The sequence below is a fragment of the Triticum aestivum genome, chromosome 3A (genome assembly GCF_018294505.1).
Source record: "Triticum aestivum cultivar Chinese Spring chromosome 3A, IWGSC CS RefSeq v2.1, whole genome shotgun sequence".
In the NCBI taxonomy this organism is placed as follows: domain Eukaryota; kingdom Viridiplantae; phylum Streptophyta; class Magnoliopsida; order Poales; family Poaceae; genus Triticum; species Triticum aestivum.
The window spans coordinates 509,074,658-509,146,746 of record NC_057800.1 but is presented as its reverse complement, the minus strand read 5'-3'; the positions used below and the strand labels follow the sequence as shown (position 1 = coordinate 509,146,746).

At 46.2% G+C, this 72,089-nt stretch overlaps 1 protein-coding gene across 1 annotated transcript; it reads left to right on the top strand.

Moving 5' to 3' along the window:
• Nucleotides 1-35,898: 35,898 nt before the first annotated feature.
• On the top strand, nucleotides 35,899-43,055 carry LOC123061903 (pentatricopeptide repeat-containing protein At1g30610, chloroplastic). The gene is made up of 9 exons (XM_044485187.1): nucleotides 35,899-37,533; nucleotides 38,265-38,456; nucleotides 38,752-38,833; nucleotides 38,922-39,113; nucleotides 39,215-39,328; nucleotides 39,674-39,764; nucleotides 39,829-39,986; nucleotides 41,381-41,806; nucleotides 42,280-43,055. Exons 1-9 carry the CDS (start codon nucleotides 36,227-36,229, stop codon nucleotides 42,655-42,657), a joined length of 2,940 nt encoding a protein of 979 aa, XP_044341122.1. The 5' UTR covers nucleotides 35,899-36,226; the 3' UTR covers nucleotides 42,658-43,055.
• Nucleotides 43,056-72,089: the final 29,034 nt, after the last annotated feature.

The window sequence follows — 72,089 nt, the reverse complement described above, 5'->3', positions numbered from 1 at the left end:
CACATAAATAACACCATGGAAATTCTGCTGAAAACAGCGTCAGTTCGGGTTAGTTCCATTCAAATCATGCAAGTGAGAGTCCAAAACAAGGGCAAAAGTGTTTGGAAAAGTAGATACGACGGAGACGTATCACGTAGTCGAACGTCTTCGCGATCCAACCGATCAAGTACCGAACGTACGACACCTCCGAGTTCAACACACGTTTAGCTCGATGACGTCCCTCGAACTCTTGATCCAGCAAAGTGTCGAGAGAGAGTTTCGTCAGCACGACAACGTGGTGATGGTGATGGTGATGTGATCCATGCAGGGCTTCACCTAAGCACTACGACAATATGACCGGAGGAGTAAACTGTGGAGGGGTGCACCGCACACGGCTAAGAAACAACTGTTATGCTTTGGGGTGCCCCCTGCCCCCGTATATAAAGGAGGAGAAGGAACCCTAAACCTAGTCGGTTTCCCCCATGGCGCACCCCTTTGTGCCCGGCCTCCTCCTTCTCCTCCTTTATATACGGGGGCAGGGGGCACCCCAAAGCATAACAGTTGTTTCTTAGCCGTGTGCGGTGCACCCCTCCACAGTTTACTCCTCCGGTCCTTTCTTTCGGAGGGGGAAAGGGGAAGGAGAGGTGAGGGGGAAGGAAAGGGGGGCTGAGGGAGTCCTGGATTAGGGGGTGTCCGGATAGCCGGACTATACCTTCGGCCGGACTCCTGGACTATGAAGATACAAGATTGAAGACTTCGTCCCGTTTCCGGAAGGGACTTTCCTTGGCGTGGAAGGCAAGCTTGGCGATACGGATATGTAGATCTCCTACCATTGTAACCGACTCTGTGTAACCCTAGCCCTCTCCGGTGTCTATATAAACCGGAGGGTTTTTAGTCCGTAGGACGAAGGACAATCATACCATAGGCTAGCTTCTAGGGTTTAGCCTCCTTGATCTCGTGGTAGATCTACTGTTGTACTACCCATATCATCAATATTAATCAAGCAGGAGTAGGGTTTTACCTCCATTGAGAGGGCCCGAACCTGGGTAAAAACATCGTGTCCCTTGTCTCCTGTTACCATCCGCCTAGACACACAGTTCGGGACCCCCTACCCGAGATCCACCGGTTTTGACACCGACATTGGTGCTTTCATTGAGAGTTCCTCTGTGTCGTCACTTTTAGGCCCGATGGCTCCTCCGATCATCAACGACGATGCGATCCGGGGTGAGCCTTTTCTCCCCGGACAGATCTTCGTATTTGGCGGCTTTGCACTGCGGGCCAATTCGCTTGGCCATCTGGAGCAAATCAAAAGCTACGCCCCTGGCCGTCAGGTCAGATTTGGAAGTTTAAACTACACTGCGGATGACCGCGGAGACTTGATCTTCGACGGATCTGAGCCGCAGCCGAGCGCGCCACACTGTCCCGGTGGGCATGATCTAGCTCTGCCGCCGAACAGTGCCCTGGAGGCCGCACCTGTGTCCGCTCCGACCCTTGGCCCGGAGCCGACCATACCAATCGAGGATGGGTGGTTAGACACCGCCTCGAGGGCTGCAATCTCTACGGCGATCAAGCCGAACATCAGCCTTGTCCTCTGCGAAGCCCGTGACTCAAAGATGTCGGACTCCTCTCCGGACTCCGAGCCCTCCGCGCCCCTACCGATCGAATCCGATTGGGCGCCGATCATGGAGTTCACCGCCGCAGACATCTTTCAGCACTCGCCCTTCGGCGACATTCTGAATTCACTCAGGTCTCTCTCTTTGCCAGGAGAGTCCTGGCCGGACTATGACCGGCAGGATTGGGATGTGGACGACGAAGAAATTTGATGCCCACCCACCACCCACTTCGTAGCCACTGTCAATAATTTAAACGACGTGCTCGACTTCGACTCCGAAGACATTGACGGTATGGACGACGATGTAGGAGATGAACATGAACCAACGCCTATAAGGCACTGGACAGCCACCTCATCTCATGATGTATACATGGTGGACACACCCAAAGGAAGCGACGACGAGGAACACAGGGATGCAACAAGGGATCGTTCACTCGAAAAGCAATCAAATCAGCGACGTAAGCGCCGCTCCAAGCCCTGCCTCGACAGAGATAGCAGCCATACAGACAAAGCCATAGAGCAGGACAAGCCGGCGGACGACGAACATGCCTTCGAGCAACCGTCCGAACAGGGAAACTCGGATAAACAAACCGAACACCCCGTCCCCGGCAAAAACAACAGTCCGGACGACCTTACGCTGGATAGGCTCATGGAGCAGAAGAACCTCCACAAAAGGCTCGTCGCCACTGCGCGTAGCCTGAAAAAGCAGAAGTGGAAGCTCAAAACTGCGGAAGATGCACTCAGAATCAGATGGAGCAAAGTACGCAACACCGCAGACAAAATATGGCGGCAGTCGCCGCACAAAAAGCTATCCAAAGCGAAAGCTACTGCCTGAATTTGACGAGGAGGCCTTAGAGCCCCCGCAGTCAAAAAATAGGAAAGCCACCCGGTCGGATAGACGACCGCATGGCCAGCATGAAGTGGCAAGCGGCACCGCACACAAGCCGGCACGCGATCCACCAAAGGATCCGCATCAAAAATATGGCCCAGCTAGATCTATCTACGGGCCAAGAAAGCAAGCTCTAGTAAGCAATGCAACACAACAAATATCCGAACATCACGGCACACCCAAATACAGGGGTGTCGCACACCCCCTATGTTTCACCGATGAGGTGCTGGACCATGAATTCCCAGCGGGATTCAAGCCCTAAACATAGAGGCGTACGACGGAACAACAGACCCTGGGGTCTGGATCGAGGATTATATCCTCCACATACACATGGCCAGAGGAGATGACCTCCACGCCATAAAATACTTACCCCTCAAGCTTAAAGGGCCAGCCTGGCATTGGCTCAAAAGCCTTCCCGAAAACACCATTGGAAGTTGGGAAGAGCTTGAGGATGCTTTCCGGGCAAATTTTCAAGGGACCTATGTCCGCCCTCCGGATGCAGACGATCTCAGTCACATAACTCAACAGCCCGGAGAGTCAGCCCGGAAATTCTGGAACAGATTTCTTACTAAAAAGAATCAGATAGTCGACTGTCCGGACGCTGAAGCCCTAGCAGATTTTAAGCATAACGTTCAAGACGAATGGCTCGCCAGACACCTCGGCCAAGAAAAGCCAAGAACAATGGCCGCATTAACAAGCCTCATGACCCACTTTTGTGCAGGAGATGACAGCTGGTTGGCAAGATGTAGCACCAGCGACCCAAGTACATCTGAAGTTAGGGATGGAAACGGAAAACCCCGACGCAGGAAGGACCAGCGCCGGAATAAGGGAAACAGCCCAAAGAGCACGGCGGTCAACGCCAGATTCAAAAACTCACGGTAGAATCAGAGAAAGCCGCCCCTCAAGGATAACAGGGATGAGCTATCCAACTTAAACAAAATCTTGGACAAGATATGTCAAATACACAGTACTCCCGGGAAGCCTGCGAACCATACGCACAGAGATTGTTGGGTTTTCAAACAATCCGGCAAACTCAACGCCGAACACAAGGGGCTCGACACACCAAGTGAGGACGACGACGAACCCCACAAGCATAGCACCAAGAAACAAAAGGATTTCACATAAGAAGTCAAAACAGTAAACTTACTTCATGTGACAAACAGAATGGCACCAATAGAGATACGCGCCATACGGCCTATCCCAAAGGATTCTCGCCAATGGTTGTTAAAACAGATCACCTTTGACCATCAGGATTACTTTAGAAGTATCCGGAACGCAGGCTGGACTGCCTTGGTATTAGATCCAATAATCGGCGGACTCCACTTTATAGATGTCCTGATGGACGACGGCAGTGGTCTAAACCTGTTATACCAGGACACAATCCGCAACATGGGGATAGACCAAACAAAAATTCGCCATAGCAAAACCTCCTTTCAAGGGGTAATGCCAGGCCCAGATGCCCATTGCATGGGTTCTCTCCGGCTAGAAGTTATGTTCGGCTCCCCCGATAACTTCCGTCGCGAACAGCTAACTTTCCACATCGCCCCGTTCTCAAGTAGCTATCAAGCACTGCTGGGACGCGAAGCTTTCGCCCGCTTTAACGCAATACCGCATTATGCATCTCTTACGCTTAAGATGCCTGGTCCACGAGGCATCATCTCATTAAAGGGAAAACATTGAATGTTCCTCCCACGTAGAAGATAGTGCGGTTGCCTTGACAGCCCCACAATAAAGCGGCTTCACTAGCCAAAGCACCTACACAGGTCGTCAAGACCACGGACACGGCTAGACGAGTCCGGCATAAACATACAATTGATAAAAATGCTTAATAGCCGTATACCCCTGTACTAGGGGCTCCGCGCATATAAAACAAGAGACAATAAAGCTCAATTTTACCCATTTCAATTTATACTTTGTTTATTTAGTATAACTCATGTTCGGCACGATCTTTCTTCAACTAAGTTCCTCTCTTTTATAGATGAACACCGTGCTACGCCCGTCCAGGATACGGCACAATGGAGACACAGGCGCAGACGTGCAGCAGGGACCCGTTCCAAGGATTCTTTTTAGATTAAGACCCTGCGTAAACCTTTTTTACTGTCTCTTGTTGATACACATCCCCTGGTTTCTTGGTATAACCAAGGAGGAGGCTGGCATTTTGGCATGTGGCCACGTCAGAGTTTTGCGCGTACCTGGACACTAGGGGCTTATTACTAAGGGTGTTATCCCGCCCGCCCTCATAAAGACCGAATACCTTAGGGAGTGTTCGGCGTCGCGAGTTTGGCCTTATATGCATCAGCTCCGAATCATGTCTTTGGTCAAATGTTGGGTTTGCCCGGCTCCTGTGTTTTGCTACCTTACGTTCCGCTCTATCGGCTAAGGCAGCACCAGGAGAACTACTGCGATTGTGCCCCAGTTCGGCCAGGCGAGCACCTTAGTAGAGAAAGCCAAAAGCTGACTGTCATGATATAGCGTGAGACTGGTCAACCACTCGATGACTTACCGGAATCTTTAGGATTCCTCCGCATTAACAAAGGGCCGCTTCCCGGCCAGGCACATACGCGCCCCGAGTTCGGGCGAGCGCAGGCGCCACCAGGGGCTATATAAGTAGCCTCACTGTCAAACTCCTATGGCTAAGTGAAAGTGATAAAGCATCATAGTCCGATTGCCTAGTTCGCTGCGCTATCACCTCCTTTGTAGGACCAAGACGTTGGATCAAGTGTGAAAATGCGCCTTCTACGAACACCCCCGCATTATGTGCGTGGGGGCTGAAGCCGATGACTGCCATCTTTTAGATTATATATACATATATGTTAAACGGCCGCACAGGAGGTATTACAATACTTGCAGGCACAAGTTGTAACGCCCTCGATGCGGCTATATCTCCTACGTGTTGAAGCATGACTTAGAGGCATAACCGCATTGAAAGCAATGTCGCAAGTAAGGTAATCTTCACAACAACCCATGTAAATAGATAATAATAAGGGGAAAGGTACATAGTTGGCTTACACTCGCCACGTCACACAAAGTACATAAATAACATTACAATCATCCAATACACTCATGGTCCGACTACGATACCAAAATAAAAGATCAACCCCAACATGCGACATGGTCCCGATCGCCCCAACTGGGCACCACTACTGATCATCAGGGAAAGACACATAGTAACGGCGTGAGTCTTCGTTGAACTCCCACTTGAGCTCAAGCGCATCATCTAGAACGGAGTCATCGGGCCCTGCATCTGGTTTGGAAGTAATCTGTGAGCCATGGGGACTCAGCAATCTCGCACCCTCGCGATCAAGACTATTTAAGCTTATAGGTAAGGCAAGGTAAAATGTGGAGCTGCAGCAAGCGACTAGCATATATGGTGGCTAACCTGTTCGCAAAAGAGAGCGAGACGAGAAGGCAAAGCACGAACGAAGAACTAAAGAACAACCTATGGGAAACATTACTCCAACACCGTGTTCACTTCCCGGACTCCGCCGAGAAGAGACCATCACAGTAACACACGCGGTTGATTCATTTTAATTAAGTTTAGGTTCATGTTATCTACAACCGGATATTAACAAATTCTCATCTGCCCATAACCGTGGGCACGGCTTTCGAAAGTTCAAATCCTTGCAAGGGAGTCCCAACTTAGCCCATCACAAGCTCTCACGGTCAATGAAGGATATACCTTCTCCCGAGACATTCCGATCAGACTCGGCATCCCGGTTCTACAAGACAACCTCGACAAAGATAAAACAAGTCCAGCAACACCGCCCGAATGTGCCGACAAATCCCGATAGGAGCTGCACATATCTCGTTCTCAGGGCACACTCAGATTGTCCAAACTTCCGGTAGGCCAGCCCAGAGTTGCCCCTGGTGGCCACCAGCGGCTGACGAGGTGGACCAACACTCCGAGGAGCACTGGCCCGGGGGGGTTTAAATAAGATGACCCTTGGGCTCCGGAAACCCAAGGGAAAAAGAGGCTAGGTGGCAAATGGTAAAACCAAGGTTGGGCATTGCTGGAGGAGTTTTATTCAAGGCGAACTATCAAGGGGTTCCCATTATCACCCAACCGCGTAAGGAACGCAAAATCCGGGAACATAACACCGATATGACGAAAACTAGGGCGGCAAGAGTGGAACAAAACACTAGGCAAAAGGCCGAGCCTTCCACCCTTTACCAAGTATATAGATGCATTTAAGATAACAAGATAATATAGTGATATTCCAATAATAAACAATGTTCCAACAAGGAACGATCTCCAATCTTCAGTTGCAACTAGCAACGCTATAAGAGGGGCTGAGCAAAGCGGTAACATAGCCAATCAACAGTTTTCTAGGACATGGTGGGTTAGAGGTTTGACATGGCAATTTGGGAGGCATGATAAGCAAGTGGTAGGCATCGTAGCATAGGCATAGCAAAAGAGCGAGCATCTAGCAAGCAAAGATAGAAGTGATTTCGAGGGTATGATCATCTTGCCTGCAAAGTTGTCAGAGTTGACTGGATCCTCGAAAGCAAAATCAACGGGCTCCTCGTTAGCGAACTCGTCTCCCGGCTCTACCCAAACAAGACAAACAAGCAAAAGGAACACAATCAACCACGTGCAATGCTCGAACAACAAGATGCAAACATGGTATGCTATGCGGGATGCGATATGTGATGCATATGCAAGATTTGACAAGGAATGATTGAACCTGGCCTCAACTTGGAAATCCAAGAGTGCCACTGGAAATGTGAGGTGATTTCGGTTGAAATCGATATAAAGATCACCGGAATCGGATGCACGGTTTGGAAATGGCAAGCAAAACAAAATATGGCACCGGTCTGCGATAAACAGCAAGTAGCCATCTAAATGCATCAAGATAAATATGCTACGGCACTCAAACAAGACCAAAACATACATGGCAGGGATCCACTCATGATGCTTGACAAAATATGAACACTGAGCTACGGCCAATCCATCCATTAACAGGTTCAAACAAGCATGGCAAAAGTGCAAATGGTAAACAGGTTTCAGACTTGGTGAAATTAACGCAAGTCTGGAATTTCAGATCAGGTAGCACACTTTGGAGCATGAAAACTACATGCTACAGCAACTTAACATGGCAAAGCAAGGCATGACATGAAGCTACTCAAAGAGCTTACCAAAAGTCCCTTAGTGACCTTGAGCCAAAAGGGATCAGAAAATACAATTGCAAGCATGCGAATATTGCAAAAACATAATCAGATTACAGACTTAGTGAAAAACTGGAGCATGCAAATCTGTTAACGAGTAGGCATGTTCACGAGCTCGATGCACTCACTACAGAGCATGAAATGACAAACTAAGCATACACCCAACAAGAATACATGTTATAGAAGCTAGACATGGCAAGAACAACAACATAGCATGCACGGATCAACAACAACATCCTCGGCAAAATCGCTAACAAGTAAACAATCTGCCAGGATTCACGAAATAGTAAAAGTAGAGATCGATTGACTCAAGCTAGGGTGCTCCATAAATGCAAACAAGGACATGGATGGATATAGCACCACAATATTAAAAAATCATCCTTACTGATCATCCTCAAAAGAGGCACGGATCACTAGGAAACAACATGAACATATGGCATATTGATAAAAACAGATCAAGGACTTCGTGAAATTTCTAAGTCCCTGAAATCAGCATTAATGAATGCACTACTTTGCAAGCTTGTGCTAGTCACTACACATATCACAAAAATACATGGTAAGAACCTCTGTAAAGATGGCATGGCATATAACAAAACACATGTAGAGCTCAGGAGCATATCATGCACACATTAATCATGCAAAAATGACAAATAGCTATTTGATGCAGCAGATCTGAAAATTAACTCAAATAGCTCTCTTCCAACAGCATTTCGGGCATCAAGATGAGCTCAAATGAAAATGATGCAATGAGATGAAATGATGTACTCTCTGAGTCGAACATTTTGATATGGTACACGCGCAAAATGGAGCTACGGATGCGGAGTTATAGCATGATGAAAAACGCAAAATATCTAGGGTTTCGGGCAAAATTAGGTCAACCTCAAGATCCAGATCTGGATCCAGATCGTGCACGGACTTCGCGGTGCTCGCCGGAATCACTGTTCGCCGGGGTTGCGCCGGGGACTTGCCGAGGAGAGGAGGAGGCGACCGGATCGAGCGGGGCCGGCCGGAGCTTCGGCCAGGGAGGTACGGGACGGCGGAGGACGATGAGGGACGGCGTGCGGCGGCCAGCCGGACTTGCCGTAGTCGCCGGATGATGGTGGCTGGCGATGGCGGCGAAGGGCGGCGTCGGGCGGTCAGGGCGGAGTACGAGCGGCGCGACGAGGGAGGTAGGTGGCGGCGGGGCGCGGCCCGGTTGGCGGCGCGGGAGGGCCGGCGGCGGGCTCCGCGGGCCGGCGACGGAGGAGATGCGGCCGGGCCAATGGGGAGGCGACACGTGGTGGCGGCGGGGCAAGTCGGACGCGTCCATCGGTGGGATGAATTTGTCCGGCGGCGGAGAAGGAAAATGGTTACGGTTTCACCCGTGAATTTCGGAGGGGGTTCTTTATATAGGCATAGATGGAGCTAGGAGAGTCCAAATGAGGTGCGGTTTTTGGCCACGCGATCGTGGTCGAACGCTCTAGATGATGGAGAGGGTTTTGGTGGGTTTTGGGCCAAATTGGAAGGGTGTTGGGCTGCAACACACACGAGGCCTTTTCGGTCCCTCGGTTAACCGTTGGAGTATCAAATGAAGTCCAAAAGATACGAAACTTGACAGGTGGTCTACCGGTAGTAAACCAAGGCCGCTTGGCAAGTCTCGGTCCAATCCGGAAATGTTTAACCCCCACACACGAAAAGAAGGTAGAAAGGACCACCGGAGGAGATAGGAGCGTCGGAATGCAAAACGGACAATGGGGAAAATGCTCGGATGCATGAGACGAACATGTATGCAAATGCAATGCACATGATGACATGATATGAGATGCATGACAACGACAATAACACACGGAGACAAAAACCCGAAACCAAGGAAATAAAATAACTTAGCGCCGGAAACGGCAAGAGTTGGAGTACATATTAGGTAAATTACATCCGGGGTGTTACACAAGTATAAAAAGCTTCTACAATTTATCAAAATATTGTTTTACAATAATATATGCTATTCGAATATAGTATCCTTCGAGCACTAAGTGTCTATTAAACGAGCGCCTTGCAGAACTTCCTGAAAATAGTGCTCGGCAGGTACTCGGCTTCCATCCGAGTCTGGGGATGCAACAGCGGTGGCCTCCATTTCCGCCCAGTATGTCTTGACACGGGCAAGAGCCATCCGCGCACCCTCTATGCACGCTGACCTCTTCATCGCATTGATATGCGGCGCCGCACCAAGGAACTGCTGCACCAAGTTGAAATAACTTTTCGGCTCTGGCCTCTCTGGCCACAGATGACTCATGACATACTTCATGGCGAGTCCGGACAACCTATTTAGCTCGGCCCATTCGACCAAACGATCGGCTAATGATAGTGGACGCTCCGGATTGTGGAACTGCGACCAAAAGAGCTTTTCCACTTCGCGATCTTCTTGATCTCGGAAGTGTTTGACCGCATCTGCGGCACTCGCTGCCAAATCCAGATAGGTGTCCGCCATACTCCACATCCGGTCTAACGGAGCATGTTTAGGATCACAGAACTTCCTCTGCAGCATAAAGGGCTTTCCAGCCGCGATCTCTCCGGCCTGATGCAGCTCCTCCTTCATAGCTCTCATCACAGAGTGAGCATCCTTGGCATCGGCAACGGCCTTCTCCAGGTCCGTCTGTTCCGCCCGATCTTATTTTTCAAGAAGCTTGCAATGGTCAGCAGCGCTCTTCAGCTTCACAGCCATCTCGGTCATTTCCTTCTTGCTTTGGCAGTGAGCAGCCTGTTCGGCTTTCAGCTCTTCAATTGCCTTTCCGGCAGCCGCATCACTTTTCCTGGCTTGCTCCTTGGCTCGGGCAAGTTCCACCCAAAGATTCTCCATGGCAGTAGCACCATCTGCATCAAGCGCACACATTGTAAGATACTGGCATAAAGCTCCTCTTACCAGGTGCCGCCGGAGTAATTACATACCTTGTGCCTCGTCAAGCCGCTTGTTGACAAGCGTGATGTCGGCATCTGCCACGTCAAGTTGCCGCTTTAGCTCGGCAAATTCATCAGTCCGGCTGGCCACCCGACACTTCGCCACCTATGTATGAAGGCGGCATATTAGACCTGGGATTATGATCCTCTGCGCGCCGTCACTTTTGACAACGCACAGAGTCTCAGGGGCTACTATCTACACAGGGCGCATCTTATTTATGCGCAACTGTCCAAAAGGGGTACATTATTTCGCGTACCTCAAAACCTGTCAGTAAACTCCTGACGGCCTCGTGCAATCCGCTCTCCGCGGATGAAATCCTCTCAATCACCGTACCCATCAATGCACAGTGCTCCTCTAAGATAGATGCTCGCCCTAGCAGATCCTTCAGCTCCTCCGACCGTGCACTAGACAGTGTCGGACTCGTCCGATGGCCCTTTTCGAAGGCCGGACACGAAGGGCTTTGGGGGGCCATATGACTACCTTCCGGCCCTGCCGGATTCGCAGAAACCCTCCGTGACGATACCTCGGGATCGCCCGCCTCGCAAGGCGGTACGGCAGGGGGGGCGTTCCGCTCTCCATCATCTCCGAAAGAAGATCCCCCGAAGACGAGCTCTGCTGAGAAGGGCTAAGGCCCGAGCTACAAGGTAAATTTTCGATTACTCTTCTCAGATATAACGCAAGGATTTCTCTCATTTCTTAAAAAGAAAAACTCCTCTCTACTTACGGCTCGGTGGAGGGCTGATCCCCTTGAGGGCATAATTCGGCCGAAGTATCCCCCGGCGCAGGACCCTCTGACGAAGATTTCTTCCCCTGCTTTGAGGCCATGGTCTCCGGGTCGTCAGAGGCGGTCCTCTTCTTCCCCTGAGGAGAGGAATTTTCAATTCCTCCCTTCCAGACAACCTTCTTCGAGGAGGTTGTAGCTTCCTTGTCCCCTCCCTCGCTTTCCTCCGAAGGCACAACCTCCAACATCCTGACTAGCACGGGATCCGGCGTGGTCTCAGGGAGGGGGACCGGACACCTGATAAGCTTTGCTTTTGCTATCCACTCCTATTTAAAGGACAGCTCTTTTAGGGGCAATTTTATGATAAATATACGGATAGCGAGTCCGGGCACAAGGCTACTTACTTGAGTATCCGGACGATTGCAGCTCAGACCTGCGTCCTCCGTAGAATCCGGACACACTACTTGTGGTCCGAAGAACAATTTGTACATCTCCACGGGCGTCATGCCAAGAAAATGTTGGAGAACTCGTGGTCCCTCCGGGTTGAACTCCCACAGGCGGAGGGGGCGACGTTTGCAGGGCAGAACTCGGCGAATTAACATAACCTGCGTCACCACGACCAGACTGATGTCTCTTTCTAGGAGATCTCGGATGCGGCCCTGCAACAGGGGCACGTCCTTTGCCGATCCCCAGTCCAGCCCCTTATTGACCCATGACGTCAATCATGGCAAGGGACCCGAGCGGAAAGTAGGCAGCGCCACCCACTTGGTGCTCCTGGGAGCTGTGATATAAAACCACTCTCGTTGCCATAAGTTGGACTCCCCTTGAAAAGAGCCCTCGGGCCATGGAGCACCAGCATTCTTGCTTATAAAAGCACCTCCGCACTCCACGTGCCATCCCTCGATCATCTTCGGCTCTACTTTGAAGGTCTTGAGCCATAGCCCGAAGTGAGGAGTAATACGGAGAAAGGCTTCACACACGATGATGAATGAGGAAATATGGAGGATGGTCTCCGGAACTAAGTCGTAAAATTCCAGCCCATAATAAAACATGAGCCCCTCACGAAGGGATCCGTCGGGAAGCCTAGCCCCCGAAGGAAGTGAGACATGAACACCACACTCTCACCAGGCTTGGGAGTGGGAATGACCTGCCCTTGAGCAGGTAGCCTATGCGAGATTTCGCCGGTCAAGAACCTGGCCTCTCTCAACTTCAGCACGTCCTCCTCCGTGATGGAGGAGGGCATCCATCGGCCTCGAAGGTCGGAACCGGACATTGTTGAAGGTCTGAAGCGCCTGAAATCTAGAGCCTTGGGTGTTGGAACTCGAGGCGAAGGGCGAACTCGTTTGAGATTGAAAGAAAGGAGTAAGGCCTTGGTCTCTTTATAAGAGGTTGAATACCAAGGGCCTTCCCCGTGACCGTTTGGGACTCGCCTTTGATCGAGAAAACATACCAATGGGTACGACTGGGTTACCCACGCCCGTATTGATGAGAATCTCGGAATAAGGGGACACGATCTCTGCTTTGACAAGACGTGCCAAGGAAACTGCCTCGCTAAACGCGCTAAGGTGGGACAGTAAAACGATTCGAATAAAGCTTGGCCGTGGTGTGATGTCACGCTACGGAATACGTCAGCAGATTAGATTTGTGTAAATATTATTCTCTCTATGGCAATATGTGGAAACTTATTTTGCAGAGCCGGACACTACCTTTGTGTTCAAAATCTTCTATGAAGTACTTGGAGAAGGAACCTGCCTTGCAATGCCGAAGACAATCTGCGCACCGGACTCGTCGTCGTTGAAGCCTGGTTCAGGGGCTACTGAGGGAGTCCTGGATTAGGGGGTGTCCGGATAGCCGGACTATACCTTCGGCTGGACTCCTGGACTATGAAGATACAAGATTAAAGACTTCATCCTGTGTCCGGAAGGGACTTTCCTTGGCATGGAAGGCAAGCTTGGCGATACGGATATGTAGATATCCTACCATTGTAACCGACTCTGTGTAACCCTAGCCCTCTCCGCTGTCTATATAAACCGGAGGGTTTTTAGTCCGTAGGACGAAGGACAATCATACCATAGGCTAGCTTCTAGGGTTTAGCATCCTTGATCTCGTGGTAGATATACTCTTGTACTACCCATATCATCAATATTAATCAAGCAGGAGTAGGGTTTTACCTCCATCGAGAGGGCCCGAACCTGGGTAAAAACATCGTGTCCCTTGTCTCCTGTTACCATCCGCCTAGACGCATAGTTCGGGACCCCCTACCCGAGATCCGCCGGTTTTGACACCGACAGGGGCCGTGCCCCCTTCCCCTTGTCCAATTCGGACAACCCATGAGGGGGCCTTCCCTTGTGGGCTTCCCTCTCTCTCCCCTATGGCCCATGTTGGCCCATTACTTCCCCGGGGGGTTCCGGTAACCTTCCGGTACTCCGATAAATACCCGAAACATTTCGAAACCATTCTGATGTCCGAATACCATCATCCAATATATCAATATTTACCTCTCGGCCATTTCGAGACTCCTCGTCATGTCCGTGATCTCATTCGGGACTCCGAACAATCTTCGGTCACCAAAACACATAACTCATAATACAAATCATCATCGAATGTTAAGCATGCAGACCTTACGGGTTCGAGAACTATGTAGACATGACCGAGACACATCTCCGGTCAATAACCAGTAGCGGACCTGGATGCTCATATTGATTCCTACATATTCTATGAAGAACTTTATCAGTCAAACCGCAATGACAACATACGTCATTCCCTTTGTCATCGGTATGTTACTTGCCCAAGATTCAATCGTCAGTATCTTTATACCTAGTTCAATCTCATTACCGGCAAGTCTCTTTACTCGTTCCGTAATGCATCATCCCGCAACTAACTCATTAGTCACATTGCTTGCAAGGCTTATCGTGATGTGCATTACCGAGAGGGCCCAGAGATACCTCTCCGATACTCGGAGTGACAAATCCTAATCTCGATCTATGCCAACCCAACAAACACCTTCCGAGACACCTATAGAGCATCTTTATAATCATCGAGTTACATTATGACGTTTGATAGCACACAAGGTGTTCCTCCGGTATTCGGGAGTTGCATAATCTCATAGTCAAAAGAATATGTATAAGTCATGAAGAAAGCAATAGCAATAAAACATAACGATCATTATGCTAAGCTAACGGATGGGTCTTGTCCATCACATCATTCTCTAATGATGTGATCCCGTTCATCATATGACAACACATGTCTATGGTCAGGAAACTTAACCATCTTTGATTAACGAGCTAGTCAAGTAGAGACATACTAGGGACACTCTGTTTTGTCTATGTATTCACACATGTATCAAGTTTCCGATTAATACAATTCTAGCATGAATAATAAACATGTATCATCATATAAGGAAATATAAATAACAACTTTATTATTGCCTCTAGGGCATATTTCCTTCAGAATCCTCCAGCCGGTTAGGCGTCGCGTTCTGAGCATCCAAGAGCCATTGTGGATCATCGGTGAATGAAGTCTGTGAAGGTTTGGAAGTCTACCTTGAAGACTTACCAGAGTGATTGGGCGAGGACTGGGTGTCCTTAGCTCAAGGGGAATAAGGTCAAGACGTGGTCTTCTGAGTTCAATCTCAGCTTCACTAACCAGACGTACAGTTGTCATAGCAACTGGAACTGGTCTACCAAATCCTTGTCTTCACCAAGCTACTGGTTCTATCCCCCACTTCCTTTTGAAGGAAATATGCCCTAGAGGCAATATAAAGTTATTATTTATTTCCTTATATCATGATAAATGTTTATTATTCATGCTAGAATTGTATTAAGCGGAAACATAATACATGTGTGAATACATAGACAAACAGAGTGTCACTAGTATGCCTCTACTTGACTAGCTCGTTGATCAAAGATGGTTATGTTTCCTAACCATATACATGAGTTGTCATTTGATTAACGGGATCACGTCATTAGGAGAATGATGTGATTGACTTGACCCATTCCGTTAGCATAGCACTTGATCATTTAGTTTGTTGCTATTGCTTTCTTCATGACTTATACATGTTCCTATGACTATGAGATTATGCAACTCCCGTTTACCAGAGGAACACTTTGTGTGCCACCAAACGTCACAACGTAACTGGGTGATTATAAAGGTTCTCTACAGGTGTCTCCAAAGGTACTTGTTGGGTTGGCGTATTTCGAGATTAGGATTTGTCACTCCGATTGTCGGAGAGGTATCTCTGGGCCCTCTTGGTAATGCACATCACTTAAGCCTTGCAAGCATTGCAACTAATGAGTTAGTTGCAGGATGATGTATTACGAAATGAGTAAAGAGACTTGCCGGTAACGAGATTGAACTAGGTATTGAGATACCGACGTCGAATCTCGGGCAAGTAACATACCGATGACAAAGGGAACAACGTATGTTGTTATGCGGTCTGACCGATAAAGATCTTCGTAGAATATGTGGGAGCCAATATGAGCATCCAGGTTCCGCTATTGGTTATTGACCGGAGACGTGTCTCGGTCATGTCTACATTGTTCTCGAACCCGTAGGGTCCGCACGCTTAAGGTTTCGATGACAGTTATATTATGAGTTTATGAGTTTTGATGTACCGAAGGAGTTCGGAGTCCCGGATGAGATCGGGGACATGACGAGGAGTCTCGAAATGGTCGAGACATAAAGATCGATATATTAGATGACTATATTCGGACATCGGAAAGGTTCCTAGTGATTCGGGTATTTTTCGGAGTACCGGAGAGTTACGGGAATACGTATTGGGCCTTATTGGGCCATACGGGAAAGAAGGAAAAGGGCCTCAAGGGTGGCCGCACCCCTTCCCTTGGTCTGGTCCGAATTGGACTAGGGAAGGGGGCGCCCCCTTCCTTCCTTCTCCTTTTCCCTTCCTCTTTTCCTATTCCATATGGGAGGTGGAATCCTACTAGGACTAGGGAGTCCTAGTAGGACTCCACACTTGGCGCGCCCCCTCCTAGGGCCGGCCTTCTCCTCCCTTGCTCCTTTATATACGGGTGCAGGGGGGCACCCCAAAGACACAACAATTGATCATTGATCTCTTAGCCGTGTGTGGTGCCCCCCTCCAGCATAATCCTTGATAATATTGTAGCGGTGCTTAGGCAAAGCCCTACGACGGTAGAACATCAAGATCGTCACCACGCCGTCGTGCTGACGGAACTCTTCCCCGACACTTTGCTGGATCGGAGTCCGGGGATCGTCATCGAGCTGAACATGTGCTAGAACTCAGAGGTGTCGTGGTTTCGGTGCTTGATCGGTCGGGCCATGAAGACGTACGACTACATCAACCACGTTGTGCTAACACTTCCGCTTCCGGTCTACGAGGGTACGTAGACAACACTCTCTCCTCTCGTTGCTATGCATCACCATGATCTTGTGTGTGCGTAGGAATTTTTTTGAAATTACTACGTTCCCCAACAGTGGCATCCGAGCCTAGGTTTTATGCGTTGATGTTATGCATGAGTAGAACACAAGTGAGTTGTGGGCGATATAAGTCATACTGCTTACCAGCATGTCATACTTTGGTTCGGCGGTATTGTTGGATGAAGCGGCCCGGACCGACATTACGCGTACGCTTACGCGAGACTGGTTCTACCGACGTGCTTTGCACACAAGTGGCTGGCGGGTGTCAGTTTCTCCAACTTTAGTTGAACCGAGTGTGGCTACGCCCAGTCCTTGCGAAGGTTAAAACAGCACCAACTTGACAAACTATTGTTGTGGTTTTGATGCGTAGGTAAGAACGGTTCTTGCTAAGCCCATAGCAACCACGTAAAACTTGCAACAACAAAGTAGAGGACGTCTAACTTGTTTTTGCAGGGCATGTTGTGATGTGATATGGTCAAGACATGATGCTAAATTTTATTGTATGAGATGATCATGTTTTGTAACCGAGTTATCGGCAACTGGCAGGAGCCATATGGTTGTCGCTTTATTGTATGCAATGCAATCGCGCTGTAATGCTTTGCTTTATCACTAAGCGGTAGCGATAGTCGTGGAAGCATAAGATTGGCGAGACGACAACAATGCTACGATGGAGATCAAGGTGTCACGCCGGTGACGATGGTGATCATGACGGTACTTCGGAGATGGAGATCACAAGTACAAGGTGATGATGGCCATATTATATCACTTATATTGATTGCATGTGATGTTTATCTTTTATGCATCTTATTTTGCTTAGTTCAGCGGTAGCTTTATAAGATAATCTCTCACTAAATTATCAAGGTATAAGTGTTCTCCCGGAGTATGCACCGTTGCGAAAGTTCTTCGTGCTGAGACACCACGTGATGATCGGGTGTGATAGGCTCTACGTTCAAATACAACTGGTGCAAAACAGTTGCACATGCGGAATACTCAGGTTAAACTTGACGAGCCTAGCATATATGGCCTCGGAACACGAAGACCGAAAGGTCGAGCGTGAATCATATAGTAGATATGATCAACATAGTGATGTTCACCATTGAAACTACTCCATCTCGCGTGATGATCGGACATGGTTTAGTTGATATGGATCACGTGATCACTTAGAAGATTAGAGGGATGTCTGTCTAAGTGGGAGTTCTTAAGTAATATGATTAATTGAACTTTAATTTATCATGAACTTAGTCCTGGTAGTATTAGCATATCTATGTTGTAGATCAATAGCTCGCGATATTGCTCCCCGTTTAATTTTTATATGTTCCTAGAGAAAACTAAGTTGAAAAATGTTAGTAGCAATGATGCGGATTGGATCCGTGATCTGAGGATTATCCTCATTGCTGCACCGAAGAATTATGTCCTTGATGCACCACTAGGTGACAGACCTATTGCAGGAGCAGATGCAGACGTTCTGAATGTTTGGCTAGCTCAATATGATGACTACTTGATAGTTTAGTGCACCATGCTTAACGGCTTAGAATCGGGACTTCAAAGACGTTTTGAACGTCATGGAACATATGAGATGTTCCAGGAGTTGAAGTTAATATTTCAAGCAAATACCCGAGTTGAGAGATATGAAGTCTCCAACAAGTTCTATAGCTAAAAGATGGAGGAGAATAGCTCAAGGAGTGAGCATGTGCTCAGATTGTCTGGGTACTATAATCACTTGAATCAAGTGGGAGTTAATCTTCCAGATAAAATAGTGATTGACAGAATTCTCTAGTCACCATCACCAAGTTAGTAGAACTTCGTGATGAACTATAGTATGCAAGGGATGATGAAAACGATTCCCGAGCTTTTCATGATGATGAAATCGATGAAGGTAGAAATCAAGAAAGAGCATCAAGTGTTGATGATTAACAAGACCACTAGTTTCAAGAAAAGGGCAAAGGGAAAGAAAGGGAACTTCAAGAAGAATGGCAAGCAAGTTGCTGCTCAAGAGAAGAAGCCCAAGTCTGGTCCTAAGCCTGAGACTAAGTGCTTCTACTGCAAAGGGACTGGTCACTGCAAGCGGAACTGCCCCAAGTATTTGGCGGATAAGAAGGATGGCAAAGTGAACAAATGTATATTTGATATACAGATTATTGATGTGTATTTTACTAGTGTTCGTAGCAACCCCTCGGTATTTGATACTGGTTCAGTTGCTAAGAGTAGTAACTCGAAACGGGAGTTACAGAACAAACAGAGACTAGTTAAGGGTGAAGTGACGATGTGTGTTGGAAGTGGTTCCAAGATTGATATGATCATCATCGCACACTTCCTATACTTTGGGGATTAGTGTTGAACCTAAAATAAATGTTATTTAGTGTTTGCGTTGAGCATGAATATGATTGGATCATGTTTATTGCAATACGGTTATTCATGTAAACTAGAGAATAATTGTTGTTCTGTTTACATGAATAAAACCTTCTATGGTCATACACCCAATGAAAATGGTTTGTTGGATCTCGATCGTAGTGATACACATATTCATAATATTGAAGCCAAAAGATGCAAAGTTAATAATGATAGTGCAACTTATTTGTGGCAATGTCGTTTAGGTCATATTGGTGTAAAGCGCATGAAGAAAATCCATGCTAATGGGTTTTTGGAATCACTTGATTATGAATCAGTTGATGCTTGCGAACCATGCCTCATGGGCAAGATGACTAAGACTCTGTTCTCCGGAACAATGGAGCGAGCAACTGACTTATTGGAAATAATACATACTGATGTATGCGGTCCGATGAGTGTTAAGGCTTGCGGCAAGTATCGTTATTTTCTGACCTTCACAGATGATTTGAGCAGATATGGGTATATCTACTTAATGAAACACAAGTCTGAAACATTTGAAAAGTTCAAAGAATTTCAGAGTGAAGTATAGAATCATCGTAACAAGAAAATAGAAGTTTCTACGATATGATCGCAGAGGTAAAATATTTCAGTTAAGAGTTTGGCCTTCAGTTAAAAAAATGTGAAATAGTTTCACTACTCAAGCCACCTGGAACACCACAGTGTAATGGTGTGTCCGAACGTCGTAACCGTGCTTTATTAGATATGGTGCAATCTATGATGTCTCTTATCGATCTACCACTATCGTTTTGGGGTTATGCATTAGAGACAGCTACATTCACGTTAAATAGGGCACCATCTAAATCCATGGAGATGACACCGTATGAACTGTGGTTTGGCGAGAAACCTAAGCTGTCGTTTCTTAAAGTTTTGGACTGCGATGCTTATGTGAAAAAGTTTCAACATGATAAGCTCGAACCCAAATCGGAGAAGTAAATCTTCATAGGATACCCAAAAGAAACTGTTGGGTACATCTTCTATCACAGATCCGAAGGCAAGTTATTCATTGCTGAGAATGGATCCTTTCTAGAGAAGGAGTTTCTCTCGAAAGAAGTGAGTGGGAGGAAAGTAGAACTTGATGAGGTAACTGTACCTGCTCCCTTATTGGAAAGTAGTTCATCACAGAAATATGTTCCTGTGACTACTACAACAATGAGTGAGGAAGCTAATGATGATGATCATGTAACTTCAGATCAAGTTGCTACCGAACCCCGTAGGTAAACTAGAGTGAGATCCGCACCAGAGTGGTACGGTAATCCTATTCTGGAGGTCATGTTACTTGACCATGATGAGCCTACGAACTATGAGGAAGCGATGATGAGCCCAGATTCCATGAAATGACTTGAGGCCATGAAATCTGAGATGAGATCCATGTATGAGAACAAAGTATGGACTTTGATTGACTTGCCCATTGATCGGCGAGCCATTGAGATTAAATGGATTTTCAAGAGGAAGACGGACGCTGATAGTAGTGTTACTATCTACAAAGCTAGAATTGTCGCAAAAAGGTTTTCGACAAATTAAAGGTGTTGACTACGATGAGAGTTTCTCACTCGTATCTATGCTTAAGTCTATCCGAATCATGTTAGCAATTGTCGCATTTTATGAAATGTGGCAAATGGATAAACAAAACTGCATTCTTTAATGGATTTATTAAAGAAGAGTTGTATATGATGCAACCAGAAGGTTTTGTCAATCCTAAAGGTACTAACAAAATATGCAAGCTCCAGCGATCCATCTATGGACTGGTGCAAGCATCTCGGAGTTGGAATATACGCTTTGATAAGTTGATCAAAGCATATAGTTTTATACAGACTTGCTGTGAAGCCTGTATTTACAAGAAAGTGAGTGGGAGCACTACAACATTTCTGATAAGTATATGTATGACATATTGTTGATTGGAGATGATGTAGAATTATTCTGCAAAGCATAAAGGAATGTTTGAAAGGAGTTTTTCAAAGAAAGACCTTGGTGAAGTTGCTTACATATTGAGCATCAAGATCTATAGAGATAGATCAAGACGCTTGATAAGTTTTTCAATGAGTACATACCTTGACAAGATTTTGAAGTAGTTCAAAATGGAACAGTCAAAGAAGGAGTTCTTGCCTGTGTTACAAGGTGTGAAGTTGAGTAAGACTCAAAACCCGACCACAGCAGAAGATAGAGAGAGAATGAAAAGTCATTCCCTATGCCTCAGCCATAGGTTCTATAAAGTATGCCATGCTGTGTACCAGACCTATTGTATACCCTGCCCTGAGTTTGGCAAAGGAGTACAATAGTGATCTAGGAGTAGATCACTGGACATTTGTCAAGATTATCCTTAGTGGAATAAGGATATGTTTCTCGATTATGGAAGTGACAAAAGGTTTTTCGTAAAGGGTTACGTCGATGCAAATTTTAACACTGATCCAGATGACTCTAAATCTCAATCTGGATACATATTGAAAGTGGGAGCAATTAGCTAGAGTAGCTCTGTGCAGAGCATTGTTGACATAGAAATTTGCAAAATACTTATGGATCTGAATGTGGCAGACCCGTTGACTAAACTTCTCTCACAAGCAAAACATGATCACACCTCAGTACTCTTTGGGTGTTAATCACATAGTGATGTGAACTAGATTATTGACTCTAGTAAACCCTTTGGGTGTTGGTCACATGTCGATGTGAACTATGGGTGTTAATCACATGGTGATGTGAACAATTGGTATTAAATCACATGGCGATGTGAACTAGATTATTGACTCTAGTGCAAGTGGGAGACTGAAGGAAATATGCCCTAGAGGCAATAATAAAGTTATTATTTATTTCCTTATATCATGATAAATGTTTATTATTCATGCTAGAATTGTATTAATCGGAAACATAATACATGTGTGAATACATAGACAAACAGAGTGCCACTAGTATGCCTCTACTTGACTAGCTCGTTGATAAAAGATGGTTAAGTTTCCTAACCATAGACATGAGTTGTCATTTGATTAATGGGATCACATCATTAGGAGAATGATGTGATTGACTTGACCCATTCCGTTAGCTTAGCACTTGATCGTTTAGTTTGTTGCTATTGCTTTCTTCATGACTTATACATGTTCCTATGACTATGAGATTATGTAACTCCCGTTTACCGGAGGAACACTTTGTGTGCCACCAAATGTCACAACGTAACTTGGTGATTATAAAGGTGCTCTACAGGTGTCTCCGAAGGTACTTGTTGGGTTGGCATATTTCGAGATTAGGATTTGTCACTCCGATTGTCGGAGAGGTATCTCTGGGCCATCTCGGTAATGCACATCACTTAAGCCTTGCAAGCATTGCAACTAATGAGTTAGTTGCAGGATGATGTAATACGGAATGAGTAAAGAGACTTGCCGGTAACGAGATTGAACTAGGTATTGAGATACCGACGATCGAATCTCGGGCAAGTAACATACCGATGACAAAGGGAACAACGTATGTTGTTATGCGGTCTGACCGATAAAGATCTTCATAGAATATGTGGGAGCCAATATGAGCATCTATGTTCCGCTATTGGTTATTGACCGGAGACGTGTCTCGGTCATGTCTACATTGTTCTCGAACCCGTAGGGTCCGCACGCTTAAGGTTTCGATGACAGTTATATTATGAGTTTATGAGTTTTGATGTACCGAAGGAGTTCGGAGTCCTGGATGACATCGGGGACTTTACGAGGAGTCTCGAAATGGTCGAGACGTAAAGATTGATATATTGGACGACTATATTCGAACATCGGAAAGGTTCCGAGTGATTCGGGTATTTTTCGGAGTACCGGAGAGTTACGGGAATACGTATTGGGCCTTATTGGGCCATACGAGAAAGAAGGAAAAGGGCCTCAAGGGTGGCCGCACCCCTTCCCTTGGTCTGGTCCGAATTGGACTGGGGAAGGGGGGCGCCCCCTTCCTTCCTTCCTTCTCCTTTTCCCTTCCTCTTTTCCTATTCCATATGGGAGGTGGAATCCTACTAGGACTAGGGAGTCCTAGTAGGACTCCACACTTGGCGCGCCCCCTCCAAGGGCCGGCCTCCTCCTCCCTTGCTCCTTTATATACTGGTGTAGGGGGGCACCCCAAAGACACAACAATTGATCATTGATCTCTTAGCTGTGTGTGGTGACCCCTTCCAGCATAATTCTCGATAATATTGTAGCGGTGCTTAGGCGAAGCCCTGCGATGGTAGAACATCAAGATTGTCACCACGCCGTCATGCTGACGGAACTCTTCCCCGGCACTTTGCTGGATCGGAGTCCGGGGATCGTTATCGAGCTGAACGTGTGCTAGAACTCGGAGGTGTCGTCGTTTCGTTGCTTGATCGGTCGGGCCGTGAAGACGTACGACTACATCAACCGCGTTGTGCTAACGCTTCCGCTTCCGGTCTACAAGGGTACGTAGACAACACTCTCTCCTCTCGTTGCTATGCATCACCATGATCTTGCGTGTGCGTAGGAATTTTTGTGAAATTACTACGTTCCCCAACACCTTTTACATTTCAGTTTGTCTTCGTGAAGTCATTGCTTACTTACCTGATCTGATTGACTTCACCGTGTGAAGACAATTACATGTTTGGCTTCATACTGTCTTCCATTCAGATCCAATCTACCTAGCTGCTGATAGTCTTTGTACTTTCACTTTATTGCTTACTTGACTATGGCTTGTCTAGTGTAGTCTATCTTCCGATGTATATCAATAGGTTCCTTTCACCTGTTTGTCTTCAAAGACCTCGTGTTTTGAAGACTTTCATAAAAATCGCCTGTTCACCCCCCTCTAGTCGATAACTAGCACTTTCAACTTTTGACTTCATCCCATGGTTGGGTTTTACATTAATGAAGCTTTAATATTTGTGGATGTTTGCTAGAGTTACAATCATAAGAACATATGATCAAAGTACAAAAAGTATGTTAGCTTCGGTCTGTCCAAGTATGATGAGTATCACATGTTTCATATCCAATTGCTTAGGAACATTTTTCGCACATCCTAACACCACTTGTCCATACTTGCTATATATATTTATTTTATTGTTCTTTATTTAAAACAACACCTTTATTATCTTGCAAACGTATCCCATCACTCCTACAAAGTAGTTTTTGTTTCTTGTTTTAGGTAAAGCGAACGTTAGTGTGCATAGAGTTGTATCGGTGGTCGATAAAACTTGAGAGAATATTAATTCTACCTTTAGCTTCTCGCTGGGTTCGACACTCTTATTTATCGAAAGGGCTACAACGGATTCCCTATACTTATGGGTTAACACCGGACGTGTTGCCACCATTGCTTGCACGTGGGTTTGCCGGTAGAAGGCGTTCGCTAGCCTGAACGGGAGAGAACGACTTGGCAAGGGCGGTCGCGCCAGCTCCGAAAAGCTTGCCAACATGCCATCCTACATCCGACTATCTCACCAGGCAACCCAGGGCACTGCAATGCTGGAGGGCTCCTTCTTATGCTCGTCGAAGAGACCATCCTACAAGACTTTCGAGCTGGAGGCCATGACAGGTGTGGTACAAGGAGGAGATGGAGAGCGAAGGTGTGGTGTCGTTCATTCGCAAAAAAAGGTGTGATGTGGTTCTTGCCCGACGCCTAGCCACGTTTTAACATCCCAAATTTTCAATTTGGAATGTTATACATTAGATCATCATTGCATAGCATATTTTATTTTGCATTTTGGTTGATCCTAGAAATTCTACGCAACTCAAGGACCCACGGAGAGAGTTGGGGATTTCGTTATTTTCATATTTGAGTTCTCTCAAATTTTGAGAATAGAATCATTTGATTTTATTTATTTTATCATCAATTATTTCTATTACAAAATTATGACAGAGCGAATAAAATGACGTTCCCAAAATAAAGAAATATTGAGGATTTAATACTAAAATCAAATAAGATTTCATTTCGGAATTTTTCGGTGTTTTATTTGAATTTAGGAAAAATGTGTGTTTTTCAAAATTTGCATTTAGGTCCCAAATAAATGTTCACCTTGTGAGGCTTGATTTTAGAAGCCCGTGAAAATTTATTTCGGAATTTTTGGAGTTCGTTTAGTATTTCTTTTTATATTTTCTTCCGAGCGGAATATTTAAAAAAAACGAACCGACCTAGGGGCCGTGTCCAACCCGGACTCCCGGCCCACTAGGCTTTATAAGCCGGGGGGGAGGCCCAGCCGAAGCCAGCCACCCGCGCCCAAACCTAGCGCCGCCCGCCACCCCCAGCGCCGCCGCCGCCGCCCCACCGCCGCCTCGCCGCCCCGCCGACCGCTGGAGCCGCCGCCGCCGGCGCCGCACGCCCGCCGTGGTTCGCCGCCGCCTCGAAATCCCTGCCCGGTTTTTTTATAGAAAAATCGTTTGGTTTTTCCGTTGGTTTTTCACCGGTTTTTTTAGATTCGTTTTTTTAATAGATCAGTTTTTCCGGTTTATTTAAATAACGAGCGTTCGTCCGTTCGTTTGTTTTAGCGAGCGTTCGTCGTTTTTCTTTTTCTCGGATTAAATCCGCGATTTTTCTGATCACGATTCCCGATCCGATTTTCTTTTTAGTATAACTTTTCGCTCGTTTATCGGAATCAGGCGATTCAAGCGCCTGGAGTTTCGTCTCGAAACCCTCTATCCGTTTAACCAACTTAAACAAGATTTTGCTACTGTAAAATTTGCCCTAGATCCAGATTACTAGAACGAAGTCGTTTTCTTTCGCCGTTTGACTTTCATTGCTTTGTTCGATTTGATTCTTTTGCCAACCGGAGTTCTTAAGTTGAACCTTCTGTTTAGATCTCTTATTTGAGTTTTACCTGTGCATTAGATGAGTACTTATTTATGCTTGTTTGTTTGTCTGCGAAGAATACCCGGAGTGCGTCGCTTGTTACTTCGAATCTCTAGGTTTCACGGATCATCAGTAAGGCAAGTAACACTTTGATCATACCTTTTCTACTACCCAGTTTTATTGCATTAGATCAATCCTCACACATTGCATGATTAGGATCTAATTAAATTGTGGGATGGGAAGTAGATGAGGTAGTACCTATTACCTGTTATCATCAAACCTTTGGGAGTTACTTCTGCGTTTGCTTATTATGCCATGCTATGCTAGTAGACGTGGATTAAGTGATATCCATGACAGATGTGAGTTTGTTAATTAATGGTTTATCTAAGGTGGCAACTTAAACACACATCTGGGTGGATTGAGGCACCTGGGTATTCCAGGACTTGCCTGTTTTCTTTTGGACCGCCACCCAGGCTCAAAGGGATCATGAGACTATTCATACTAGAAACTTCCGTGTGCAGCCACAAGCTATTATGGGCTCTAGCATAGTTGACTAAGTCGTGCGAACTCTTACAGTGGTAGACTAGCAGATGTAGGGGATGTAGGTGGTACGGTCTATCCATCGTAAGGTGCTAGCGCTTCTGAAAGACTATGTCTCGGTCATCCGTCTTCTCAAACACCATGTAGTGCGAGAAACCAAACGGAGGCCATCGAGTCTTGTGGGGAAAAGTGCGCAAACCTTTGCAGAGTGTAATAAACTAATCATGGTTAGCCGTGTCCCCGGTTATGGACATCTTGAGTATCTAGTACTTGGATTATCATGTGAATCTCAACATGTTACTCTAAATTAATTTTGTTGGGTTTTGTTTAATGATGATTACTTTAATTGGGATTGAGAATGCTGTCAACCATTCTCAATGTTTAACAGCCACCATGATAGTAATTAAATTATTCCTTTGAAGTAGGGAAAAATTGGCTTTATGCAAAACTATAACCATAGAGCTTTCCACCAGCCATATATGCATAGAGTATAGCTGTTTCATTCCATTACTCTCTACGTGTTACCTTGCCAGCATATTCCATGTGCTGGCCCATTTCGGGCTACAACGTTAATGTTGCAGACTTTTCAGACGATGATTAAGGAGTTTTAGGTCGTGGTTCTATACTCAGTGATGCCGTTGGAGTTGATGGACTCACTTATCTTCCAAGACTTCCGTTGTTATCGTTATTAGATGGCCTTAAGCCATATTTATTGTAATAAGTTCTCTTTTGAGACACTCGATGTAATAAGTGTGTGATTACTACTCTGCTATAAATCCTCCGAGTACTGTGTGGTGTCAGCATTACTGATCTAGGGATGACACCGGAGCACAGAGATCAGACTATTTGAGGTCTGGTCGCTACAGAGATGGTATCAGAGCACACGCTGACTGTAGGACACGACCACTAAGCTAAAAGACCTAGATCACTATTCACTCTCTTCTCTTCTGACCTCTCATCTTTTCTACTCTTTAGGATGGCGGATGCAAGGAACAAGTTCATGCAACCGGATGAAGATACACCTTTTGGACGTCACTTGAAGGAAGTCACTAGATACCTGAACATAGGAGTACCAAGCTTCACGGGAACCTACAACGCCACTTTACCTGAAGAAGAGCGCTGGATGATTCAAGTTCAAGTTCCAGGAAGGACGTTCATGCCAGTCACTGAGCCCATAGAGTTTTCTTTCGATGCACCAACTTGGACTCTAGGACAGAGCATGGCAGCTCACATCGCCATGGGACGCATTGGAGATGTCTACCGCAAGGATCTCAAGGATACTATCTACCAGATTTGTGGACGCCGAGATGAACACTGGGAGATGATCAGCACCAGGAAGGATAGATCAATTGCAGCTTTTATCCAGGAGCTAAACAAAGCACATTCGACGATAGGAGAACCAGATGTGCGCCGACATGATAGATCTGAAGAAGGCTAAGACTAGAATCAAGGAACTGGAGGAAGAACTCAAGGCTACACGTGAAGAGTATGAAGAGGAAATTAAAGTATTGTGGACAAGAATGCCGACTTAACAATGAAGTTTGGAATATTTATGGGAGGCCCTACGCCAGTAGATGAAGACGAAGAACCCAAGGAGATTAGCCCGGAAGACTACATCATCATTGACGGCACCGACTCGGAACAAGATAGTAGAGATGATGATTATGTTGATGAAGCTGGAGCAGAAATCATGGAGTCTGCAACCGAAGAATATTTCTAGTAGACCACCTCATCAGTAGTAGTAGTCCACCATGTAAATATAATAGTCCGAGCACTTTTGCGATAATTAGATCGATTGTATGCCCTTGTTTGATTGAATGAAGTGAATTGTTTGCTTTTGCCTCATGTGCATATGGGTAGTGTTTTCTCTTTAGACCCCCTCTATTCTTATATCTCACCGAGACGTGACCCCGAATTTTCCTTCCCACCGGAGCTCACTCAGTTGATCCAGCAGCAGAACACATTGATGCAGTTGCTAGTCCAGAATCAGAATCAAGGGAACAACAACAACAACAACCCACCACCACCACCACCTGTTGATCACTTAGCCCGTTTTCTTAGGCTAAATCCGCCGGTGTTTTCCAGTAGCACCGAGCCGATAGTAGCAGATGATTGGCTCCGCAAGACAGCTAGGGAGTTGACCACAGCAGGATGCACAGATGCGGAGAAGGTGAAGTTTGCCGCACATCAGTTAGAAGGACCCGCAGCCTCATGGTGGGAGAATTTCACAGCCACTTTCCTAGTCGACACTGTCACATGGGACCAGTTTCAGCAGGCTTTTCGAACTGCACATGTTTCAGCAGGAGCTATGGCCATGAAGAAGCGTGAGTTTCGCAACTTACGCCAAGGAGGACGGACAGTTGGCTAGTATGTGGAGGACTTTAGTAAGTTAGCACGTTATGCCCCAGATGACGTTGCTACAGATGCAGCTAAGCAGGAGAAGTTTCTGAAAGGACTGAATGATGAGTTGAGCATGCAGTTGATGGTAGAAACCTTCAATAACTACCAGGAGTTGGTAGATCGTGCTCTTATGATTGAAGGGAAGCAGCAGCAAATTGAGAATCGCAAGAGGAAGTATGGACAAGGAAAGTATAGTTCTGGAGCTCAACAGAAGCCATGTTTTACCCCTAAACCGGGAGGACATTTTCAGCATACCCATGGAGGAGGTAGCTCGCACAATCACAATGGCACCAAGAATGGTAATGGCAATGGAGGAAGCAACGGCCAGAACCGCACCAACCCATCAACCCCAGCCAAGAAGGACCTGAGCCAAGTCACTTGCTATAAGTGTTCGAAGACCGGACATTATGCTAATGAGTGCCCTGAAATACAAAATGGAAATGGCAATGTAAGCTCTGGGAAGAAGCCAAACCCTTTCAACAGGGGACAGGTGAACCACGTTAGCGTGGAGGAGGTTGAAGCTCAGCCCGATGCAGTAATAGGTAAGTTTTTGGTTAAGTCATTTACTGCACTCGTTCTTTTTTATACTCGTGCATCGCATTCATATATCTCAAGGGGATTTGTGGATAAGTATAACCTATCAACCCAAGCCCTTAGGTCACCCATGTTAGTAACCTCACCTGGAGCAGAGTATGTGGCTAGTCTATGGTGTGATCGGTTACCATTAAGGATTGGTAACTATGTTTTTCCCTCAGACCTAATAGTATTGGAATCCCAAGGATTGGATGTGATATTAGGCATGGATTGGTTATCAAAGTATGAAGGGAATATTGAATGTGCTAGCAAGTCAATTTTGCTTACCACACCAGAAGGGAGAAGGATCAAGTATGTATCCCGACATGTGCCGAAGAGGACTCAAGTAAATTGCTTAACAGGAGTTGTGCAGGAGGAAGTACCAGTGGTAAGGGATTTCCCTGAAGTATTTCTAGAGGAGTTGCCAGGCATGCCACCAGATAAAGATATTGAGTTTTTGATTAAGTTATTGCCAGGCACAGGGCCAATATCAAAGAGACCATATAGGATGCCAGCAAAGGATTTGGTGGAAATTAAGAAGCAGATTAAGGAGTTACTGGATAAGGGATATATTCGCCCAAGTTCTTCGCCTTGGGGATCGCCAGTACTTCTAGTGAAGAAGAAGGATGGATCGTTAAGGATGGTTGTTGATTATCAAGGATTGAATGAAGTAACGATCAAGAACAAGTACCCACTACCAATGATTAATGATCTGTTTGATCGTTTGCAAGGAGCTAAGGTATTTTCCAAGATCGATCTGCGATCAGGATACCACCAGTTGAAGATTCGAGAATAGGATATTCCGAAGACAGCTTTTACCATCAGGTATGGGCTCTACGAGTATACCGTTATGTCATTTGGTCTGACTAACGCACCTGCCTATTTTATGAACATGATGAACAAAGTGTTTATGGAGTTTTTGGATAAGTTCATCGTAGTGTTCATTGATGATATCCTGGTTTATTCGAAAAATGAAGAGGAGCATAAGGAGCATTTGCATTTGGTACTTGGAAAGCTCAGAGAACAGCAATTATATGTCAAGTTCAGCAAATGTGAGTTTTGGTTGAAGGAAGTAGGATTTCTCGGACACGTTATATCTGGAGAAGGTATAGCAGTAGATCCCGCTAAAATTGAAACCGTGACCAAATGGGAATCACCAACCATAGTTGGAGAGATCCGGAGTTTTCTTGGACTCGCAGGATACTACCGGAGATTTATTGAGAATTTCTCAAAGATTGCGAAGCCTATGACAGAGTTATTAAAGAAGAATACCAAGTTCGTATGGACGGAGGAATGTGAGGCTAGTTTCCAGGAGTTGAAGAAACGTTTGGTTACCTCACCAGTGTTGATTTTGCCAGACCAGACCAAAGATTATGAGGTGTATTGTGACGCTTCACGTCGAGGACTTGGAGCAGTGCTTATGCAGGAAGGGAGAGTTGTTTCATATGCCTCAAGACAACTGAAGCCTCATGAGTTGAATTATGCTACGCATGATTTGGAGTTAGCAGCCATAGTGCATGCTTTGAAAACATGGAGACATTTCCTCATTGGAAATCATTGTGAGGTGTACATGGATCATAAGAGTTTGAAGTACATTTTCACACAAAAGGAGTTGAATCTCAGACAAAGGAGATGGTTGGAGCTTATCAAGGATTATGATATGAAATTGCATTATCACCCCGAAAAGGCTAATGTAGTAGCTGACGCATTAAGCCGTAAGAGCCATGTCAATACGTTAATGACGGGAGAGATACCCAAGGAATTAGCAGAAAATCTACGTGAACTATGTTTGGAAATAGTTTCGAGAGGCCATATAGCAGCATTGGAGATTCAGTCAACTTTGATGGATAGAATCAGAGAAGCTCAAAAGACCGACAAAGAGATTGCCGCTATTAAGGAGAAATTGAGCAAAGGAAAAGCTAAAGGATTTCGTGAGGATGAACACGATACTCTATGGTTTGAAGATCGCGTTTACGTGCCCAATGACCCAGAGATCAGGAAGTTGATTTTGCAAGAGGCACACGACTCACCGTATTCAATTCACCCAGGAAATACCAAGATGTATTTGGATTTGAAGGACATTTCCTAGTGGACTAGAATGAAGAAGGATATTGCAGAATATGTAGCAGTTTGTGATGTATGCCAGAGAGTAAAGGCGGAGCATCAGAAGCCAGCAGGATTGTTACAACCATTGCCAATACCCGAATGGAAGTGGGATAAGCTAGGCATGGATTTTATCACGGGATTGCCCAGGACTCGTTCAGGCTATGACTCGATTTGGGTTGTAGTCGATCGATTGACGAAGGTAGCTCATTTTATCCCGGTAAAGACTACTTACACCAGTGCTAAGTTGGCAAAGATATACATGACCAGGATCGTATGTCTGCATGGAGTTCCAAGTAGTATCATATCAGATAGAGGAACCCAGTTTACCTCAAAGATCTGGAAGCAGTTACATGAAACTTTGGGTACCAGGCTAGAATTCAGTACAGCTTTTCATCCACAGACAGATGGACAGACCGAGAGAGTCAATCAGATTTTGGAGGATATGCTGAGAGCTTGTGCGCTAGACTATGGATCTAGTTGGGACGATAATTTTCCATATGCAGAGTTCTCTTACAACAACAGTTACCAAACCAGTTTAAAGATGGCCCCTTTCAAAGCCTTGTACAGAAGAAGGTGCAGGACACCGTTGTCATGGGACGAAGTTGGAGACCGCCAGTTGTTTGGACCTGACTTGATTAAAGAGTCTGGACAGAAGGTGAAGTTGATTCGCGATAGGCTCAAGGTAGCCCAGTCCAGACAGAAGAGTTATGCAGATTCTAAACGCAAGGAGACAGTTTACGAAATTGGAGATAGAGCTTATCTTTGAGTATCTCCACTTCGGGGAACAAAACATTTTGGAGTTAAAGGAAAGTTAGCGCCACGATTTGTAGGATCATATCGAGTTTTGGAGCGTATGGGAGAAGTGGCCTACAAGTTGGAATTGCCCGAAGGATTGTCAGGAGTTCATGATGTGTTCCACGTTTCCCAGTTGAAGAAGTGTCACGCGGAGATGGCTGACATACCATTGAGAGACACAGTGCCTTTAGAGACTATTCAGTTGGATAACGATTTGACCTACGAGGAGAAACCAATTAAGATCCTCGAGTTTGCCAATCGAGTTACCCGCAGTAAGGTTATCAAGTTTTGCAAAGTTCAGTGGAGCCACCACACAGAGGATGAAGCCACCTGGGAGCGAGAGGAAGAGATGCTCAAGGACCACCCTCACCTATTTTTTAGCCAACCCGAATCTCGAGGGCGAGATTCATCTTAAGGGGGTAGGTTTGTAACATCTCAAATTTTCAATTTGGAATGTTATACATTAGATCATCATTGCATAGCATTTTTTTTTTGCATTTTGGTTGATCCTAGAAATTCTACGCAACTCAAGGACCCACAGAGAGAGTTGGGCATTTTGTTATTTTCATATTTGAGTTCTCTCAAATTTTGAGAATAGGATCATTTGATTTTATTTATTTTATCATCAATTATTTCTATTACAAAATTATGAGAGAGGGAATAAAATGACTTTCCCAAAATAAAGAAATATTGATGATTTAATACTAAAATCAAATAAGATTTTATTTCGGAATTTTTTGGTGTTTTATTTGAATTTAGGAAAATGTGTGTTTTTCAAAATTTGCATTTAGGTCCCAAATAAATGTTCATCTTGTGAGGCTTGATTTTAGAAGCCTGTGAAAATTTATTTCGGAATTTTTGGAGTCCGTTTAGTATTTCTTTTTATTTTTTCTTCCGAGCGGAATATTTAAAAAACGAACCGACCTAGGGGCCGTGTCCAACCCGGACTCCCGACCCACTAGGCTTTATAAGCCGGGGGGAGGCCCAGCCGAAGCCAGCCACCTGCGCCCAAACCCTAGCGCCGCCCGCCGCCCCCAGCGCCGCCGCCGCCGCCCGCCTCGCCCCGCGCCGCCTCGCCGCCCCGCCGACCGCCGGAGCCGCCGCCGCCGCACGCCCGTCGAGGTTCGCCGCTGCCTCGAAATCTGTGTCCGTTTTTTATTTAGAAAAACCGTTCGGTTTTTTGCCCATTTTTTAGATTCGGTTTTTTAATAGATCGGTTTTCCTGGTTTATTTAAATAATGAGCGTTTGTCCGTCCGTTCGTTCTAGCGAGCGTTCGTCGTTTTTTTTCTCGGATTAAATCCGCGATTTTTCTGATCGCGATTCTCGATCCGATTTTCTTTTTAGTATAATTTTTCGCTCGTTTATCGGAATCAGGCGATTCAAGCGCCTGGAGTTTCGTCTCGAAACCCTCTATCCGTTTAACCAACTTAAACAAGATTTTGCTACTGTAAAATTTGCCCTAGATCCAGATTACTAGAACGAAGTCGTTTTCTTTCGCCGTTTGACTTTCGTTGCTTTGTTCGATTTGATTCTTTTGCCAACCGGAGTTCTTAAGTTGAACCTTCTGATTAGATCTCTTATTTGACTTTTACCTGTGCATTAGATGAGTACTTATTGTATGCTTGTTTGTTTGTCTGCGATAGAATACCCGGAGTGCGCCGCTTGTTACTTCGAATCTCTAGGTTTCGCGAATCATCAGCAAGGCAAGTAACACTTTGATCATACCTTTTCTACTACCGAGTTTTATTGCATTAGATCAATCCTCACACATTGCATGATTAGGATCTAATTAAATTGTGGGATGGAAAGTAGATGAGGTAGCACCTATTACTTGTTATCATCAAACCTTTGGGAGTTACTTCTGCGTTTGCTTATTATGCCATGCTATGCTAGTAGACGTGGATTGAGTGATATCCATGACAGATGTGAGTTTGTTAATTAATGGTTTATCTAAGGTGGCAACTTAAACACACATCTGGGTGGATTGAGACACCTGGGTATTCCAGGACTTGCCTGTTTTCTTTTGGACCGCCACCCAGGCTCAAAGGGATCATGAGACTATTCATACTAGAAACTTCCGTGTGCAGCCATAAGCTATTATGGGCTCTAGCATAGTTGACTAAGCCGTGCGAACTCTTACAATGGTAGACTAGCAGATGTAGGGGATGTACGTGGTACGGTCTACCCGATCATAAGGTGCTAGCGCTTCTGAAAGACTATGTCTCGGTCATTCGTCTTCTCAAACACCATGTAGTGCGAGAAACCAAACGAAGGCGATCGAGTCTTGTGGAGAAAAGTGCGCAAACCTCTGCAGAGTGTAATAAACTAATCATGGTTAGCCGTGTCCCCGGTTATGGACATCTTGAGTATCTAGTACTTGGATTATCATGTGAATCTCAACATGTTACTCTAAATTAATTTTGTTGGGTTTTGTTTAATGATGATTACTTTAATTGGGATTGAGAATGCTGTCAACCATTCTTAATGTTTAACAACCACCATGATGGTAATAAAATTATTCTTTTGAAGTAGGGAAAAATTAGCTTTACGTAAAACTGTAACCATAGAGCTTTCCACCAGCCATATATGCATATAGTATAGTTGTTTCATTCCATTACTCTCTATGTGTTACCTTACCAGCATATTCCATGTGCTGACCCGTTTCGGGCTGCAACGTTAATATTGCAGACTTTTCAGACGACGATTAAGGAGTTTTAAGTCGTGGTTCTATACTCAGTGATGCCGTTGGAGTTGATGGACTCACTTATCTTCCAAGTCTTCCACTGTTATCGTTATTAGATGGCCTTAAGCCATATTTATTGTAATAAGTTCTTTTTTGAGACACTCGATGTAATAAGTGTGTGATTGCTACTCTGCTATAAATCCTCCGAATACTGTGTGATGTCAGCATTACTGATCCAGGGATGACACCAGAGCACAGAGATCAGACTGTTTGAGGTCTGGTCGCTACAAAATAACGGGCAGATGCGAGGCGCTAATAGGAGAGGTGTTTAATGCGGGCAACAGAGGGACGGACTCGTGGTGCTCGAGGCACCGGAGTAGGTTTCTCGGCACACGTGCTGATTTAATGGCGGTAGACGGGCTGACGGATGCCGATTCAATGCAGCGAGAAGGTGTGCGTAGCGGACGGTGCTCTTGGCCGGCGCGCCGCTCCAATGCCGGCTCTAGTGAGCGGTCGCATCCGCTCTGGGCCTACATGAACATGGAGCTGGCACTCTGGTGGGAAAGTGGATGAGGGAGAGTGGTTTTGTGTGGGCCAGGTTTATTGGACGCTTGCATGGCAGCGGTTCAGGCTCCTGCAAAGCCCCCCAGTTTGCTTTCGGTTTGCAGAAAAAAGGACATCAAGGTCGACTCGCGGACGGATATAGGACCACGCGGTCCGGAAGGTTGCGGGTGGTCGGTGTTGGAGATGCCGTCGGAGACGACAACGACAGGGGCATAGTTTTGCAAATTTTCAATTTGTCTGTGTAGATCTGAAATTTCATTTTTTTAGCGAATCTGAAAGACAATATTTTAGAAAGAATCAAAGAGACAAAGACAATGATGTGCAAGGAGGAATAACAGGCCATGGGCCTCGAGTGATCACAATCAGGCAACGCCATATTTGGGCCCGTCGGGTAAAATATCGTCATCGCGTTCTCTCTCCGCAGCCGAGCACGCGCAGCCGAGCACCCCTTCCTTCCCAGCTCCCTCCCTCTCTCCCCCGCCTCCCGAAGAGGAGATAACGCAGGACAAGAAGGTACTCGCGCTCTGCCTCCTCTGAATCCATCTGCCTCCGTCAAAGGATTCTTGCCGTGCTCTTCCAGCGGCGCCCTGCGTCCCCCAGCTAGGGCCGGCCGAATTTTCGTCTTTTTTTTTTTCATTTCATTCAGTTCCGCCACCTGCCGAAGTGGCGAGTTTCTCGGTGGAGGCTGCCACCACAAGAATGCGGTAGGGGCTGCAAACCCACCGGCCGACCAGGGGCGATGGCGGCGGTGCCGCTAAACGCGAGCATGGGGCTGCTCAATCTGGGCGGGTGCGGGGTTTTGCTCCCCTCCCTGCAGCCTAATTCGAGCGCCGGTCACTGCTTTTTGGTCCCGAGGAGGGACGTCTCCGCGTCGCCGTTGAGCTGGGGTTTGGTCAGACGAGGCAGGTTTCTTGATGCCGGGTTCCGGGCCGCGGGTGCCCTGGCTAGCGGCGAGGCCGGCGCCGGTTCGTCAGAGTTGCGGCACATCGAGAAGGAGCTCACTTTTAGCCCCACATTCACCGACTATGTGAAGATGATGGAGTCGGTGAAGTTGGACAGGAGCAAGAGTTTGCAGGGAGGCGATTCGGATGGCCGGAGTTCCAGGAGGAGGTTCACGGGCGATGGCGATGCATCAGCTGGTCGACGACAGGATAGAGAGTCAGTTGATCCAAGGAAGAAGTCATTTGAGAGGAATAGAGGGGCTCAAAGGGACAGAGGGGGTGACCAAGGCAGGGGTGAGAGGCTAGCGACGAATGACAGCGCAGAAGAATTTACTGGATTGGTGGGAAAAGGAATGGTGGGTGATGTTAAAAACAGCAATGATGGTCAGAGGAAAGTTGAAGAATATGTACAGAGAAGAATAGTTCGAGGCGAACGAAGCAGAATTGGGGACAGTACTGATACTGACGACCGCAAGCAGTTTCCATCAGCATCATATGTGAAGACTAGAGATAATAAAGGTGGTGTGGTTGTTCATGAATCAGCAGGGAACACAAATGCCCAGTCAAATGCACGGAAGGATTTACAAGGACGGGCAACTTCTGTTGTAAGCCGTACTTCTGTGACTCGGGATAGCAGCGTTATATTGAGGAACACCAGGTCTACCAATGCAAGAAGTAATATACAGGAGCATGACTTCAAATATCCTAGAGAGGGAAAAGTTTCCAGTAGCGAGGTCAATGCTGACAGTAAATTTCAAAGATACCAGCAAAGAACAGAGAATTCAATAAGAAATCTTGTAGGTAGTTTTAGAGATAATAATGTGGACTATAGCAAACCTATTGTAAGCAAAAGATACGGCCATACACAAACAGTGTCCGAGAACTATGGTCATCGGAGTGATAGTCTGGAGCGTGGAAAACCTGAAACAATGCGAATGCACAGAGGAGAAAATGTTCAACAGGGGAAGTTTGTTAGAAGAGATTCAAAAGCTGTTATTGATGATAGGGCTGCTTTCAAGACTTTTGAGGCATTCACTGATGTCAGGAACAGGCCACGGGCTCTTCAAATGGAAATAGAAGAAAGGATTCAGAAATTAGCTAGTCGGTGAGTCTTCATATAATTGCCTTTATTCTAATGCTTAAGTTATCATAGTTTTCTGATGTATAAGTTGAACATACTAGCCTCTTATTTTTGTTTGACATGCGCAGTAGCCTCTTATGATTGGTTAATGATGGTAGTTTACATGTACTCAATATTAATATTATCACTTATTTTTGCTATTATTATTTTTATTCAAATTGTATTTAAACTGCTCTGTATCTTTACTAGCGGCGCAATTTACCATCATCATTCACATCAAATATACGATAACTCTAAAGGTCTAACCTACTTAGCTTACATTCCCACCAATCCTTATAAAATCTTATATGATAAATCATTCCAGTGATAATGCTGAACTTCTAGAAAGATCACGCTCAGATATATTCTTCTAATGTTTAGTGGTTATGTACAGGTTATAAAGTGGGAATATGTATTCCGTAATCATTATCAGACTGTTCCAACTTTAATCATTACCAAGCTATTATTTACATTGTGATGCCTAGATGCAAACTATTATTTACAGTTTGTTTTGGAGAATTCTTGCATGCATTTATGCAGATAATTTTTTGAAAAGTTCATTACCGACTGTAACCCAGCAATGGAACTTGTAAGCTGAGCTGATTACGGAAATATTTTGTATTTCGTGCTTTCAGCATAACTGGTTATGATTCATCACATGGAATCACCACTATCTTATAATCTTAGTTAATTTCTTATAATTCTATATTTTGAAGGCTCAATGCTACAGATGTAAATATTCCAGAGTGGAAATTCTCCAAGATGATTCATGATGCACAGATCAAATTCACTGATCACTCTATCCTAAGGATTGTTCAAATATTGGGTCGATATGGAAACTGGAAACGTGTTCTGCAAGTTGTTGAATGGCTTCAATCACGTGAAAGATTCAAGTCCTACAAGAGCAGGTAGAATAGCTACCCACTTATATGCTTCTATGTTTTTTACCAATCTTAAATCTGCATTTTTTTTGTTTTTGTTTTTGTAGCATGCATTTTAAGTTTTTAACTGCTTTGATATATGTAGCACAACTGTAGTGCTGCCGAGTTGTTAACCATATCAATAAGTTGGTTGATCTATGTGCGCATGCTTGAAGTAGTTTCTTGATTAATTTTCCTTGGTACCTCCCCATGATCTCATTAAACGGGTATACTGCTTAGTATATGAAGTGCATATGATCTTTATAAGCACCTTCTGATGTAGGTATATTTATACAACAGTCCTTGATGTTCTTGGGAAGGCAAAGAGACCTTTCGAGGCATTGAATGTATTTTACACCATGCTGGTATAACTTGTACTTATCTTCATCTTATTTTATGCAAAAATATTTATCTTCATCTTATTTAGATGCTGTTCCTATATTTCATTTGCAGGACCAATTATCTTCTTATCCTGACATTGCAGCTTATCATTGTATTGCTGTGACTCTCGGGCAAGCTGGTCTTGTGAAAGAACTATTTGATGTGATTGATTGCATGCGTTCCCCTCCTAGGAAGAAGTTTATGGTGGGTCCTGTTCAGAATTGGGATCCTCGGTTGGAACCAGACCTCATCGTATACAATGCGGTGAGTTTATTTGTAGCAAATGTGATATGTGCGTGGAATCAGCACACCATGAGCATGGTGAAGTCTATCAGTTGAACATAACTGCTTCTGCTCGTACGTAGGTTTTGAATGCTTGCGTTCAACAAAAGCAGTGGGAAGGGACATTCTGGGTACTGCAACAGTTGAAAGAGAAGAATATTCGCCCAACTAATACAACATATGGTCTTGTAATGGAGGTATGCTGATCGTGATACACATACAAATACAATATAACACATACCCTTTATATTCTCTCCCACCCAACTATGCTGGGCCCTGAAGGGGAACTTCTACAGACCTCTTTAGATTTTCTGCAACATAACAAAGCATTATATATATATATATATTTTTTTGGATAGAACTACACATGAAAGTGTCCTGGTTTCCTACGAGCAGCTCATTATACAGAATGTTTCACCTGTAAATTTGTTGCTTAAGCTTGGTTCTTTTCTGATTTCCGCAACACCATGTTATATATACTGGGCACAATTCTTGTGCAGCATAATCCATTTTTAGTCTAGTTTAATTTCGTGGCAGTGCAGGTAATGCTTGTTTGTGGCAAGTATAACTTGGTGTATGAGGTCTTCGACAGGGTGAAGCAAAAATCAATACCTGGTGCACTGAACTATAAAGGTAATAACTAGAAGTTGAAATAATTAGTTTAAAGTTCATGTCTGAGACTTCATGCTGGTTACAGTTCTCGTAAATGCACTCTGGAGAGAAGGAAAGATCGATGAAGCAGTCATGGCCGTGAAGGATATGGAAAATCGTGGAATTGTTGGTTCGGCTAGTCTCTATTATGACCTTGCTCGGTGCCTTTGCAGTGGAGGGCGGTGCAAAGAAGCACTTCTCCAGGTATGGCTTACACAAGTGCAGTTAACGAGTTAATGTGTAATACATTTGCCACAGCTCACAGCTGACATTGATAGCGAAATTCCTTTTGTTAGTTAATTTCATCTTGATTTACTTGCAACTGTTAATTATTTAAAAAATAATAATGCATAAAAATAAGTTTACATTGGGCACACCGACGGTTAAGTATTTCAACTACGTTAGAATCAATGAGTTATTGTGATTTTACAATACAATATTTGTTATCATGACCTTATGAGGAGAATCAGTGTTATTCTTGATTGTACACTTGACAAGACATATATGGTTTAACAATTTTTGTTCTCAAGCTAGTACAGGCCTGATTGCATGCATTATATTTTGGTCGAAGTAGGCGTTGTGTGTTGGGACATGGAACTACTAATATTTAGATGCGAAGCAAGCAGTCAAAACTATTGAATTCATGCACCAGCCAACTCATCCAAAAGTCCGAATTGATGGAGGGAGGTGGGCAATATATTTCAACACTCCCCCTCACGTCTAGGCCATTTTAGTCCTTAGACGTGGGATCGATGTAGGCCGCAGAATCGTTTTATTTAATACTGCGTTGGCAGGGTCTTGAACTCAAGACCTCTTGGCTCGGATACCATATTGAATTCATGCACCAGCCAACTCATCCAAAAGTCCGAACTGATGGAGGGAGGTGGGCAATATATTTCAACAAAAACATATGGAATTCGGTTCCGACCCTCTAATTTTCATTGCAGAGCTTTTGATTTGAGGGTAGTTCCAGCCAGCTACTAATACTCTTTAAAATACATGTGGACGCAACTTAGGAAATGAGATCCAGGGATTCTTTTATTCAAATGATACAGGAATTTTAGGATTGGAATCTTTATGAAACTTTCTATATGGGTTGTTTGGTTTGTAGGATTGAATGCTGTTGGAGTTTTCTCAACGATTTCTTCGCACAACATTACAAAGGAAGTTTTCTATTGACTCTCAAATCACTTGGAAAGAACCCTTTGTTTCCCTTATGGTGCAATCAAACAAACTTTGGTTCAAATCCGATCCTATAGGACTTCAGTGGGCATTGCAATCCTGCATTTTTCCTATTCCCATGTTTGGAAAATCCTGCGATCAAAACTTGCGGCCACTTCCGTTTCATTTCGTTAGTGTTTAGGCTTTTGCTAGCCTAGTTCTTGTTCTTCTTCTAATACAAACTGACACACTTTTGGGCGTGTGTTCGACAAAAAAAAAAACTTTGTGATCATAAACTCGTAAGAGGACAGAGCACTACTACATTTGAGCCTCTGTATCTATATTTATAACCTCGTAACCTGTCTATGCACTATTTGTGTAATGTCCTCAGACTGTTTGTTTACTCTCAACTTTTGTCTGATAATAATTGTACTCAGGTTGAGAAGATATGCAAGGTTGCGAACAAACCGCTGGTTGTTACCTACACAGGACTTATTCAAACTTGCATAGATAGTGGAAGCATAGAAAATGCTAAATACATATTTAAAGAAATGTGCAACTACTGCTCACCTAATAATGTGACTTGCAACATTATGCTAAAGTCATACATAGATCATGGAATGTTTGAAGACGCAAAAGATCTGCTGGAGAATATTCTAAATGGCAGGATAAGGAGTAAAGCGGATTTGGGTGAACAAGCAATTGCAGACAAGTTTACTTTCAATACTTTCTTGGATGCTTGTGCTGAAGCAAAAAAGTGGAATGACTTCGAGTACGCATTTCGCAAAATGTTATCTAGCGGCTACCATTTTGACGAACGAAGGCACCTACGTATGGTACTTGATGCCTATAGGAGCGGGAAGGTACTTATCTCATATGCTCATGGTTTTGATTACCTATGGATGTTCTTAAAAAGATCTAGCTTATAAAGCTAGAATATTCATTTCACATAATTATTCAGGTCTAAGAGCATTCTGGTTAGCCAGTGATAATGTAGGTCATGCCTGACATGGTGATAGGAGCATGTTGCCATATGGCGTAATTATTTTTAAATTGATACACAAAGGCCATATCAAAGTCCCTGCCATTCAGTTTGAAACGTATGCTAAACCTTTTTTGGGGTGTAAATACATGCAGACATTTGGGCCCTCATGACAATATGCCTCACTAGATTGTATCCGTAGCCTTAAAAAGGAATTTCAAGTAAAAGAGTAGCATGATAGAATAGGCATTTCAAATTGAAATTACATTAGGCACAATAGGTGTCGAACTGGTTGGTTAATCCATCTGGAGTGTCTGTTCTCACCCTTGCTATCTGTTGTCCGTCATTATTCAGGAGCAGCTGCTGGAAGACGTATGGGACTACCTGTGTCACAGTGGTCGGGTTCCACCGGCTGCCATGATAATGGAAAGATTCTGCCTAAAACTGAGACAAGGCCATACGACGGCAGCACTCTCCTGCATCAGCAGCTTTGAGGAGAGCAAGATAGGCAGCGTTTCCTCCAAGTCGTGGTCGAATCTTCTGAACCGGAACGCGGACCTCCTCGACGAGGAGAGCGTCGCCAAGCTTGTCCATGAACTCGATGACTTCTCAAGGCCAGGGATTTCCTGCCATTCCTTGTACGAAAATGTTCTGAGCAGCTGTACAGAATTCCTTCGTGGTTCTGGTGGAAAGGCGCCTTCTGATGGACGGATGCCTTTCTGTAATTCTTGACCGCCATGTTAGCCTCCTATCCTTTTCGTCGTTCAAAGTTCGGTTATCAGTGGGTAGGGAATCACTGGTCTGCTTGTGGCTTTCATGCTCTTTTCCAAGAAGACCAACTTTGATGATATACTACTGTACCAGAGTAGGAGTAGCATTTTGGTTGGGTTGGTTGCTGGTAATTAGCAGAAGCAACCTTTGGCATTGCCATCGTCACCCTTGGCGATGCGTGGCGTAAGCATGTTCGCTTGTTGTTTCATCATCTAAATGGTGTAACAGTGACAGTGCGAGTAGCTGGTATCACTATGATAGGATACATGGACGATGGTGCATGTTGATAGCTATATGTTCAGTCAGACAAAAATTTCCGAGTGTGTCTAGTTGCAATGGATTTGCAGAGTCTAAAACTATGTCCGCCGCTTGTTTGGTAGGGCTGGTACAAATGATCTTTTGTCTCCGGAAGGCTCCATCTGGAGAAATTTGCGCTCCTGTCGATAGAGTTTCCATCTGTTTCTACGCTGCGTTCGATTGGGACCAGCACACAGGGACAAGCTCGTCGCCGTCGCCGGATTGGTGCCAGTTAGAGCATCTTCGACTGGACCCTTAAACCGACCGCATACGTCTGGACCGTACTATGACAGCGAAAATCATCTAATACGGGTCTGTATTGATGTGCGGCGTGGTTTGAACGTACTTTTCCCGCAACAAACATTGAGGCTTTTCGGGGGTTCGGACACCATCCACGCCCGCTTCTGACCGCATTGGCCCACCCAAACCGCCTCCCCCTCCCCCGCGTGCGTTCCCATCTGGCGCCAGCTGTCCTTCCCTGTCCGTAGACGGATAACGGAAGAAAATTTGCGGGTTGCTATTGGAATGCCGCCCTTACCATTCGATGCGCAGCGTGGTTCGGACGTAATTTTCCCCGCAACAAACATGGGGGCTTTGTGGGCGTTCAGACACAACCCATGCCCGCTTCGACCACATTGGCCCACCCAAACCCCCTCCCCCGCGCGCGTTTTCATCTGGCGCCAATTGTCCTTCCCTGTCCATAGACAGACAACGGAAGAAAATTTGCGGGTCACCGTTGGTATGCCGCTCTTGCCAGCCTTACCGCACGACACGAGTGATTTAACTATAGACATTCATGCCGTGCCATACCAGCCTATCACTCTCCACTCCATGTTAAGATCCAAAGAAAAATCTACCACTCCTCTGATCAGACGGTGATAGCTTTGGACCATGTAGCCGCCTTCTCCTCTCCTCTCTAACCTTAGTCGTCACCCTTAAGATCTTACTAATTATTTTCACCGGTGATCACCACCACCTAGCCTCTGACAATCTCAATGGCGTCGTGAGGTTGGGGAGGCTATTTTTCATATTTTTAGGTATGCCACTGTTCGTTCTCTCGGCAATGACGGTGATAATATCGGCTTGCGCAATAATTGTCATCATTCTCCTTCCACATGGTATTGTCTCCAAGCTCCAAGTCAATCGAGATGTGAGTTTTGTGCCACATCGATTTGGAGTTCCAGATCGTGTAGTCCGGTCAACCATGGCATGACTTGTTTACAACTCTTATGGGCTCATATGGGTGTGTGGTGTGAATCCTGATTTTCGGGAGCGGCGACAACTGATACTCTCCTTTCCAAGCTTATGGTGATGCCCCGACCTATGCGTAAAGATTATCTTTTTATTGTTGTTCTACCTCACATGACAAACCTCCTTTCGTGGTGGATTTCGACAGACTTTTTATATCTATAGATGTTTAATGCACCGTCGATCTTATGATCTACTTGAAGACGTGGTTAAATAGAGAGAATGATGGTACCTAAAGGGATCTAGTCGGCAATGATGATGTCGCAATAGTTTTTACTTAGGTTCAGACAACCCTTGATTGGTAAAAGCCATATCTCCTGCTTATGGTGTACTTGATCAATGGGAAATTGCTACAACGGAGTATATCCGGCAAGGCTTGACCTATGTAACCTATGGAGAACTAGGTCAAGGCTTGACCTATGGAGAGCAAGGCATGCCTTTTATATAGTTTGGCATGTGCTGGTAATTAGGTAGTTTTCTTCAGAGAGATACAACACGATATGGTGCTCCCACAGTTACATGGAATATATCTCCTGTAACGAGCATATTCCAGACTGAACGCGCACAATGTTATCTATTCCGAGTGCATGCTCACGCGAAATGTTATCCCCTTTGGGTGCATACTCGTAGTTAGACTTGGTTTGTGCGCGCCCATAGGGTATACCCCTCTGACTATATACCTAAACACATCTACAATGCCCTATTCTGGCTAGAACGATAATTCAAGAGTTTGGTTTTGTTGAAGATGAAGGCTTTCAGTGATTTGTTTGATCTTAGTTTGTGTGCTTGTTGGGAGACTTTCTGTGAAGATCACTTCACTATCCTTCAGACATGACATTTCCAAGTCTTGTATTTCATTTTGTAAACGACATTTTGCCTAGTTTATCAGTTTAATGGAACCCATGGTTTTCTATATAAAAAAGAAACTTTGAGCCATGTAGAATTATATTTATTTATCAAAACCCTATGTTAATGAGTCAAAATATGTCATGTAATTTAAAATGGATGGTGTATGATGCTAGAGAATATTCTTTTCATGAATATCCCTTGATTTATGGGCATTAGCTTTGCTGTTAGCAGTCCCTTTGCAAAACACAGGGAACACAAGATGTACTTTTATAATGTGTTTGGTTGAGGGTAATTAGTGAAGGAAATATGCCATAGAGGCAATAATAAAGTTGTTATTTTATATTGTATTTCCTTATTCATGATAAAAGTTTATTATTCATGCTAGAATTGTATTGATCGGAAACTTAAATACATGTGTGAACACATAAACAAATACCGTGTCCCTAGTAAGCCTCTACTAGACTAGCTCGTTGATCAAAGATGGTTAAGATTTCCTAACCATAGACATGTGTTGTCATTTGATAACGGGATCACATCATTAGGAGAATGATGTGATGGACAAGAACCATCTGTTAGCTCAGCATAATGATCATTTAGTTTATTGCTATTGCTTTCTTCATGTTAAATACATATTCCTTCGACTATGAGATTATGCAACTCCCGGATACCGGAGGAATACCTTTTGTGCTATCAAACATTGCTACGTCTTGAGCTTGCGTTGGTTTTCCCCGAAGAGGAAGGGATGATGCAGCAGAGTAGCGTAAGTATTTCCCTCAGTTTTTGAGAACCAAGGTATCAATCCAGTAGGAGGCCACGCTCAAGTCTCTCGTACCTGCACAAAACGATAGCTACTCGCAACCAACGCGATTAGGGGTTGTCAATCCCTTCACGATCACTTACGAGAGCGAGATCTGATAGATATAATCTTTTTGGTATTTTTGGTATAAAGATGCAAAGTAAAAAGTAAAAGCAAAGTAAAAAAGCAAAGCAAGATTAAAGTGATGGAGATTGATATGATGAGAATAGACCTGGGGGCCATAGGTTTCACTAGTGGCTTCTCTCAAGAGCATAATTATTCTACGATGGGTGAACAAATTACTGTTGAGCAATTGACAGAATTGAGCATAGTTATGAGAATATCTAGGCATGATCATGTATATAGGCATCATGTCCGTGACAAGTAGACCGAAACGATTCTGCATCTACTACTATTACTCCACTCATCGACCGCTATCCAGCATGCATCTAGAGTATTAAGTTAAAAACAGAGTAACGCCTTAAGCAAGATGACATGATGTAGAGAGATAAATTCATGCAATATGAAATAAACCCCATCTTGTTATCCTCGATGGCAACGATACAATACGTGCCTTTCTGCCCCTTCTGTCACTGGGAAAGGACACCGCAAGATCGAACCCAAAGCTAAGCACTTCTCCCATGGCAAGAACTACCAATCTAGTTGGCCAAACCAAACGGATAATTTGAAGAGACTTGCAAAGATAACCAATCATACATAAAAGAATTCAGAGAAGATTCAAATATTATTCATAGATAGACTTGATCATAAACCCACAATTCATCGGTCTCAACAAACACACCGCAAAAAGAAGAAGATTACATCGAATAGATCTCCACAAGAGAGGGGGAGAACTTTGTATTGAGATTCAAAGAGAGAGAGGAAGCCATCTAGCTACTAACTATGGACCCGAAGGTCTGAGGTAAACTACTCACACTTCATCGGAGGGGCTAGAATAATGTAGAAGCCCTCCGTGATGACGGCCCTCTTCCGGCGGAGCTCCGGAACAGGCCCCAAGATGGGATCTCGTGGATACAGAAAGTTGCGGCGATGGAATTAGGTTTTTGGCTCCTCTTCTGATCGTTTGGGGGTACGTAGGTATATATAGGAGGAAGGAGTACGTAGGTGGAGCACCGAGGGGCCCACGAGGCAGGGGGCGCGCCCTAGGGGGGCGCCCCCACCCTCGTGACCGCCTCTTTCGTTCCTTGGCATAGGGTCCAAGTCTCCTGGATCACGTTCGGTGAGAAAATCACGTTCCCGAAGATTTTATTCCGTTTGGACTCCGTTTGATATTATGTTTCTCTGAAACACTGAAATAGGCAAAAAGCAGCAATTCTGGGCCGGGCCTCCGGTTAATAGGTTAGTCCCAAAAATAATATAAAAGTGGAAAATAAAGCCCAATATAGTCCAAAATAGTAGATAATATAGCATGGAGCAATCAAAAATTATAGATACGTTGGAGACGTATCAGGCATCCCCAAGCTTAATTCCTGCTCGTCGCTGAGTAGGTAAATGATAAAAAGAGAATTTTTAATGTGGAGTGCTACTTGGCATAATTTCAATGCAAATCTTCTTAATTGTGATATGAATATTCAGATTCGAAAGATTCAAGACAAAAGTTTATATTGACATAAAAATAATAATACTTCAAGCATACTAACAAAGCAATTATGTCTTCTCAAAATAACACGGCCAAAGAAAGTTATCCCTACAAAATCATATAATCTGGCTATGCTCCATCTTCACCACACAAAATATTTAAATCATGCACAACCCCGATGATAAGCCAAGCAATTGTTTCATACTCTAACTTTTTCAAAACTTTTTCAATCTTCACGCAATACATGAGCGTGAGCCATGGATATAGCACTATAGGTGAAATAGAATGATGGTTGTGGAGAAGACAAAAAGGAGGGGAATATAGTCTCACATCAACTAGGCATATCAATGGGCTATGGAGATGTCCATCAATAGATATCAATGTGAGTGAGTAGGGATTGCCATGCAACGGATGCACTAGAGCTATAAGTATATGAAAGCTCAAAAAGAAACTAAGTGGGTGTGCATCCAACTTGCTTGCTCACGAAGACCTAGGGCAATTTGAGGAGTCCCATCATTGGAATATACAAGCCAAGTTCTATAATGAAAGATTCCCACTAGTATATGAAAGTGACAACATGAGAGACTCTCTACTATGAAGATCATGGTGCTACTTTTAAGCACAAATGTGGTAAAAGGATAGTAGCATTGCCCCTTTTTTATTTATTTTCTCCTTTTTTGGGCCTTTCTTTTTTTTCTTTGGCCTTTCTTCTTCTTTTTTTATTGGGACAATGCTCTATTAAATGATGATCATCACACTTTTATTTATTTACAACTCAATGATTACAACTCGATTCTAAAACAAAGTATGACTCTATATGGATGCCTCCGGCGGTGTACTGGGATATGCAATGAATCAAGAGTGACAAGTATGAAAAAATTATGAACGGTGGCTTTGCCACAAATACTATGTCAACTACATGATCATGCTAAGCAATATGACAATGATGAATGTGTCATGATGAACTAGATGGTGGAAAGTTGCATGGCAATATATCTCGGAATGGCTATGGAAATGCCATAATAGGTAGGTATGGTGGATGTTTTGAGGAAGGTATATGGTAGGTGTATGATACCGGCGAAAGGTGCACGGTGTAAGGACATATTTATCCCTAAGTGTTTTGGTGATTGATGACAACGCATTTGCGGACTAATCGTGTGCCATGAGTATTCCGGACACTTCTTTGCTAGGCACAATATGATTGGGTGCCCCTCGAAGACTGACGAAGACGACATCTTTTCTACGTTTCTTTTTGGTGGATTTGAGTCGTAGGAAAGCCGTACTATTAAGAAGGGGTCCGCGTTGGAAAGGTTTGGGTGGAATCATCACGTACACGTCTCCTTCTTATCCCCTCCTTCTTCCTTGGAGCTTCCTCCGTTTTCTTGCCTCCCTTGTCTGGCTGCCGTTGTTGGTTGCGGTAGTACTACTCCTGGGTTAACGGTAGTACCGTAGGCATCCGCGGTAGTATCGCGCGGTGGCGCAGTAGTACCGCAGGTGCCCACGGTAGTACCGCTCCCCTGGAGCCGCACTACCGCTGCCCACCAGGCTAGTGCCGCCCCTTTGCGATAGTAGGAGCGGACATTATTTTTTACATCCACACCTACCGCGATAGTACCGCTTTCGCCGTGTGGTAGTACCGCGCTATGCGGTCAGGCAGTAGTACCGCCCCTCCGCAGTACTACTGTGTCGGGTTTTTGCTACTTCTGTTTCTTTGCGGAAGTAGGCACGGAAGTTTTCCTTCTCCCCTGGCTGGGACTTTTGCCTCGCGGTAGTACCGCATGGGGGGCGCGGTAGTACCGCGCGTGCGGAAGTTCCGCCCCCAGCTTCTGTGCGTCTGTTTATCGGTTCTATGCTGGGGTTGCGGCAGTACTGTGGGTCGGTACGGTAGTACCGCACAGCCGTGCGGTAGTACTGCTTGGTTGCAAGCAGTAGTACCGCGCGGCCTTGCGGTAGTACCGCTGGCCAGGCGCGGTAGTACCGCTGGCCGCGGGCTGGTTGGTGGGTAACGGTTGGATCTTTTCCACACACTATATAAGGGGTCCCCTTCTTCCCCGTTGACTTACCTCTTCTACCACTAAGCTCCATTATTGCTCCAAGCTCCATTTTCGCCCGATCTCACTCCCTAGCCAACCAAACTTGTTGATTTGCTCGGGAGTGGTTGAGAAGGCCCCGATCTACACTTCCACCAAGAGATATTTGATTCCCCCCACTAATCCCTTGCTGATCTTGTTACTCTTGGGTGTTTGAGCATCCTAGACGGTTGAGGTCACCGCGAAGCCATAGTCCATTGTGGTGAAGCTTCGTGGTGTCGTTGGGAGCCTCCAATTGAGTTGTGGAGATTGCCCCAACCTCGTTTGTAAAGGTTCGGTCACCGCCTCCAAGGGCACTGTCGGTGTCAAAACCGGCGGATCTCGGGTAGGGGGTCCCGAACTGTGCGTCTAGGCGGATGGTAACAGGAGACAAGGGACACGATGTTTTTACCCAGGTTCGGGCCCTCTCGATGGAGGTAAAACCCTACTCCTGCTTGATTAATATTGATGATATGGGTAGTACAAGAGTAGATCTACCACGATATCAGGAGGCTAAACCCTAGAAGCTAGCCTATGGTATGATTGTTGTATGATGAAGTTGTCCTACGGACTAGAACCCTCCGGTTTATATAGGCACCGGATAGGGTTAGGGTTACACAGAGTCGGTTACAATGGTAGGAGATCTTGAATATCCGCATCACCAAGCTTGCCTTCCACGCCAAGGAAAGTCCCATCCAGACACGGGACGAAGTCTTCAATCTTGTATCTTCATGGTCCTGGAGTCCGGTTGAAGGTATAGTCCGGCTACCCGAACACCCCCTAATCCAGGACTCCCTGAGTAGCCCCTGAACCAGGCTTCAATGACGACGAGTCCGGTGCGCAGACTGTCTTCGGCATTGCAAGGCGGGTTCCTCCTCCAAGTTCTTCAAGAAGATTTTAAACACCAAGGATAGTGTCCGGCTCTGCAAAATAAGTTTCCACATATTGCCATAGAGAGAATAATATCAACACAAATCTAATCTGCTGACGTATTCCGCAGCGTGACATCACACTATGGCCAAGTCCTTTACTCGAATCGTTTTTTACTTTTCCACCTCAGCACGTTTTGTGAGGCGGTTTCCTTGGCATGTCTTGTCAAAGCAGAGGTCGTGTCCCCCCTTTTACGGGATTCTCATCAATACGGACGTGGGTAACCCAACTGCGCCATTCATCATGGCGCTTGGGAGGCAAGCGAGTTTTACTAGGCTGGTGGGGACGCACAACCGCATCCGCCCATATAAGGGGATAAGGATCCACCTTTTTACCTACGCCTTCTTCCTCCTTTGCCTATCCATCTCCTACGCACTCGAGCTCCAGCGCCCAAGCCCGCACTTCCCACCTCAACCTCCTCCAGCAATGTCCGGAGCGGGAGGCAAGTGGATGATCCCCTCTGTCACGGAGGGCCATGTCAAAAAGCTAAGGAAGGTCGGATACTTGTCCAAGGACATCGCGCACCGGCTTCCCGAGGAAGGGCAGCTTCTCCCCACCCCAAGGCCCCATGAGAGGGTAGTATTCCTTCCCCACTTCCTCCGTGGACTGGGTTTCCCACTCCACCCATTTGTCCGGGGGCTCATGTTCTACTATGGCCTGGATATCCACGATCTGGCCCGAACTTCGTCCTCAACATCTCAGCTTTTATCGTCGTGTGCGAGGCTTTCCTCCGCATCCGCCCCCATTTCGGCCTCTGGCTCAAGACCTTCAACGTCAAGCCCAAGGTGGTGCGCGGCAGCCAGGCGGAGTGCGGAGGCGCCATGGCGGGCAAGATGGCCAACGTCCTATGGCTCGAGGGCTCCTTCGTGGAGACCCTGAAGGGGTGGCAATCATGGTGGTTTTACATCACCGAGCCGCACGATCCGAAATGGATCGCAGCCCCCGAGTTCTGATCCGGACCCCCCACGCGGCTCATGTCCTGAAAAGAGACGGGCCTGTCGTGGGGCGACGAAAAAGAGGTGACCGGATTGCAGACATGCATCCAGTCCCTGGTGAGCAAGCAGATCAAGCTTGTCAATGTAGTCCAGGTCATGCTCGTCCGCCGGATCCTCCCGTGTCAACAACGGGATTTTACTCTATGGGAGTTCGACCCGGCGCAGCACCAAACCCTTAACAGGCTCTTCGACACGACGTATGAAGACGTCTGGAAGGTGCTAACCAAAGGCACCGAGGCTCCCACATCCACTTCCGAGGACCGCGGATACAGCTCGCAGCAGCACGCTAGCGAGGTAAGCTATTTTCACCTTTTACAGGATGTTAAGTTTTTCCATAGTTTGACTCTATACGGGATCTAAACTCCCTCACCTTTGACAGGCTTGGCAGGCGCAGTCCGGATCAATTAACTGTCCGGCTCCCTTGCCTGAAGACCCAGCCCCTGCTCTCCTAGTGGAGCTGCTGGTTCCGGCGCCTTATGTGGTGCCAGAGAAGAAGGCCAAGAAGAAGAAGGCCACGGGGACTCGAAAGAGTGCCCGTAATGTGGTGGTGTCGGACTCATCATCCGATGAGTCCGAGACGCTCTCCTCCCGTGAGAACGAGGAGGAGGAAGAAGAAAACTCTCCCCCTCCAGCGGGGGGAGGAAAGAAAAGGAAGGCCGCCCCAACGGGGGAGACCGAAGGGTCCAGGAAGAGGAAGACCCCTCCGCCGAACTACTCCCCCGACGCCGAAGAGGACGAAGAGGAGTGGCCAGATAGGGCCAAGCGTCCGGCGAAATCGTAAGTATTCAGATATCAGAGTAACTCATGATGTTCCTTTGTCGCACAGCTTTCCCTAATGCCGAACATAATTATGCAGCCCGCCCCGGGCCGAACTCAACGAGTCGTTGAGCGGCTCCCTGGATTCATCGGACGTGAACTCAGTTCCGCCCGCTGTCTCCCCCCGCATTGCGGATGACGCCGAAGTGGCATCGCAACAAGCTCCGGGGCAGGAGGAGGTGGTCCTGGAGGAGCCGCAAGGCGGCCTCCCGGACCCCAGGAGTAAAGGGGACAAGACCCCCCAGGGCTCCAAGTCCGGCTTTGAGCCGGACACCGCGCCAGAATCTTCAACAGTTCTGGACCGCGGTAGGCGAACTCCTTCCAAGAGGAGCAAGCCTTCTGAGCCGGCGGCCTCCGTCCAACCGGAGGTGCCGGACAATCTGCTGGAGGTGCTTGACGGTGCCTCCATCAACGAGGAGCACCGTACTATTATGAGTACGGTGATCCAGAAGGTTTAGTCCGCCAAGAGCGGACTGAGTGAAGCTTGCGCTAGCCTCCTAACAGGCTTCGAGGTAAGTAAAAAATATGTAAGAATATAACCGCATAGACAGTAGCCCCTGATGCTCTGTTTGGCGTTCGGAAAGAAAAGCCGAATAGAGGATCTATTAAATTTCGCAGGAGTCTAACAACAAAGAGTCAATATGCGTATGCAGGCTTCGCTACTAGCCACCGCCGCACTGACTGCGGAGGTGGGTGCCCTGAAACAGGGACTCGAGCGGACCGAGCAAGAGCTCGTCCTTGCCAAGCGGCAGTTCGAGGAGAAAGAAGGTAAGAAATACCTTACAGAAAAAAGTGCCTATAAAAAGACGTGATTGCAAAAAATAACAGAATTGTACTGCTTATTGTAGGGGCCACGACTGAGGTGGCGACCCTCAAGCAGGCGCTGTCCGAGGCCGAAAAGAAAGCGGCCGCGGAGCGCACCGAGCGAGAGAAACTTGGGGCCCAGGTCGGTGAGGTGCAGCAAGAGCTTCAGGCTCTCATGAAAAAACATGAGAGTTTGGAGCTTGAGTCAAAGACGCAAGCGTCCGAGCTCGCGGCGGCCCTTGAGACTGCCAAGTCTGCCCAGGCCGAAGCCCAAAAGGCCCTCCAAGAGTTGGAGGAGATGAAAAAGATAGCAGCGGGTAAGGCATTCTTTATGCAAAGCAGAAATATAAAAGTAAACTACTTGTTACTTACCCGAATCCTGAGCTCTCCAGGGGCATTCGCAGATCTTCCCCGCAGCGTATCCGCCGCCGCCGCATTCTACTGAGCTGAAGAGGGCAACTCGATGGAGAAGGTGTCTGGTCTCAATATGCTGAGGCCGGACACCCTGTGCCCTTGAGAGACCAGCTGAAACAGCTAGTCGAGCTCCACAAGGCGGCCGAACAGGCCATGAAGGGCTTCATAGTTCGGCTGTGGCCCGGAGAGGCCCTACCTAGGAGCTACTTCGGGCTGGTGCGGCGGCTGGTGGAGGCCTGTCCAAGGCTCGAGGTCATCAAGCGCTCCGTCTGCATCGAAGGTGCCCGTAGGGCCCTTGCCCGTGCAAAGGTGCACTGGGGTAAGCTGGACGGTGAGAAGCTTGTGAGGGACAGGCCGCCGCCGGGGAAGGAGCATCGCAAGCCCGAGAACTACTATAAGGATGTTCTTGCGGGTGCCCGCCTTATGGCGGATGAGTGTACCAAGGATGTAATTTTTGAATGAACTCGCTCGTGTTTATCCTGTGCGCTGAAAACTTGTTCATATGCGCTAAGCAATGCTTGTTGAATTTAAAATATTACTTTCTGTGCAGTCATTTATCAAAAAATTGAGAGATGGCCATGTTGGGGAACGTAGCAGAAATTCAAAATTTTCCTACGTATCACCAAGATCTATCTATGGAGAAACCAGCAACGAGGGGAAGGAGAGTGCATCTACATACCCTTGTAGATCGCTAAGCGGAAGCGTTCAAGAGAACGGGGTTGAAGGAGTCGTACTCGTCGTGATCCAAATCACCGGAGATCCTAGTGCCGAACGGACGGCACCTCCGTGTTCAACACACGTACAGCCCGGTGACGTCTCCCATGCCTTGATCCAGCAAGGAGAGAGGGAGAGGTTGAGGAAGACTCCATCCAGCAGCAGCACAACGGCGTGGTGGTGGTGGAGGAGCGTGGCAATCCTACAGGGCTTCGCCAAGCACCACGGGAGAGGAGAAGGACTTGGGAGAGGGGGAGGGCTGCGCCAGAACATTGGTATGGCTGCCCTCCCACCCCCCACATATATATAGGGGCAAGGGAGAGAGGGGGGGCGTAGCCTTGGCCCTTCCTCCAAGGAAGGGTGCGGCCAGGGAGGAGTCCCACCTCCCCAAGGCACCTAGGAGGTGCCTTCCCCCTTTAGGACTCTTCCTTCCTCTTACCTCTTGGCGCATGGGCCTCTTGGGGCTGGTGCCCTTGGCCCATATAGGCCAAGGCGCACACCCCTACAGCCCATGTGGCCCCCGGGGCAGGTGGACCCACCCAGTGGACCCCCGGGACCCTTCCGGTGGTCCCGGTACAATACCGGTGACCCCGAAACTTGTCCCGATGGCCGAAATAGGACTTCCTATATATAAATCTTTACCTCCGGACCATTCCGGAACTCCTCGTGATGTACGGGATCTCATCCGAGACTCCGAAAAACATTCGGTAACCACATACAAACTTCCTTTATAACCCTAGCGTCATCGAACCTTAAGTGTAGACCCTACGGGTTCGGGAACCATGCAGACATGACCGAGACGTTCTCCGATCAATAACCAACAGCGGGATCTGGATACCCATGTTGGCTCCCACATGTTCCACGATGATCTCATCGGATGAACCACGATGTCAAGGACTTAATCAATCCCGTATGCAATTCCCTTTGTCTATCGGTACGATACTTGCCCGAGATTCGATCGTCGGTATCCCGATACCTTGTTCAATCTCGTTACCGACAAGTCTCTTTACTCGTTCCGTAACACATCATCCCGTGATCAACTCCTTGGTCACATTGTGCACATTATGATGATGTCCTACCGAGTGGGCCCAGAGATACCTCTCCGTTTACACGGAGTGACAAATCCCAGTCTCGATTCGTGCCAACCCAACAGACACTTTCGGAGATACCTGTAGTTACCTTTATAGCCACCCAGTTACGTTGTGACATTTGGCACACCCAAAGTATTCCTACGGTATCCGGGAGTTGCACAATCTCATGGTCTAAGGAAATGATACTTGACATTAGAAAAGCTTTAGCATACGAACTACACGATCTTGTGCTATGCTTAGGATTGGGTCTTGTCCATCACATCATTCTCCTAATGATGTGATCCCGTTATCAACGACATCCAATGTCCATGGTCAGGAAACCGTAACCATCTATTGATCAACGAGCTAGTCAACTAGAGGCTTACTAGGGACATGGTGTTGTCTATGTATCCACACATGTATCTGAGTTTCCTATCAATACAATTCTAGCATGGATAATAAACGATTATCATGAACAAGGAAATATAATAATAACCAATTTATTATTGCCTCTAGGGCATATTTCCAACAGTCTCCCACTTGCACTAGAGTCAATAATCTAATTCACATCGCCATGTGATTAACACTCATAGGTCACATCGCCATGTGACCAACATCCAAAGAGTTTACTAGAGTCAATAATCTAGTTCACATCACTATGTGATTAACACTCAATGAGTTCTGGGTTTGATCATGTTGCTTGTGAGAGAGGTTTTAGTCAACGGGTCTGCAACATTCAGATCCATATGTACTTCGCAAATCTCTACGCTATATTTGGAGCCATTTCAAATAACTGTTCTGCTTGGAGCTATACTAAATTGTTGCTCCATTATACGTATCCGGTATCTCTACTCAGAGCTATCCGGATAGGTGTTAAGCTTGCATCGACGTAACCCTTTACGACGAACTCTTTTACCACCTCCATAATCGAGAAAATTCCTTAGTCCACTAGTTACTAAGGATAACTTTGACCGCTGTCTTGTGATCCATTCTTGGATCACTCTTGTACCCCTTGACTGACTTATGGCAAGGCACATTTCAGGTGCGGTACACAGCATAGCATACTGTAGGGCCTATGTCTTAAGCATAGGGGACGACCTTCGTCCTTTCTCTCTATTCTGCCGTGGTCAGGTTTCGAGTCTTAACTTCATACCTTACAACTCAGGCAAGAACTCCTTCTTTGACTGATCCATCTTGAACACCTTCAAGATCATGTCAAGGTATGTGCTCATTTGAAAGTACCATTAAGCGTTTTGATCTATCCTTATAGATCTTGATGCTCAATGCTCAAGTAGCTTAATCCAGGCTTTCCATTGAAAAACACTTTCCAAATAACCCTATATGCTTTCCAGAAATTCTACGTCATTTCTGATCAACAATATGTCAACAGCATATATTCATCAGAAATTCTATAGTGCTCCCACTCACTTCTTTGGAAATACAAGTTTCTCATAAACTTTGTATAAACCCAAAATCTTTGATCATCATCAAAGCATACATTCCAACTCCGAGATGCTTACTCCAGTCCTCAGAAGGATTGCTGGAGCTTTGCATACTTATTAGCATCTTTCAGGATTGACAAAACCTTCCGGTTGTATCACATACAACCTTTCCTCAAGAAAATCATCGAGGAAACAATGTTTTGACATCCTATCTGCAAGATTTCATAAATAATGCAGTAATCGCTAACATAATTCCAACAGACTCTTAGCATCACTACGGGTGAGAAAGTCTCATCGTAGTCAACTCCTTGAACTTGTCGGGAAACATCTTAACGACAAGTCGAGCTTTCTCAATGGTGACACTTACCATCATTGTCTGTCTTCCTTTTAAAATCCATCTGTACTCAACAGCCTTACGACCATCGAGTTGTTCTGCCAAAGTCTACACTTTGTTTTCATACATCGATCCTCTCTCGGATTTTATGGCCTCGAGCCATTTATCGGAATCCAGGCCCACCATCGCTTCTCCATAGCTCGTAGGTTCATTGTTGTCTAGCAACATGACTTCCAAGACAGGATTACGTACCACTCTGAAGTAGTACGCATCCTTGTCATCCTACGAGGTTTGGTAATGACTTGATCTGAAGTTTCATGATCACTATCATAAGCTTCCACTTCAATTGGTGTAGGTGTCACAGGAACAACTCTTTGTGCCCTGCTATACACTAGTTGAAGTGACGGTTCAATAACCTCATCAAGTCTCCACCACCCTCCCACTCAATTCTTTCGAGAGAAACTTTTCCTCGAGAGAGGACCCGATTCTAGAAACAGTCCCTTATTGCTTTCGGATCTGAGACAGGAGGTATACCCAACTGTTTTGGGTGTCCTATGAAGATGCATTTATCCGCTTTGGGTTCGAGCTTATCAGCCTGAAACTTTTTCACATAAGCGTCGCAGCCCTAAACTTTTAAGAAATGACAGCTTAGGTTTCCCTAAACCATAGTTCATACGGTGTCATCTCATCAGAATTACGTGGTGCCCTATTTAAAGTGAATGTGGTTGTCTCTAATGCCTAACCCATAAACTATCGTGGTAATTCGATAAGAGACATCATGGTATGCATCATATCTAATAGGGTGCAGTTATGATGTTCGGACACACCATCACACTATGGTGTTCCAGGCTGTATTAGTTGTGAAACAATTTCCACAATGTCTTAATTCTGTGCCAAACTCGTAATTCAGATATACATCTCTATGATCATATCATAGATATTTTATCCTCTTGTCACGACGATGTTCAACTTCACTCTGAAATTACTTGAACCTTTCAATAATTCAGACTCATGATTCATCAAGTAAATATACTCAACATCTACTCAAATCATCTGTGAAGCAAGAACATAACGATATCCACTACATGCCTCAACACTCATTGGACTGCACACATCAAAATGTATTACTTCCAGCAAGTTGCTTTCTGGTTCCATTTTACTGAAAACGAGGCTTTCAGTCATCTTGCCCATGTGGTATGATTTGCATGTCTCAAGTGATTCAGAAATCAAGTGAGTCCAAACGATCCATCTGTATAGAGTTTCTTCATGCATATCTACCAACAAACATGGTTCGCATGTCTCGATCCTTTCAAAAATGAGTGAGTCCAAAGATCCATCAACATGGAGCTTCTTCATGCGTTTTATACCGATATGACTTACGTGGCAGTGCCACAAGTAGGTGGTACTATCATTACTATCTTTTGGCATGAACATGTGTATCACTACGATCGAGATTCAACAAACAATTCATTTTAGGTGTAAGACCATTGAAGGTATTATTCAAATAAACAGAGTAACCATTATTCTCCTTAAATGAATAACCGTATTGCGATAAACATAATCCAATCATGTCTATGCTCAACGCAAACACCAATCTTGATGGTAGAGGGAGCGTACGATATTTGATCATATCCACATTGGAAATATTTCCAACACATATCGTCAGCTCACCTTTAGCTAGTCTCCGTTTATTCCGTAGCTTTTATTTCAAGTTACTAACACTTAGCAACTGAACTGGTATCTAATACCCTGGTGCTACTAGGAGTACTAGTAAAATACACATCAACACAATGTATATACTTCTATCGACCTTACAAGCCTTCTCATCTACCAAGTATCTAGGGTAATTCTGCTCCAGTGGCTGTTCCCCTTATTACAGAAGCACTTAGTCTCGGGCTTGGGTTCAACAGCTGATTTGCCGTTTCATGAAGTATCCCTTCTTGCCCTTGCCCTTCTTGAAACTAGTGGTTTCACCAACCATCAACGATTGATGCTCCCTTGATTTCTACTTTCACGGAGTCAAACATCGCGAATATCTCAAGGATCATCATATATGTCCCTGATATATCATAGTTCATCACGAAGCTCTAGCAGCTTGGTGGTAATGACTTCGGAGAAACATCACTATCTCATCTGGAAGATCAACTCCCACTCGATTCAAATGATTGTTGTACTCAGACAATCTGAGCACAGGCTCAACAATTGAGCTTTTCTCCTTAGTTTGTAGGCTAAGAAAATCGTCGGAGGTCTTATACCTCTTGACGTGGGCACGAGCCTGAAATCCCAAATTCAGCCCTCGAAACATCTCATATGTTTCGCGACGTTTCAAAACGTCTTCGGTGCCTCAACTCTAAACCGTTTAACTGAACTATCACGTAGTTATCAAAACGTGTATGTCAGATGTTCGCAACATCCACAGACAACGTTCGAGGTTCAGCACACTGAGTGGTGCATTAAGGACATAAGCCTTCTACTGTCTGCATAATTGCTACTATCAACTTTCAACTAATTTTTCTCTAGGAACATATCTAAACAGTAGAACTGAAGCGCGAGCTACGACATAATTTGCGAAGACCTTTTGACTATGTTCAGGATAATTAAGTTCATCTTATGAACCCCCACTCAGATAGACATCCCTCTAGTCATCTAAGTGATTACATGATCCGAGTCAACTAGGCCGTGTCCGATCATCACGTGAGACGGACTAGTCAACATCGGTGAACATCTTCATGTTGATCGTATCTACCATACGACTCATGCTCGACCTTTCGGTCTTCTGTGTTCCGAGGCCATGTTTGTACATGCTAGGCTCGTCAAGTCAACCTAAGTGTTTGCATGTGTTCCGAGGCCATGTCTGTACATGCTAGGCTCGTCAACACCCGTTGTATTCGAACGTAAGAATCTATACACCCGATCATCACGTGGTGCTTCGAAACAACGAACTTTCGCAATGGTGCACAGTTAGGGGGAACACTTGAAATTTTAATGAGGGATCATCTTATTTACTACCGTCGTTCTAAGTAAACAAGATGCAAAAACATGATAAACATCACATGCAATCAAAAAGTGACATGATATGGCCAATATCATATTGCTCCTTTTGATCTCCATCTTCGGGGCTCCATGATCATCATCGTCACCGGCATGACACCATGATCTCCATCATCATGATCTCCATCATTGTGTCTTCATGAAGTTGTCTCGCCAACTATTACTTCTACTACTATGGCTACCGGTTAGCAATAAAGCAAAGTAATTACATGGCGTTGTTCAATGACACGCAGGTCATAAATAAATTAAGACAACTCCTATGGCTCCTGCCGGTTGTCATACTCATCGACATGCAAGTCGTGATTCCTATTACAAGAACATGATCATCTCATACATCACATATATCATTCATCACATCCTTTGGCCATATCACATCACATAGCATACCCTGCAAAAACAAGTTAGACATCCTCTAATTGTTGTTTGCATGTTTTACGTGGCTGCTATGGGTTTCTAGCAAGAACGTTTCTACCTACGCAAAACCACAACGTGATATGCCAATTTCTATTTACCCTTCATAAGGACCCTTTTCATCGAATCCGATCCGACTAAAGTGGGAGAGACAGACACCCGCCAGCCACCTTATGCAACTAGTGCATGTCAGTCGGTCGAACCGGTCTCACGTAAGCGTACATGTAAGGTTGGTCCGGGCCGCTTCATCCCACAATGCCGCCGAATCAAGATTGGACTAGTAACGGTAAGCATATTGCACAAAATCAACGCCCACAACTACTTTGTGTTCTACTCGTGCATAGAATCTACGCAATAGACCTAGCTCATGATGCCACTGTTGGGGAACGTAGCAGAAATTCAAAATTTTCCTACGTATCACCAAGATCTATCTATGGAGAAACCAGCAACGAGGGGAAGGAGAGTGCATCTACATACCCTTGTAGATCGCTAAGTGGAAGCGTTCAAGAGAACGGGGTTGAAGGAGTCGTACTCGTCGTGATCCAAATCACCGGAGATCCTAGTGCCGAACGGACGGCACCTTCGTGTTCAACACACGTACAGCCCGGTGACGTCTCCCATGCCTTGATCCAGCAAGGAGAGAGGGAGAGGTTGAGGAAGACTCCATCTAGCAGCAGCACAACGGCGTGGTGGTGGTGGAGGAGCGTGGCAATCCTGCAGGGCTTCGCCAAGCACCACGGGAGAGGAGAAGGACTTGGGAGAGGGGGAGGGCTGCGCCAGAACATTGGTATGGCTGCCCTCCCACCCCCCACATATATATAGGGGCAAGGGAGAGAGGGGGGGGCGCAGCCTTGGCCCTTCCTCCAAGGAAGGGTGCGGCCAGGGAGGAGTCCCACCTTCCCAAGGCACCTAGGAGGTGCCTTCCCCCTTTAGGACTCTTCCTTCCTCTTATCTCTTGGCGCATGGGCCTCTTGGGGCTGGTGCCCTTGGCCCATATAGGCGAAGGCGCACACCCCTACATCCCATGTGGCCCCCGGGGCAGGTGGCCCCACCCGGTGGACCCCCGGGACCCTTCCGGTGGTCCCGGTACAATACCGGTGACCCCGAAACTTGTCCCGATGGCCGAAATAGGACTTCCTATATATAAATCTTTACCTCCGGACCATTCCGGAACTCCTCGTGACGTCCGGGATCTCATCCGGGACTCCGAACAACATTCAGTAACCACATACAAACTTCCTTTATAACCCTAGCGTCATCGAACCTTAAGTGTGTAGACCCTACGGGTTCGGGAACCATGCAGACATGACCGAGACGTTCTCCGGTCAATAACCAACAGCGGGATCTGGATACCCATGTTGGCTCCCACATGTTACACGATGATCTCATCGAATGAACCACGATGTCAAGGACTTAATCAATCCCGTATGCAATTCCCTTTGTCTATCGGTACGATACTTGCCCGAGATTCGATCGTCGGTATCCCGATACCTTGTTCAATCTCGTTACCGGCAAGTCTCTTTACTCGTTCCGTAACACATCATCCCGTGATCAACTCCTTGGTCACATTGTGCACATTATGATGATGTCCTATCGAGTGGGCCCAGAGATACCTCTCCGTTTACACGGAGTGACAAATCCCAGTCTCGATTCGTGCCAACCCAACAGACACTTTCGGAGATACCTGTAGTTACCTTTATAGCCACCCAGTTACGTTGTGACGTTTGGCACACCCAAAGTATTCCTACGGTATCCGGGAGTTGCACAATCTCATGGTCTAAGGAAATGATACTTGACATTAGAAAAGCTTTAGCATACGAACTACACGATCTTGTGCTATGCTTAGGATTGGGTCTTGTCCATCACATCATTCTCCTAATGATGTGATCCCGTTATCAACAACATCCAATGTCCATGGTCAGGAAACCGTAACCATCTATTGATCAACGAGCTAGTCAACTAGAGGCTTAATAGGGACATGGTGTTGTCTATGTATCCACACATGTATCTGAGTTTCCTATCAATACAATTCTAGCATGGATAATAAACGATTATCATGAACAAGGAAATATAATAATAACCAATTTACTATTGCCTCTAGGGCATATTTCCAACAGGCCAGTCGTCGGCTTCTGCCCCCACGCCACTAGTGCTGGGGTGTTCGGGATAAACCTGAGCGCTCTTTTTCCCATAGTTGGGTCCTTCGAGGGAGGCGCTCAGCACAACGAACCAGGCAATCGGACTATAATGCTTGAACACTCTCACTTAGCCATAGAACTCTATAATTTTAAATTTCGGCGAAGCCCCTAGTTCGGAAGACCGAGTTCGGGGCGCTATCCACGCCTTGGCCGGACAAAGCCAGCTCCTCGCTCGAAGCGGCATAAGTCTTTAGGGACTCGAAAAACCTCTCGAACAGCGACCGATCTCTCGCCTCATCATGACAGTCAGTTTTAGATTTCTCCACTGAGGTGCTTAACCCAGCTCAACTGGGGCACAATCGCAGTGGTTCTCCTAGTGCTACCTTAGCCGATATAGCGGAACGTAAGGCACCAAAACATAGGAGCCGGGCAAACCCAACTATTGACCCAAATCATGATTCGGAGCCGATGCATATAGTGCTATAAGTTCGGGGTGCCGCACTTGTGAAAGTGTACGGGCTTCTCACACCATATTGAGGGGTACTGAAGCCCCTGGCGTGTTTGCCGTACCATGGTGTACGGGTGCAACATGTCATTTAATAAACATATATATGAAAGGAGGATAATGCCAAAAATAGACAAAAAAGCTATGCATTATTTATAGAAAGGCTGCTATCAAAGCAGAACGATACGAGTAGTGCGATAAGCAAAAGATATTGGGCTATTTAACATGTCCTGGCCAGGAGCAGGCCGCGAAATTGTATGCCAAAACAGGTATACTGCTCGTAACAGAGACCACCTGGGAGTTCCATAATGCGGCATGGCTTGTCTGCTTCCTTGGATCTTGCATCGTTTGTGCGGCAGTTGAATTGCCGAACAGGTCGTCCGAAGTATGGAGTCCTGAAAGTAAGAGAAAAATTAAAAAAAGGAATTCGGCAGCCCCTAGTACGTTTTAAGCCGTAGTTTGGGTTTGTCGTTATTGTGCCCCTTCCCCTACGCCCATGGTATTTCTAGAGCGTAGTTATGTACGCGAGGCACTGGTTTCGTTATGTCGCGAGGGCTGGGGTTGGGGCTGCATTGCTACGCCTGCTCAGAACGTGCCAGGCGGTCTTGTTGTAGGTTACTCCGAGCGCGCTTGGCAGTGTCTGGCTTTTTAACGGCCGGACTGGAGAATTGCCTAAGAAGGCTGCTTTGTACTTCCGCTGCAAGGGCCGCAGTGTGCTCCTCCGTACGGAGGGAGCGTTCGGTGTTTCCGTTGACCGTGATTACTCCTCGAGGGCCTGGCATCTTGAGCTTGAGATATGCATAGTGCGGCACCGCATTGAACTTTGCAAATGCGGTTCGCCCGAGCAGGGCGTGATAGCCACTGCAAAACGGGACTATATCGAAGATTAACTCTTCGCTTCGGAAATTGTCCGGAGACCCGAAGACCACTTCAAGTGTTACTGAGCATGTACAGTTGGCCTCTACACCTGGTATAACACCTTTAAAGGTTGTTTTTGTGGGCTTAATCCTCGAGGGATCTATGCCCATTTTCCGCACTGTATCCTGGTAAAGCAGGTTGAGGCTACTTCCGCCGCCCATGAGGACTCTTCTGAGATGAAATCCGTCGATAATTGGGTCGAGAACCAACACGGTGAAGCCACCGTGACGGATGCTAGTGGGGTGGTCCCTTCGATCAAAAGTGATCGGGCAGGAGGACCATGGGTTGAACTTTGGGGCGACTGGCTCCATCGCGTATACGTCCCGTAGCGCACGCTTCTACTCCCTCTTGGGAATGTGTGTTGCGTATATCATGTTCACCGTCCGCACTTGTGGGGGAAAACCCTTCTGTCCACTGTTGTTCGGCGGCCTGGGCTCCTCGTCATCGCTATGCAGCCCCTTGTCTTTATTTTCGGCTCTTAGCTTGCCTGCCTGCTTGAACACCCAACAATCCCTGTTGGAGTGATTGGCTGGCCTTTCGGGGGTGCCATGTATCTGGCACAAGCGGTCGAGTATTCGGTCCAAACTGGACGGGCCCTGAGTATTCTTTTTGAATGGCTTTTTCCGCTAACCTGATTTATAGCCTCTGAATCCGGCATTAACTGCCGTGTCTTCGTTGCTGCCACTGCTAATGCGACGCTTTTGCTTATTCTGACGTGTCCTGCCACTTTTGTCCTTGGTATCTGAATTACCAGGGTTCTTTGCTAAGTTTTTACTGTGAGCTAGCCATCTGTCTTCTCCCGCGCAAAAGCGGGTCATGAGTGTCATGAGGGCTGCCATGGACTTCGGCTTTTCCTGTCCCAGGTGCCGGGCCAGCCACTCGTCGCGGATATTATGCTTGAAGGCTGCTAGGGCCTCTGCGTCCGGAAAGTCGACTATCTGGTTTTTCTTTGTTAGGAACCGTGTCCAGAATTATCTGGCCGATTCTTCTGGCTGCTGAATTATGTGGCTTAAGTCATCGGCATCCGGTGGTCGCACATAAGTGCCCTGGAAGTTGTCGAGGAATGCGGCTTCCAGGTCCTCCCAAGAACCGATTGAGTCTGCTGGCAAGCTGTTAAGCCAATGCCGGGCCGGTCCCTTAAGTTTGAGCGGGAGGTATTTGATGGCGTGTAGATCATCGCCGCGGGCCATGTGGATATGGAGGAGATAATCCTCAATCCATACCGCAGGATCTGTTGTTCCATCATATGATTCGATGTTTACGGGTTTGAAACCCTCTGGGATTTTATGATCCATTACTTCGTCTGTGAAGCATAATGGGTGTGCGGCGCCTCTATACTGGGCTATATCACGACGCAGCTCGAAGGAGCTATGTCTGTTGTGTTCGGCCCGGCCGGATTTGTTATATTCAGAATGAAGATCACCGTCACGTGTCGTGGGGCGCCTGCGCAATCCGTAGATCGATCTTGTTTGGCTTGCCTTGTCCTCCAGTATGTCTCGCAGGTCTGGCGCATTTTCCCGTGCGTTGGTTGAACGGCGCCGGGGCATGGCTTGGGTGGAGGGCCGAGAGGCCTCTCTGTCGCGGCCGCGAGGTGGCCGGTCGTCCATGTCGTGCGCTGGTGATGTAGGTGCTTCCTCCTCTGATCGGGGTAGCGGCCTGCGCTTTGGATAACTCTTGGAGGGGCGTTCGAGTTCATACTCTTCGGCTGCAAGGACTTCAGTCCATCTGTCAGCTAGCAAATCTTGATCAGCTCTAAGCTGTTGCTGCTTTTTCTTGAGGCTGCTTGCCGTGGCTAAAAGCCTGCATTTGAAACGCTCTTGTTCGGCGGGGTCCGATGGTACGACGAATTCATCGTCGTCGAGGCTTGCCTCGTCTTCGGAGGGAGGCATATAGTTATCATCCTCAACCTCTTGGTCTGCCGCTCTCTCATGAGGGATGGCTTCTCCATCTTCCTGTGCCGAATCTTGCTGTAGGGGGTGTTCTTCGACGCTATTCGGGGTAGTATTATCTCCCGTGCCGGAATCACCGTTTTTGCTTTGGCGGGATTTAGAGCGGCGCCGATGACGCTGGCGCTTTGGCTGTTTCTTGGAGGTGTCATCCTCGGCTGTTCCATCGCCATCTTCATCTTTTGGAGTATCCACCATGTATATATCATATGACGAGATGGCCTTCCAGTGCCCTACAGGTGCCGGTTCCTGTTCGTCTTCTGCATCGTCGTCCATACCGTCGATGTCTTCGGAGTCGAAGTCAAGCATGTCGGTTAAATCGTCGACAGTGGCTACAAAGTGGGTGGTGGGTGGGCTTCGAATTTCTTCGTCGTCCGCATCCCATCCTTGCTGACCGTAGTACGGCCATGCCTCTCCTGATAAAGAGAGAGACTTTAGTGAGTTCAGGATGTCGCCGAAGGGCGAGTGCTGAAAGATGTCTGCTGCGGTGAACTCCATTATCGGCGCCCAATCGGATTTGATCGGTAGGGGCGCGGGGGGTTCAGAGTCCGGAGAGGAATCCGGATCCTCGGAGTCATGGGTCACACAGAACGCGGGGTTGACGTTCGGCTCGATCGCCTTTGAGATCGTAGCCCCTGAGGTGACGTCCAACCGCTCATCCTCGATTAGCGCAATAGGCTCCGAATAAAGGGTCGGAACCGGTGCTTGTGCGGCCTCGAGGGCACTGTTCGGCGGCAGAGCTAGATCATGCCTCTCGACACAGTGCGGCGCGCTCAGCTGTGGCTTGAATCCGTCGAAGATCAAATCCCCGCGGATGTCTGCCGTGTAGTTTAAGCTTCCAAACCTGACCTGATGGCCAGGGGCGTAGCTTTCGATCTGCTCCAGGTGGCCAAGCGAATTGGCCCGCAGTGCGAAGCCGCCGAAGACGAAGATCTGTCCGGGGAGAAAAGTCTCGCCCTGGACCGCATCGTCGTTGATGATCAAAGGAGCCATCAGGCCTAAAAGTGACGACATAGAGGAACTCTCAATGAAAGCACCAATGTCGGTGTCAAAACCGGCGGATCTCGGGTAGGGGGTCCCGAACTGTGCGTCTAGGCGGATGGTAATAGGAGACAAGGGACACGATGTTTTTACCCAGGTTCGGGCCCTCTCGATGGAGGTAAAACCCTACTCCTGCTTGATTAATATTGATGATATGGGTAGTACAAGAGTAGATCTACCACGAGATCAGGAGGCTAAACCCTAGAAGCTAGCCTATGGTATGATTGTTGTATGATGAAGTTGTCCTACAGACTAGAACCCTCCGGTTTATATAGGCACCAGATAGGGTTAGGGTTACACAGAGTCGGTTACAATGGTAGGAGATCTTGAATGTCCGCATCGCCAAGCTTGGCTTCCACGCCAAGGAAAGTCCCATCCGGACACGGGACGAAGTCTTCAATCTTGTATCTTCATAGTCCTGGAGTCCGGCTGAAGGTATAGTCCGGCTACCCGAACACCCCCTAATCCAGGACTCCCTCAGGCACCAATAGTGGAATCACGGCATCTCGCATTGTGTGAGGGCGTGAGGAGATTACGGTGGCCCTAGTGGCTTCTTGGGGAGCATTGTGCCTCCACACCGCTCTAACGGAGACGTACTTCCTCTCAAAGGGAAGGAACTTCGGCAACACATCCTCGTCTCCACCGTCTCCACTCTTGGTTATCTCGTGCCTTTACTTGTGGAAGCTTATTTGTTTCATATATCTTGCTTGTTTGTGTTCCTATCCATATTGCATCATATAGGTTGCTCACCTAGTTGCATATATAGACAACCTACTTTGATGCAAAGTTTAAATTGCTAAAGAAAAGCTAAAAATTGTTAGTTGCCTATTCACCCCCCTCTAGTCAACCATATCGATCCTTTCAATTGGTATCAGAGCCTCGTCTCTTTATTAAGGACTTTACCATCCAAAGAGTATGGTTGATACCGTAGACGGTGTGGAGGAACACTCCGGTGTGAATCCTATCTCGTCTACGGGCGATGGGGGAACCTCGGTATCTCATGAGGAGTTCAATGTGGCCTTGGAGAAATTGAAAACCTCCATGACGACCGAAGTTGAGAGCATGTTTACTAAATTTCTTGAGGGGCTTAAACTATCCACAGCACCGTTGAAAGTGGGTGATCCCGCCAACAAGGTGACGGATGCTATCCCCAACAAGGGGGAAGCTAGTAGTGAAAAGGCTCCTTCTTCTAGTGGTAAGAATGGCACCGGCATCTTTGCCCATGTGGAACCACCACTTGTTTATGGTGGACCGATTCCTTCCACTCATTTGAATCATGCCGGTCCTCCTCCTAAGATTGTGAAAAATGAGGACTTTGATTCTTGGGTTTACCGCTTTAAACGTCATTTAAATCATGTGAACACTAACCTTTGGAGAATCATTGAAGAAGGTTTTTATCCGCATGATCCAAGCAACTTCACTCCTCGAGAAGCCGCGGATAATCAATTCAATGAGAATGCTCTCTTCATCATTCAAGATGCAATTCCACCCGAAGACCTACCTCATCTTCGTCCCTTCGCCTTGGCCAAAGATGCATGGCATTGTGTTGTCTCTCTCTACCAGGGAAGCGCAAGCATTCAACGCTCCAATTATGAAGTGGTACAAGATGAGGCCGATGAGTTTGCAATGAAAGAAGATGAAGAACCTCGTGAGCTTTATCTAAGAGTGACCAAACTCGCGGTCTCACTACGAGATCACGGGAGCAAGGACACAGATGACAATTGAATCAAGCGCAAATTCCTCAAGGCAATGATGCCCTATCACAAGGCCATGTCCTCTGTCATTCGTCAAAGACCAGACTTCCACACTTTGACCTCAAGCGAAGTGTTGGATGAGTTTGTGGCCATGAACATTTTGTACAAGACCGCTGACAATGCGGTGCTCCGTTCTCAACGGGCAAAGAAGCCTAACCTTGCATTGAAGGCCAAGCTCACCATGGAAGAAGAAGAAGAGGAAGAAGAGGAGAGCAACCCCGAAGATACGAAGTATGCATATCATGAACACATGGCACTTGCTTCAAGGCAATTTTGGAGCAAGAAAAACTCGAGGCCAAACTTTAGCAAAAGCAACTCGAGTGGCACAAGGGGCAAGCAACGTGTAAGGACTTGCTACAATTGCGGCAACGTGAGTCATTTCGTTGTGGAATGCCCGTATGAGAAGAGGGAAGACAATGGTGGCAAGCTCATCCGAAAGGACAAGGCCAAGTCATTCCCCAACAAGAACAACTTCACCAAGAAGACTCCTCCCAAGGCTTTGGTTGTGCAAGAAGAGTACAATGAGGATGATGACGATGATGAAGATGGTGAGTCGGTTGCCATGGCCTCCGTTGCCATTGCAACAACGTCACGGGTGTCTCTCTTCGACTCACCCAACGAGAGCATCACCGCCAAGTGCCTCGTGGCTAAAGCCACCAACAAGGTAACCTCCAACATCAAAACTACCATCATTAATCATCCTTCCCCGACGGATAGCATTAATGAACTTGAGGGAGCTAATGTGGAGGCTAACGAGTTTGAGGCCTTTATGGGCAAACTCAAGGGAAAATCCAAGAAGCACTTTGTTGCTCTCTTGGAACAACTTGGTGAAGCCAATGACATGATCGAGGCTCACGAAGACACCATCTCTAAGATGGAAGGGCATAGTCGTGACTATGCTGATGAGATTTTGGATCTTTCCAATGCTCTTGAGGAAGAGCGTGGTCTTCGTTTGGCTCTTGAGGAGTCACACAACGTTGATCATGCTAAGTTAAAGAAAGATTATGATCATGTCCTCATTGTTTCTCGTGTGCTAAATTCCGAGAAGGCCAAACTCGGGGTTGATCTTGCTAGACTCAAAGAGGAGTTTGATATACTTGACAAGGCCCACAAGGCTTTGAAGGGTATTCACGCTAGTCTCAAGGAGTCTCATGATCAACTCCAAGTGAAGCTAACTAAGGAGAAAGCAACTTTTCCTCATATGGTTCTAATTGATAATGCAAATGCTACTAACCCGTGTTATGAGCATATACATCTTGTTGAGTAAAATGCTAAGTTGAAGGAGCAACTTTAGAGAGGTCTTGCGACTTGCATACAAGGCAAGAAGAACCTCAACGATCTCTTGATCAGCCAAAAGGGAGGTGTGGCCAAGGAAGGGGTTGGGTACGTGCCCGACTCTAAGAACAAGAAGAAGAATGACAAGACCAAACGACCTCCTCCCCTCATGCAAACCTTTGTGAGGGAGGGAGAGAGTGCCCCCGAGGAGAAGAAGAAGAACAATGTCAAGAAGGGCAATGTCACCCCTCTCAACAAAGCCGACGATTTTAACCCTTCTTATGTGTTATGTCGTGCTAGTGATGGGCATGTTTATGCCAAATTTGTTGGTTCTCTTCATGAGTACATTGAATGGTCTATTTGGGTTCCTAAGACCCTTGTTACTAACATCAAAGGACCCATTACAAAATGGGTACTTAAAACCAAGCATTGATCTCTTGTAGGTGTTTGCTTCCGGTGGTGGATCATGGTTGCTCGATAGCGGAGCTACAAATCATATGACCGGAAGCAAGGACTTGGTGGTGGACGTGCACAAACTTCCATCTATGCCCACCAATGTCGAGTGGGGTGACGCCTCATCTTCTAAGGTATTAGGACTTGGCAAAGTGGTCATCTCTCATGATCTCATGATCGAGAAGGTCATGCTTGTTGAGTCCCTTGCATACAATTTACTTTCTGTTCGTCAACTTGCTATCATGGGCTTTGCCACTTTCTTTGATATCGATACCGTGGCCCTCTTGTGGAGCAAGACTCTTAAAGTAGCTTTTGTTGGGCATGTCGAGAATGGTCTCTATGTGATTAACTTTTTGGAGCGACCCACTAAGACCGCGATATGCCTAATGGCTAAAGTTGATGTGGGATGGCTTTGGCATCGCCGTTTAGCCCATGTCAATATGAGATCTTTGCAAAGTCTCCTCAAGGGGGACCATGTCCGTGGACTAACGAATGTTAGTTTTGCTAAAGATCGTGCTTGCAGTGCCTGTATCGAAGGAAAGCTACATGAGAAGGCTCACCCTCCCACGACTATCATTTATTCAAAGAGGCCTTTGGAGCTCCTTCACATGGATCTCTTTGGGCCTCCATCCTTCGATAGTCTTGGAGGTAGGAAGTATTGCTTGGTGATTGTGGATGACTACTCAAGGTACACGTGGGTGTATTTCTTCAAGAGAAAGAGCGAGACCCAACAAACCGTCATTGACTTTGCAAATGAAGCTCAACGTCAACACAATGCAAAGATCTTGACAATAAGAAGTGACAACGGCACCGAGTTCAAGAACTACACCTTGGATGAGTTTCTTAGTGATGAGGGAATCAAACATCAATATTCTGCACCCTACACCCCTCAACAAAACGGTGTTGCGGAGAGGAAGAACTGGACGTTGATGGATGCGGCAAGGACCATGATGGCGGAGTTCAAGTCTCCGTACAACTTTTGGGCCGAAGCCATCAACACCGCATGTCATGCATCCAATCGGCTCTACCTTCGCAAGGGCTTGAACAAGACTCCATATGAGATACTCACCGGTAACAAGCCCAACCTCAAGTACTTCCGGGTATTCGGGTGTAAGTGTTTCATTCTCAAGAAAGGTGTTCAGTTGTTTGAATTTGAGGCTAGAGCTTATGAGGGCATATTTGTTGGTTATGCTACAAACTCTCATGCTTACCGTGTCCTCAATAAATCCACGGGACTTATTGAGGAGACGTGTAACATGGAGTTTGATGAGAATAACAGCTCCCAAGTGGAGCAAAGTGGCACTTGTGATGTAGGTGATGAAATTCCTCCTCAAGCCATAAGAAGAATGGGTGTTGGTTTTATCCTACCCATTGAGGAACCCCTTGTGGCCGAAGGAGAAGGACAATGCTCCACTCAAGTGGAGCCATCACCAACCCAAGGCCCACACGCTTCCGAAGAACAAAGTGAAGGCCCTCAACCTCATGAACAAGACCAAGGGAAAGATCATACTCAAGACGGTGTG

Excerpts from the sequence above, each read along its gene's own strand:
- LOC123061903 (XM_044485187.1), top strand. The coding sequence starts at position 36,227 with ATGGCGGCGGTGCCGCTAAACGCGAGCATGGGGCTGCTCAATCTGGGC. Across the intron at positions 39,329-39,673 it reads CATATGGTCTTGTAATGGAG|GTAATGCTTGTTTGTGGCAA; the intron begins GTATGCTGATCG and ends GTGGCAGTGCAG. Across the intron at positions 39,765-39,828 it reads TGGTGCACTGAACTATAAAG|TTCTCGTAAATGCACTCTGG; the intron begins GTAATAACTAGA and ends TGCTGGTTACAG.